The sequence below is a fragment of the Lates calcarifer genome, linkage group LG12 (assembly GCF_001640805.2).
Source record: "Lates calcarifer isolate ASB-BC8 linkage group LG12, TLL_Latcal_v3, whole genome shotgun sequence".
Classification (NCBI taxonomy): domain Eukaryota; kingdom Metazoa; phylum Chordata; class Actinopteri; family Centropomidae; genus Lates; species Lates calcarifer.
The window spans coordinates 10601344-10673432 of NC_066844.1; the positions used below are offsets into that span (position 1 = coordinate 10601344).

Genomic DNA, 72089 nt, shown 5'->3' on the forward strand with positions numbered 1-72089 from the left:
CTGCGCTGATCAAGAGAATTCACAAACTCTCTATTGATAGATGAGCTCTGTGCACACAAATAAATAACATACCAGCTTCCTGGTTCATTTACATGACTTTCCCCCATATCCTCAACAAGGCTGCTCTGTTGTCATATGGAACCTTAAAAGTCAATTTTTCTTTTTAAAATACAGGACTCCTCTACACCTGTTTGTTTGTGTGTGTGTGTGTGTGTGTGTGTGTGTGTGTGTGGTCATTTGCAAATGACCAGAGACCGTTTGTTTGTGCCACAGTCATCCAGTGGCATTATTTGCATTTCCTTTAAAAATCTGTGAAATCTAAAGCGACAGCATGGAATTATGTACCCGCTTTGTATAAGTTGGGTTTCTTGTTTGACACTAACATTTGAGGTGTGTGTAATATTTCTCTGAATATGGCTTATCGTTGGTGGTGCATTTAGGTGTTTGATGTATTTTGTAAAAACAAAGAACATCACCTGCATTAACACAGCTCTAAACTCTATGATTTACTATGTGATTATTTCAGTAAAGTCAAACACATTTGTGACAGACGTCAGAGGATATAACAGCAGCTTTTTGGCATTTTATCTTCATTTTATCATCTGAATTTGAAAATCACACGATCACTTGCACATCCTGTGCAGTGAGATAAGTTATCTCCGTCCCTGTCATGTCTCCCCCAGGCACTCTCAACTCAACTCTTGATGTGAATAATGATGTGTAAGGTCACTAGGGAAATGAAGAGAAAAATGTATGATGTACAGTATGGTATATCTCAATAAGCCAATTAAATAACAAAGCTGAGGTGCTAGATGAGTGCCGTATGGGCACATATGCTGTCCTGCTGCACAATGTCGCTTACAAACCCTAAACTTTTTTATTATTATACTTCCTCTATTTTCTGTTCTTACTGCTTTTCCACTGCAGGGAGATAAGGATTTCTTTCCATGTTTTTAATTCTTTTTCATGTGTCTTGGTTTTATCATTAGCTGAAGTGTAACACAATTGAGGGAGAAACCACCCAGATAAATGTCAGTATGTGGCAATAAGCCACTTTATCAGCTTGTCACCACCAAAAACAAAGACCCCTGAAGAATAAAAAGAATGGTGAACTTTCTCCTCTAATTATAAAAGTGTATTTAGTTTCCCTATATCAAATAGTATTTCACAAGAAAGCAAATTTAAAAAAAGTAGGCTCAGTAGTTTTCTAAAACAGCTGGTCGATGTAGCTTCTGTAACTTTAAGCAAACATTAGTGACTTTGTTGGGAACTAATTTCAGCACTGGCTTAATCCACATTTAGTGCACTAATGAGTATATACGGTAGAAGGACGGTGTATGTGGGATTGAGTTAAAATAAACTACATTGTGTGCGTTCATGATGATAAAGGAACCTAACACCTGGTGTAACAGTGCAGATCACTGATGTGTTTGTAATAACTTCTGGACAACAGTGGAGCTCTATGGCACAGAGGAGGAATATATGTCACATAGTAGTTTTAGTTGGATCAATTCATGGTTGGTTTTGGTCTTTTTGTGGAATTTGCTCACAAGAAAACAAATGTAGAAAATCACCGGCCTTATCCTTTGACACTTTGCTAGTGGGCAAACAGGCACGAGAAAATAATTAATCCTGTCTGTTCTATCAGCTGGGTCTTCATGAGTGCTTTAACCTTTAACCGTTCACACTCACCTAAGGGATAAAGACAACAGTAAAAAAAAAAAAATCATTGGTTTTGTAACATTGATTAAAGTATTTCTCACCTATTGAACCTGCTATCTGTCTCCAAGGAAAACGACAGCAACACTCATTTCAACATAAGTTAAGGTTCAAGTAACAATGGTTGCAAAAGAAAATGTCAGGTGAAATGGAGCAATAAAGCCCACGTAGAGAGGAAGTCAGAGTGGATGGATGGGCCAACAGAACACTCTAACTAGCTGTTTGTTTCCCGTTGTTTAGTTTTTTAACCTTGACCATGATGGTTGTTATTGTAAGCTGTCATAATCAAACCAGTCTTTTCCTAAACCTTACCAAGTTGTTTTTTATGTGCCTTAACCTAACCAAACCTTGTCCAGAACACATATATATGTCATACCAGAAGGCATGGACAAACAACATATTTTAATTGAATTTGTCATTTAATACGGTGACCTGTTGAAATGTCAGGCTCTTTAGCTGCCATTTGCTCTATTGTGTTCACCAGCTAGTCTCTAACTGTGTCTGTCTGTCGTTTGCTGCTGAGCAGTTAATGTACAGTGGGTTTTTGGAGCATATTTGCTGAACAGCTGCCAACTGCAGCCGAAAACAAGACTCAGGGCTGTGAGAGTGAACCAGAAAAATAAAGTTGTAGGTCAGACCCTGTAAAGCTCAGGGAACAGCAGATTCAGGTGATAATTCTCTGCAGTCACATTGTCATTTGATACATTAATACAAAAAAAAACCCATTGTAACATAATTACTTTATGTGCCAGCTTACTGTTCTTCTCTCCTGCTCATGGTTCTGCTTTCACCTTCTTTCTGCTTCTTTAATTGGCATTGCTATTTGAATTGATTTCTCTATAAGCCTTAGCATAAAGGTTAATGGAGCATATCTCGATTTAAAATTCTTCCCTCCACCAGTGTTGCTCCTGTGTTTCCCTATTTTCAGACACTCTGTGGATGCCAGGGCCACAGTCAGGTCCGTAGTCGGGCCTGTTTGTGAAGCCAGGCAAGCGTCATTTACAGCGGTCAGCCAGCAACTTCAAACATGATCTCCAGCTTATTGGAGCTGGTTAAGACCTATGGCACTAAGTTGTTTGTAGCATAAGCAGTCCTACTTGTGAAACACACATCTACACACATACACACACACACACACACACACACACAGCAAAGACCTCCTGCAGTTTCTCAATGCTGAGACGAACAGGCCCTCAGCAGAATCACCTGTTGTGTTCCTTACTGCTCAAAGGCGTTTCCATAGTAACACCTCAGAACCCTGGCCCCTTGGTCTATAAGACCCTCAGCAAACATAGACCCCCACCACCACCACCATTACAAATTCCATAAAAACACACACGCACACACATATACACCGTGCACACGTGGGTGCTCTCAAGAAGCAGCAGTGAATGGAGTGAGGATATAAAGTGTGCCGGGGCTAAAGGAGAGAGCACATTGTGAGAGTCGGGCCTCCTTTGTCTGAGCTAGCCTGAAGGAGCAGGGGGTGGAAAAGGGTTTGGGGGGGGGGGGGGGCTTTGTGAAGGAAGAGAAAAAAAGTGGCCTTCATACACATCCTTTCTTCCCTTTCTCTTGTTCTATCTCTTTATTGGGAGGGTGTTTTGTCTTCCCCACCCCACCACCCCCATCCTCCTCCTCCTCTTCTCTGATAAATGCCACAGTAGCCTTTCGCTAGCCGCCACAATAGGCGACCTGTTTCAGAGAACGCGAGGGGGAGAGAGAGAGAGAGAGAGAGAGAGGGATGAGAGGGAGGGAGGCATGAAAAGAAAAATGGCTGCTTTTTAACCTGTGCTTCTGAAAAGCAGAAGAATAAAGGGGCCGTGACTAAAGCCAGAGTCCTGTTCTCCTCTCTTTTCTCTCTCCTCAGTGTCTTTGTGAAGGGCGCAGTTGTGTCATCAGCCTATTTATACATCTTGTTTAGAAAGCCTTTGAGAGAGAGAGTGGACAGAGAGAAAGAGAGCGAGAGAGAGAGAGGCTTCTGAAGCGTACTAGAGCAGGATGGAAACACTGCAGACATGTTGTATTTGTTGGACATTTAATTTTGATCACTCAATACAGGAAAGACATAACGTCGCATGGAGACAGCAGCTTTGAAATTACATAATTTCTATGATAGACTGAATGAAATGCAAAATTGTAAAAAAAAAAAAAAAAAAAAAACTTTTTTTTTTTTTGTAGGACATCCTCATAGACACAATAGCAGAGAATGTAATCAGATCCTTGAAGTCTAAGTAGCCACACCACCCAATGTACTGTTACATGTAAAAGTCTTCATTTCAAAATTTACTCCATCAAAAGTGTCCAGACTTACAGCAGAATGGCATTTTAACAAATTGTTATTCATGTTACACTACTATTAGCTTATTTGGTTAATGTGGACCCAATTGAATTTCAAATTTGTATACTACTGATTAGTTTCATTCTTAGCAACAAATAAGGTTTTACAAGATATATGCTTTGGATAAAAAGTCTTGATTTGCAAAGTAAACAGTAACTTCAGCTGCCAGTGGAGTACTGTATTTGTATTTGTAGTTGAAGCAAAAAAAAAAAAAAGTGTCTGTTTCAAGATGCCGCCAGTTGTACAGTGAGTCAGTTACTTGTATAACCCTTAGTGATGTTCATATTTTTACCGCAGCATGATTTATTTGTATCCTATTTTTCTTCAATTTTCCTACATAAAACACCTTACAACACACTGTTACAATGGATATATAATAAAATTTAAGATAATTGCACAGCACAAGTAGCACTAGAGAAGTGATTTGTCGTTACTTTAGGCTTACCACTAAGCCTTACGACACACAACACTTCTTAACATGCCACAAGATGCTGATGTTCAGGGAGCTATGAAGAAAACCATATCAGTAGTAACAAAATACTGACGCATGCACCTATAACCAGGAAGACTTGTCCTGTCATATTGTTTCTTGTCTTGTTGATACCAAAACACTGATTCTTCTGAAAATCACAGTCTGAGCTTGAAAGCAGTGCATTAAAGCAGCACAGCAACTATAGCTCACTGTGTCTACTCAAACTGTCCACTTACCTCCATTCACAAACCTGTTGACCTGCAAGATTACTTAAGGTAGTCCTCAGAATCTATCAGACATCACATTCAGAGCCCTTGTTTCTTCTGTACATTGATATTTCTGTGGTTGTAAAGCTTCCGAAAACAAACAAACAAACAAACAAACAAACAAAAAAAACTGTACATATGTTGGCTGTACAAGACAAACATATACAAAATAAAGACAACAACCTTCAAAACAGTGGTATTTTCCCATTTCCAAGTGTATCCATCCGTCTGCTTTGCACATTCTGCTCAGTCCGATACAGCTGCTCTCCAAATCATCTTCTTGCTGTACTTTGAGAGAGATGAGAAAATAAAACCTAATTTGTATATTTAGGCCAGCAAAATTGCATGTGTTTACTAGATGCTAGGTTACAAATTTGTACAGAAAAACCAAAGCTAACGTGACATGGAGCTGTTGCTCTCTGCCCTTATCAGTTCTGTGGAAACTCAACCACACCTCACAAAGAGATGAATAAAACAGAAACCACAACCGCTGGCTTTGACAGTCAGTAGAACACAGAGGAGAGTGGTGTCGCTTGGAGCAAGTCAACTTTGTGACTCAGCCCCCCCCACCTCAAACACACACACACATCGTCCACCCACCCTCCCATCATAAAAATCTTGTTAAAATCAAAACATTTCCTGCTTTTCCCAATTATTAACAATTATGATTGTGCTATTTAACACGTCCAAACTGAAGTTATTTGATAAAAAAACATGCAGAAAACCTAAAACAAAGCATGACTCATTCCTGTATCAATGAAAAGGGCTGCAGCCTACAGACTATTTTATCTAAATAAAATGGTCGGCCCTGATCTCCTGACAACAGACCAAACTCTTAGTGGTATTATTTAAGTAAATTAGCATATCTGTGTGGTTAGGGGTGAGTCATATGTGCAGTCTGTTGAATGTTAGGCCTTGTTAAAAACTTAAGCAGATCAGTTTTGCAAGAGATAATATTGTATGGAGGGGAAAAAAATTCTGCAGATGCCTCCAGTTTGAGTGAACGTCTGCTGTGCATGTATGATGTTGCTAACAGTCCAATTACCAAAGCCTCCAAGCGTTTAGCAGAGGAACTAGCTTTTGAAAATTTTGCTACTAGGGAAAAGCATGTACTCAATTCAATTCAGTCCATTTCAGTTTTATTTATATAACAATAACATACATTATCTCAAGGCACTTTACAGAGTAAAGTCAAGTGACCTGGACCTTTCACCTTTGACTACTAGTCTCTAATTAGTTAATCCTTGTGTCTGACATGTGTAGACTTTGCATTTGTTCTAAATGTCAAGAAATTCCCTCAAGATGTTAGTGAGATACTGTGTTCACAAGAATAGGATGGACAGACAACCCAAAAACATAATGTCTGTGGAAAAATAATGTAAGCCCTTTTATACATCTTTTTCAAGGCGGGACTATTACGTTGTTATTCCACCTCGCCGTTCTGTATAAAAGGTTCTGAGGTGGATGGTGGCGTATTACTTTATAAAGCGGGCATGCTTGTTGGATGGTCATTTTTGTTAAGTCGTGAAAAGTTCCAACAGCAGAAAGTTGTGAAACAGTTGGAACAGACCTCAGAACTTTTGTTATCACTTTGACTCTGGATTACTTACTGCTAATAATGACTGACTGTAATCAGGATGCCACACTAGATGTCTGCAGATCGTGCTGCCTTCCATGTCCGACACATAAAACACCTCTTGTTTGCTTGTTTCACCGTTGGTCATGCATTAAAATAGAGTGGTGCATGTATGCTGATGGATGAATGTGCTCTTTTTTATTCCAAACACATAACTCAGATAAAGAATTACCCTGATGTATAACTTTTTTTTTTGTTGCAATTTTCCACTACCCATGATCTTTTCATCAAAACAAAAAACTTTATTATTATACAGCAAAAATCCACATCAATTAATTTGCCACTGAGTCAGCATCATATTTCTTTCCTTGTTGGGTCATTCTTTCATGTAATGTCTATTGCCTGTGGTATTAATCTAATATTTATCACATCAGTGGGTGTGAGGAAAATTTGTAATGTGAGATAGAGATGTGTTCAGACTGCGTGTGTGTGTGTGTGTGTGTGTGTGTGCGTGCAGTGGGTGGGCCTCTATGGGGCAGCCCCTGAAACTCCAAGAGGAAAAAGGGAGTAAAATGTAGTCTTTGTGATGTCTCTATCACTCAATCGCAGTGCTGGAGTCTCCAACACTGCTCTTTGTGTGATGAACTGACCAGCAACCACAGAACAACAGCACCTTATCAGGGCTTGTAGCTCTCTGTGTTCGTTTCTCAGCACACACGCACAAACACACACTCAGTACAAGATTAAAAAAAAAAAAAAAATGAGGAAACTGAGTGTGTATTCTTGATGAGCTTATTCTTTGGACTGTGCACTGTGGTTCAGTACCCTTGACATCAAAAGGCCGAGAGAACAGAGGAAGAGAGGGGAAGGAAAGGAGAAGAGAGCGAGGCTTTTGTGTCTCCAGTCCTGAGAGCTCATTCTCTAATGAGGCCCAGTCAGCAACGCAAGGAAGCTTTGTTCAAGAACTATGTGTCTGTTGCTCTTTGTGTGTGTGTGTGTGTGTGTGTGTGTGTGTGTGCATGTGCATGTCTTTCCAACATCTATGATAAAAAAAAAAAAAAAAAACATTCAAGACCCAAAACATATGCACAGTTTTTTGAGACTTGACATGTGTTTGAACTTCTCTTAAAGTCAGTCAGGTAGTGGTAAATAAAAGCCAAGGAAAGTTTTAGAAAAGCAAACAAATATAGAGCGAAAAGATGTGTAAATCTGTAATAATCTATCTTTGAGATTCAGGAGTTTGAAATGTGAGGGGTTGTCACTTGTATGGGGAGGCTTTGTCAGCTGTAGTAAGACCTTTTTTCCAGCTTTTGTTGTAGATTTTCAGTTATTTTGGTGATGGTCCAACATTATTACAGAACTTGTCCTTTACTATTTACTTGGAAAAAAACAAAATATGTTCATTTTATTTATTTGTAGTTTGGTGAAAGACAGCAAACGGGGTAGAAGAAATGTGTCTTTTCCAGTGTTGTTTCATGGTACAGACTGGAAGAGAGACGACTTCCATTTGAATGTTGGATCTCAGTTGGATCTTGTTCAGTGTGGTTAGAGAAGGTGTGCACCCACATACTAAACATTCAGGATGTGGTACTCTGGGATGTACAGCCATCTGACTGGTGGCATTCGTCCCTATAACTTGCACCTGAATTCCCTAAATTTTCTGATTGAGTGCTCCCAATCACATTGGATCAATAATTTACAAAGCTGAGTTCATTACACCACCTGATAATGTGACTCATGGACTCAACTGCACACAGCTCAATAATGGAGTCGATGCCAACTAAAGGCACATAATGGACACAAATGCAGTTTCATGTGATCTGTTTTAGTAGTCTAAACAGATCACATGAAGAGTGTGTTTATTTCAGTTCTGATGTGGCTGCACTATAAAGCAGTTAACTACAATGTTGGAATGAATGTAGAATATGTAAACAGTTTCAGTGTTACTGGTTTAACGCAGTATCCCCATCATCTTAGATATTTTCTGCCATGACCTTCCAAGCACTGGATGGATCACAGAATAGAGTTGTATAACTCTATGATTAAATTTGCATTTTCAAAACATCTGCCTCGTGTCAATACAAAAATGCCACTGGGACTGGGGTGTCAGAATTTAATTTGGTTGAGCATTAGGCCTCTAAACCTATCAAAAAGCCAGGGCAGAGCAGAGCTGCAGTTTGCGCAGCCACTCAATCCATTGTAAATAATGGTCTTGCTCCATGTGTTGTCGCTCTTGCGCTTTATAGTATGTGAAAGTCCCGTATAACACACCTCAAACACATCCTTACTCATTTGCATGCAACCCAAGTAAACTGCCGTACTTCCATCTAAAGAATAGCAGGAGAAGAACATAGCATAACACAGGTTCCACATAAAATGTAAGGTGATGCCAATAATACAGTAGTAGTAACGATAGTAGTGATAATTAAAGTATTAACTGCTAACGTAGCAATAAAGCATAAAACTAATAGCAGTACAAGTAATTTCTAATTATAGCAGCAGGTGTTGAGTGGAGTTGTAGGAGCAGCAGGAGACTTGTCATCACAGGTCAGACTCTACAGCTCCAGCGGCAGAAGGACCTACCTATACCTCAATTTGTGCAGCTTAATATGAGAATGTAGCATTTATGCACCCAGTTGTTGCCATGTTGCCACAGAAGCAGCTGGTGCAGCTGCATCCAACTCAAATAGAAACAAGTGGAAAAGAGCCAATATTCAATGTGTGTTGCAAGAATGAGGTTATTTATATTTTTCTTTATTTAATCAAAAAGACACACTGAGTCATTTATGACAAATTACACTTTATGACAGCCCACTACATGCCTCCACTAGTTTTCCATTTCTATCCCTGTCTATTCTGACTTTAAAATGACTAAAATCTGGCTATATAAGACGAAAAAAGAATCAATAAAGACTTTTTGTGTGTTTCTGATTTATCGACTAGAGGTATTGCACATACAGACTGAAATGTGGCAGGTTCCTCACTTCTCAGTTAAAAATTACATTAAGCAGCAGTAACAATGGGGTATGATTCTCACTGTGTTGTTTACATGTTGCCTTATTCTCTGGCCCCTACACCACAGTCTCGGTCATGTATCCAGGAAATCATAACGGAAAATAAAGCCGACTTTGTTAGAAAGTGTCTGAAGCGAATGAATGCTCCTATCATACCACTATCGCACCTGTTGGTGGGCTGATGCTCGATCACTATCGTGTACGTCGGGGCTGCAGCGAGGGTTACCTGCAACAACATGCTAATTATGCAAATGAGGCCCCAGTGCAGTGGGATTTGAAGAGGCTCTTTGTACTTGCCCTTGTGCGAGTAGAGGTGGGGGTAGGAGAAGGGGTGGGGTGGTTGGGTTGGGGTGGTGGTTGGGTCGGGGGTAATAGAAGTGTAGAAAAGACAGGCGTTACTGGTGAGGGAGAGCCAGTCACTATGACTTGTGTCAGCAGCTCTGTTCCAGTCGGGGAGCACTGTTGGATCTCCTCACATCTGCTCAGCCTCTCCAGGTCAGTACAGAAAACCAGGGATAGGTGGAGGGGTTAGAATTCTGGGTGTCTTCTTTTCAATTTAGTTTAAAGGCATAAAAGCATATTTTTATTCACTCTAAATTGTCTTTTTTTGATAACAGTCTTTTTTTGCTTTTCCTTGATAGAACTTATGCGCAAAGTTCAAGTCTGTTCTGTATCCCTCACTTATTTTCAACCAAAGATTCAGATTAACAGAAACAAAGATTCACAAGCAGATTTAAAAAATAAATAAATAAATAAATTTTGAGGTGAGATTCGGTTTCTTTCAGTGATGTGTCAGTTTTACTTGAAGCTCTTGGCATGAGCAGTGCGAGCCAGACCCTGTGGGCAGACACGCACTAGCTGGCAGAGAACGCTGGATTGTTTTATCATCCCTAAGCAAATACTGCGTACTGTGAAACATTTCCCCAAACATTTGTTTATACATCGGTTCACACTTGTCTTAACACGACTGCACAGCAGGTTGGAAACTTACTGTAAGAGTTCTGTCACGAACGCTGTCAACAATTGAACAATGTGTGAGAAAATTTATTACAAATGCTTCTCCTTCTGCAATAGTGTGGTGGAACTGGCTGTGCAGATATGCAAAGATCTAGGTGTGAGATATTTTACATTTGATTTTCTTTTCTTTTTTCTTTATTAGACTGTTGTGTTTGTGCCAGCTGACTGAGACATGCTGTGGCTCTCTGCCTTTGATGTGTTCCTGCAGGGAACCTTCTGCCATTACAGCTGTCAGTCTCAGGGATGACAATGCAAAAGTCTTTATTTGCTTATCACCAAGTAAACCTCTTTAGATATCTAACACTTTATCCTTCTGCTCTCAACTGCTGAGACTGGCTATTGGTGCACTCTCACTGTCTATTGTGCACTCTCTGCTATTCTGCCTCAGGCACTAGTTGTAAAGCGACAAGGACGATATAAACCCAACAAGCTGCTCCCGTCGGGAGGGGGAAGAATAAAAAAGAAAAAAAAAAAAACACTGAGAGAAAGAAGAAGGAAACAAAGGTAGAAAAGAAAAGAAAGTGAGAACAACAGAAAGGATTTGCATTGCCAAACCCCCTGGGAGGGGGGGGATGTTAGGTTTTACGTGTTACAACTTGTTGGGTAACTGAAGGTTTTGTGTGAAGTGATTCTTGTGTCGTGGGAAGTGTAAGGTTTCAGTGTTGTCAGTGCTCAAAGGAGAGGAGCTGATTTGTATCTGAGGGCAGAGGCATGTTCCCTCTGTCCACTGTCATCCTCCATCGCCTCCTTCTCTGCGGCCTTCTCACTTCACAGTGGGGAGTGTGGGGGGCAGGACAAGTGAAGTTCTGTAACAGCACAGCCAATACTGTGGTCACACTGACTCCTTCTTTTAGGAGTCATCAGTTAAGTCATCAGTTAGTATTTTCCATAGGATTTCCCCTCAGACACAATTACTGATGTCTCATTAACACATGATCAAAAACTCTTGACTGTGGAAAAAAAAGCAAAGAATCCTGCTTTCGACTTGTACTCGCTTTATTGATAATGTTTCAGTCCTTCATCAGATAAGCTTCATGTTCATTCAGATACAGAAGAATTCCCCTACAATATGTTGTAATCATTACTTTTTTTAAACTTGAGTTCAGTGACTAACACCAAAAGTAAGTTGCATATTGCTCTGTTTCATCAGGATTTGTATATTAGAATTTATATAACGGGACATGTTGAAACTTTGCAAAATGACAAACAACAACAAATCTTTTAGCCGTGTTGGACTATCAAACAAGTGATGATTGATTCTTGTAACAAATCGGTCAGTTCAGGTAAAATTGAGGTTAGCTTCCGAAGCAAAAAAACATAATCCCACCTACATGGGTGTTTATTTCCTATAGTGCTTTTTGGTAACTTTGTTCTACTTTGTTTAGTTCAACAGCTGCTCTGAGGTCTGTTTTATTGTGATTTCTCAGCTGCATGTGGTGAGCACCTATAAAAGGTGAACACTGTAGGTGGTCGGAAAACAGGCCTCAATCAGATAATCTAGCAAGAAGGCAATCTTATTCAGATTATGCAACACACACACACACACACACACACACACACACACACACACACGTACACACACAATGTCAGGTTCCACAAGAATGCTGTCAGCTGCAGATAGGTTAAGTGTGTGTTTAACTAGATGAGAGTGATGTGGAGGGAAGCGATAACTTTGACTGGCTTGCACTAAAGGCATTGTTTTAAAAGTCCCTTTGTTTAAAATGCACACACCTTGACGCATTCTTCGCTGTCAACGGCTCTGTGGGTCGCTGAGATTCCCTGCATACCTCTGCATTGGATGACACACACACACACGCATTCTGTGTGGAGGCGTGTGAAAGCCACCTGTGGCAGCTCTACAGTCCAGCCTCTGTGGAACGTAGAGGGGAGACCCAGGAATAACTTTCAGCGTGGGATAAAACTCAGTGTGCTGCCGCTGCCAGCCCTGACCCCCCGCCATTCATACAATCAACCCCTCGCCGATACCGGCAGCGGTTGCTGCCATGTTGGCTAAACAGTTTGCCACCTCTTCCTCTTCATCCCCCCATTCTCATTCCTTCCTAATGCTCCGCTAAACCACCCACCAAACCTGAAAATAGCAATCAGCCACGATTAGGCTGATACCGATCCTTGTGGGTTTAAACATGCTGATAGCTGATATTTTATTCCACTGGTTACCACAGATGACGTGTGTATCAGTGTGTTGGAAACTGCATTTAGATAATGGGACACTAAAACCAAATAGCAAACGTATGCAGCTCAAACTAAAAAGAAACGTTTCAATTTTAGACCTTTAAAACAAGATCCAAGATAGACCCAAGCACAGTCACATACACACACAGGCACACACAAATAACTGTGATATCACGTTCAAAGTCAACAGTAGTCAAGCAGGTGGCATCAAATGAGTCTGAGTGCTGTTGTTCCCCCCACTTGCAGCTGTATTTAATGTGCTACAGGGCTTTTTAGTTGCCATCAGCTGTGTGAAATGGATTTTTTATGATTCAGAGTTCAAATACATGCACATACACACACATACACACATCTTCACACACAATTCGCACAGGTTTAGAGCCTTGGCAGACAGGTGGCCTTGTGTTGAAATGCAGTAACAACATTATTACGCATTTGGCACTGGCATTTTTTTATTTATTTATTTATTTTTTTTGCTTGGTTCTAGGAGAGGACCATGCCAAACTCCATGAAGCTGTTAAATTAATGTGGCTCTCCTCATTGGTAAAGGCGCACACCTGGTTTAATATGACTTAAGAGTTTCTCTGAATTGTCAGGATTTTCTCTTCAGTCCAAATTGCAAAGTTATTTGAAAAGTCCATGTTATTTTTAATTTGTTAAATAAAGGTCACTGGGCAGAAAAGGATTTTCTCCTGGCTGACAATTTTGTCTTTTTTTTATACTAACATTTTAATGAATTGTATTGTGAAAACATGATCATATCACATTATTATTCATGATGAAATGAAGAAAACTGGAATTAGTTTTTGGAGGTTTTAGTTTCTTTTAAATTAAGAGTGTTGTCTGATATAGTAATTAACACAGAAACATTTAATTAAACTATGTTATCAATATGATTTGTCGTATATTCAGTATCAATATCGGAAAAATATTTACACTAATATAGTGGCATTGGTTTCAGTCATATTTGTTAACTCTGCTTGGGTTGCTGAAACAGTTTCTATTAGTAGAAAAATAAGGGGCCATAATGATACATACTCATCAACACTCACAGCAGTAACTAGAAGCAGATATGGGTGAAACCGACAGATGTAATTCATACTGTGATAATGATAGATATAATGGTAATGTTTTTCATAGATTTTCAACATTATCCACAGTAATAAGTGAGAGTAGTACTTGTCAAAGTAGCAGTTATAGTACTCGTAGTAGGAGCAATAGCTGTAGCAGTAGTTGCAGTATTTGTATTAGCAGTTGCAGCATCATCCATCCATGATCTCTACCGTTTATCTGTAAGCGTCGCGGAGGGGCTAGAGCCTGTCCCAGCTGACACTGGGCAAGAGACAGGGTACACCCTTGACAGATCACCAGTCCTTTACAGGGCCAACATATATAGACAAACAACCAGTAACCATTTCACCCAACCTGCATGTCTTGACTTGTGGAGGAAGCCGGAATACCTGGAGAGAACCCATGCAGGCACAAGAAGGCCGTGCAAAGGCCTCTAGTTTCTTGTTGTGAGGCAATAGTGCTAACTGCTGCACTGCGGCACGCACTGTAGTTGCAGCAGTAGAGGTGATAATGGAGTTTGTCTCAACAGCATTTTATATTGTAATGCTTATATATATATATATATATATATATATATATATATATATGTATATATATATTTCCAAGAAAGATTTAGCTAGCTAGCTAACACAGATGTAAATATTATGGCTTCATAACAATGTAAACAATCAGCTTTGCACTGAACATGTTTGTCAGGCCTCAAGAATGCTGCACACATAGTGGGCTTTTGTGCAAAACAGAGAATGTAAACATAACATAGTTGCAGGTGAACTTACTTGTAGAAAGTTTTTCTTTGATCAAAATAGATTGTGCTGAACTGTCACACAAAAACACAGTCAATGGTAGTGTATTAACTTGTGTGTGACTTGCTGCAGGTTCAGTGCAAAGGTCTGTTGCACTACTTACGTTTTGATTCAACATTTCCGGTGTGGAGAAGATTCCCAGCAGTGACCACAAAGAGGTCGAATTCTTTGAGTGTTGGTAAGAGATGACGTGGCCTTTACTGTGTTTGCTTTTAAGTCATAGCTGTATTTTATTGTGCAGCTTTAAACTCACATACACATGCATATACATCACTGAGGTTTGGAGCCTTAGACCCTGGCAGACAGGTGGCTTTGTTCAGAAACACAGTATGCAGGCTGGGAGAGCTGGGTGAAGTGGAGGGGGGCTCTAATCATTATTATGCTTTCCGCAGAACGGTGGCGCTCCGCATTTTTTTTACCGTGTTCCCGAGTTGGTCGGCACATTCCGCTGGCATTGTTATCCGGCCTGTTTCCTGCGGCCGGCGGCTTTTGTCAGCCTCTCCCCCATTGTCCCGGCTTCCTTTGTTCCCCGGCTCCAACAATGGCTTTTTTTCTGCCTCTTTATATATATGTGCACTTTTTGCCCTTGTGTGTTCTGTTTGTTTTGTTCTGCTGTCTGCTGTGTTTTTCTTTCCTCTTGCTGCAGAGCTGGGAAATAACACACACGCACACACACACACACACACACACACACACACACACACACGCATACACACACACACACACACACACACACACCCGAGTTGATTTGTTCAAGTTCACTGTGGTTCAAACCTCTCTCACCCAACCTGTCCTCTCCTCCTTTCTCTCTCTTTCTCCCTCACTGAGGCGTTGTCTGTCTCCCCTCTCTGTAACCTCCTATTGTCACACACAGGCTAACACACACACTTAAGCGTCTGTGACTTTTTGGTGCTTGACCATGACTTCAACAGTGACCTAAAACAGTCACCAGACACCAGAGACCCCCCATGTGATAATAGAACTGATCTGCATCACCTCAACGTTAATGTCAACTGTGAGGACAGTGATGACAGTGAAATCCAGCAGTGGAATCACCAGTCTCTTTAATTCTGTAACTGGATAATCTTTATTCATGATATATTATTTTATCATATTTGAAAGAAAGCCCTCTTTCTTGATTGCTGTTAATGCAGACTCAAAAGTAATTTTAAGTTTTGATAAAAATCACTATAATGTACACTTGCAACGCACTAATTCCATCACTACAACAACTTCCAATCACCTCTACTTTGCCCTTTTTACATGCACTGTTTAGCTGCCATCAATGACAACTCAACATTACCTGCGCAGAGGTTTCACACTAAAAGCCTTCTTTCAGCTCAAAGGCCATGATCCCACAGACCTGCTGAGATTACTTGTTTTATTGTTTGATTGTAACAAGGTATAAAGTACTGTGTGAAACAATGCCAGTGGCAGCGGGAGATTCTCTCTGTTTCCCCCAATGTGCACGTCCTTACAGGATCAGCAGTGTTTGGAGCAATTTTTTGTAACAACTTTTGTTCTTCAAAATTAATTTTATTTCCTGAGGAAGAGTGTTTTTGATTTTAACTTCCTTGACAAAATGCACATTATGCTAAATTTATCATGGGCTAAAGCCTCTACAAGGACTTGTTTTGTCATTAACAGCTGGTAGATTTTAGCCACACTAGCAGCATGGCTCTGGTTGGACTGGCAGTGGTTGACTGCTCTTCTGCTTTGGTCCAGACTGACATATCTTGACAATTATTGAGTGGGTTACTTTGAAATTTTGTACTGGCATCAATATTTCCAAAAGGACAATGACTTTGTGGGTCCCCTGACTTTCATTCTAGTTCCACCAGGAGGTCAAAGTTTTCACCTATCAAGTGAGATATATCTACATCTACTAGTAAGAAAAAAACAGAATTTTGTACAGATGTCCAAAGAGGACACATTGTAATTATTTTGGTCATCCCCCTCATCTAGCATCATTTTTGAACTGGGAAGTCTCAAAACTTTTTGGTTTATGACCAAGTACCTCCAAATGAATTATGTTATTATTATTATTATTATTATTAATGCTTGTAGATTCTTAGTCTTGTTACCTTTTCATCCAGCACCATTGCTGCTACTACAGAGTCAACCAGCTGTTTGAACATGTGCATCTTGCAGTTTATTCTCTTAAAGCTTTTCTTGATTTCTGCTCTGTGCTGAGATGATATCAACCATTAAATTAACTTTCACATGGCAAGTGTCCAAATTTCACCACACCCAAATGACACCTAGTATTGTATCTTGTGTTTGTCTTTCAACAGAATGGTTGAGCCCAGCCCTCCAGCGCTGCACCTCCTCTCCGGTGGGGATGTCAGTATGGCTGGTGTCAAAGTAGAACAGGAGGAGTCCAGCGAAGGAGGCGGAGTTATCACAGATGCCGAACCTCCTAAGACATCTCCCTCACGTGATTGGTCTGGGAATCAGCCACTGGAGGCCCGCCAGCTGACTCCACCACTGTCCTGCTCCCCTTCGGTAAGGGTATCACAAAAAGATGTTAAAGAGCAAGACAGGTTAGGCATTAAGACATGTGAGAAGCATCAGAGATCATCAAAGTAGAAAGTTTGCACTTTCCTCATCTTGGTCTGATGCTTTGTCAGTTGATGTTCTTTTTTTTTTCTGCGTCTTGACAGGAGGGGTCTCCAGGTAAGGAGCTGCCTCACAGGCAAAGCCCCATTGGACTGAAGGAAGTCAGGACACATGATCGACCAGAGGGCCAATCCACCTTCAAGGAAGGTCTGTTTAAAACTCTTATGGTCTCTCATTCACTTTCTGCTCTGCTGTGTTAGGACTACTGTTGACAGAGCTGCCAAGTAATCATACTCAGAACAAAGCAAAAGAAGCCTTTCTTGTATTGACTGTGTAAGTACATGCACTTTGTTGTCATATGAAACAGGAAAAGTGTCTCCTGTTTGTGAAGTTGAAGGCATTACTCCTGTTATTTAGAGGAGGAGCCATGGCTGTGCAGACTCAGTGTTCATTTTGTTTTATTTGGCCTGACCTACTACACTGTTGATATCCGTTGAACTGTTTTGAATATTTTGACAAAATAACAATAACAAGGTCCACTTAGGAGCTTTTTCAGGAAATGTTTTGCTGAGCATCAAACAATGAGATGGGTAAGGGCTCAGTGAGAATAAAAAGATATTTTCTCAAACCTTATAATAATTAGTGATTAATAATCATGATTGATGTTTTTCTGATATTAAAAGATCATTATGGCTTATTACAAGCTTGGTCTTATGTTGGCCAGAAGTCAGTTCAGTCCACCACTTTGAACCAGAATGAAATAACACTAATACTGGATGGATGGATTTTGTACAGACATTCATGATCCTCAGGGGATAGATGCTCTCTCTGTCTCTCTCTCTCTCTCTCCTCTTGAACTATTATCAATACGTTATCAATATCTGGGAGAGGTGGGATGGTGGGATCAAGATGCTATACCCATTAAAATACTGGAATAACATCACTCATTTTCAGATAGTCTTTCCTAGAATCTGTCATAGAGTTGCATTAAGTTTTTCACATGAAAAGTTGCATCAGGAATGAGAAAAGAGAGCTAAAGAGAGAAGTTCAAACCACCACCACCACTAAGGGATACCAAAGTCAGATTTTTTTCCAATCTGCACATAATGTCTCTGTTGACCTGATGTTCAGTTTTTGTTCAGAGATCCATACAAACATCTAATCAATTAAAACTGATGTTGATACAGTTGTTAATGTGTGACACCAGGTTACTTCTGCAGCACTCAGTAGTCTGAGAGGCTGTAAAGTGACTTGTATTTGGATCTGCACCTAATTCATCTCAACAAGTACTCACCATTTTTGCAACCTTTGAATCAGTGCGGCTCTACAATATCTCCCCTTTCTGCATCTCAGTTCCTTTCCTTGTATGGGAGTCTTTCTTTTTTACTCACATATATTCACATCCATACAATTTTCTCACCGACCAGGCTTTGACAACTCTATCTTATGAGTTTAAGTGCACTACGTTCTGCTGCTATTCAGCATTAAACAATGCAGTCTGCTGAAAATCAATGCTTAGAGTGATGATTTGTCTAGTGAAGCAAAGGTGTTGTTTGGTTTCTGAATAGGTTTGAGGGAATCAGGGTGCTTTTTTTTTGGTCTGATTTTGTTCAGTCCCTCGCACGTGGAGTAAAAGGCTGCTCTCTAAGCCGCTCCTAAGACTCTCCCTGCCCTCAAGTCTTTCACCAGCCTCCACTCCTCGCCTTAAATATTTCTCAAATTCTGCCTGCTAGCTGACCTTGGATTGTTCTCTGTCCAAATATTGATCCACTCAAACACTCAAAACTTCTCCAAGATGCACAAACAACCTCTGCCCTTCGGCACCTCAAATGTCTTCTTCAATCAATGCCATTAGGAAGGCAGAGGAGAGGCTGAGAAAGTAGTTTGGTGTCAGATAGATTTTATTTGACAGAATATATTTTTCATGCCATCTAGTGCAGCTCAGTGAGGTTCTGTTGAGTACCTGTTGTGTCCTGTTAACAGTAATGCCTACCATTGAGAAGCTGCTGAATGCTGACTGGAAGGAGAAACTTCTGGATAAAAGCACAGTGGGGGCAGGACAACTGAAAGGTCAGCTTTCAGACACTACCAACACCTTTATACCATTTATATAGAATTATTTCCAACACATTACTGTTGTGAATGTGCAAATTTCTGCTTTGTTTTAATTTTGCACAGTCATCATTTTTTTAAATTAAATCTCATAGAACATATTACGCATTTCTAAAGGAATACCTGTGAGAAGTAATTTAGCACACAGCTGGTTGGATAATTTTGCTGTGAAAATTGTTGGTTTCAGCCTATTTACCCTCATTCTACCCTATCTACCCTCAGTTGTGGTATGTTGGGACTAACACATAGAAACAAACAAAAAGGCACATCTGGAGAAACAGGAGAAGGTTGGAGGGCTTGCTTTGTGAAACTATGTATATATATTATTATCACCAGGCAACAGACATTGACTAATTGATGTTCAGAGGAACCCAGCCTCAATTACCATTGTCCCGATCCTGATGTTGTAACCACACTCAAGTCATTTATGTGGTTTGCGGTTAACTGAGTATTGACATGAAACTGTATTTGTTCATTTCCATTATTTCACTTTTTTCAGTTGTGCTTTCTTGTAGTCACAACAAGTGATGAAAAATACATCACTAATATAATAAATATAGTTTTATCCTGTGAGGATGACAAAGAGACCAAATAAACTAGTGTCCTTATTGATGTTTTATTAAGTAAAATCAAGGAGGAATATCTGTATTGGCATCATAAATTCTAAGTAAATAATATTTTTTGGAACGTGTAACCAAAATATGGTATGTAGATAAATCATAACTCAAGCAAAGATTCTGAAATAGCAGAGAAGTAACACTGCCTCGCTGACATGATGCTCAGACCTGACCATCTGACCCCCCTCTAGGTACCCCCGAGTCTCTGGCAGAAAAGGAGCTCCAGTTGTTGATGATGATCAACCAGCTGAGTGGTCTGAGGGAGCAGCTCCTGGGAGCCCACTCTGAGCAGAGGAACATGGCCGCCCTGCTGCTGGAGAAACAGCAGCAGCAGATGGAGCTGGCTCGACAACAACAGGAACAGGTACTGCTCAGAATCCACACATCCACCATCATTATAATCAAAACATACAAACACAATGTAACTTCAAAACAAATTTCTGTGTCTACACTGGCTATTAACTTGACCAAGCAGATCCAGAAACTGTGGATGCCAAGGGAATAGAACAAGAGCTAAAAGTATTCTCTGTGAATTCATTTTTGTGTTTTGACAGTATATGAAGAAGCATACAGACTAGGCAAATTAGACAGATGGAATTTTAAAAGCGATCTTTGTTTAATGTCAAATTTGCACACGAGGAGACAACAGGGTCATCGTGTTTTTCCATGTAATTCACTGCTGCTCATGTTATCAAGCAGTGGAGTGGGAGACCAAAAACATCAGAAAGGCGAGACAGCAGTTAACAAAGTAGAGATGGTCTGTTTTGGTTCTTCTGTCTCACTGTTTTTCTAGGTAAAGACTCAACATAATTTGACATTTTATGACATAACTTTCATACAAAAGTCGCATCAGAAGTAGCTCTATGCATTGTTCTAATATTGATATTGATATTACTGACCATTGGTGCTTACTTGCAGTCTGAATGGTTCGGGACACATGTTGTAGCAGTTTCAAAGCTAGTGTTTGACAAGTCAACTCACAGAGCACTTTAGAATTTTAAAATTGCACTCGTTCAACATTGTCAGGCTAATGAACAATGGTTTAGAAAAATGAATCAAAATTGATGCAGCGGTGACAGAGACATTTCTCTGTCTTTTTTATTCCATTTATTCTTCTTCTTTGTCAAAATGTGGTGCCCACATTACCCACAATGCAGAGATGAAGAGTGGGTTACAGAGGTCTGGTAAACTCACTCACTTCTCTCTAACTCCACACCCCCAGGGTTTTTTTTTTTTTACTTTTCAAACTTGTAGTCTTCAGCCTCAATCAACCTTGACTCAAGTGACATCACTTAAGGCAATTTATCAGACTCCCTCTGGAGCCACAAAAGACTTTTTTTTTAACTTATGCAATGACAAACAGACCAACATCTGTACGGCGGCAGTCGCCCACCAATCAGAAGGTTGGTGGTTCGATTCCCGGCTCCTCCAGTCTGCATGCCGAAGTATCCTTGGGCAAGATACTGAATGCCTCCGATGTGTCATCGGTGTGTGTATGTGTTAGAAAGCAATTTATAGAACAAATGAACAGATGTATGAATGGGATGAATGTGATCTGTACTGTGAAACGCTTTGAGTGGTTGAAAAGACTAGAAAAGCGCTATATAATTACAGTCCATTTACCATTTAAAAAGACTTTGATGTAGATGGAATCAGTGGTGTTCCACTTTACCTAAAGACTTCCTGGGCTATCAAAATGGTCACTTCCATAAAAGCCACAGCCACCTGAGAAGATTTTGTTGAATAGCAACTATACTCAAAGACCCAAGACTAGAACTAGGTTATAAAAGGTTGGAAAAGTTCTTGTGGTTGAAAAGGTCAAACCTGAGTTCACTTGGAATGTTTTACAGATAGTGTGATTCAACCTTAGAAATCTTACCAGATTTTTGTCTTTGTCTGTAGTAAACTGTCAGTCTTATAAAAAATATTGTTTCAAGTACAACAATCAACTACATATACATTTATATAATTTAAATATAATGTACCAATGTGGTAGCACATGCAGACATTTCACAGTATGTTTCAAATGTGTTTTTTTTCAATTAGTTCAACTTCTAAGTATGAAATTTGAACATTTTTTGAGATAACATCCATAAAATTCATACATGCTGCAGTGGACTGCATTTGGTGGAGTTTCAAGCTGAGTTCCTGAATGAAGAACCAATAATGGTCACCGACACTGTGTGCACTTAAATACATTAGGTGTGTGAAAATGAACATGTCTTGTGTCTCAGATTGCCAAGCAGCAGCAGCAGCTGATCCAGCAGCAGCACAAGATCAACCTGCTTCAGCAACAGATCCAGGTCAGCTCCTCTCAAGACCTTCATATGTCTTCATATATCAAAACCAGCAGCACAAGTGGGATGATACCTCTACATGAGAAGTTTCCTATGCAGATCAGGAACCTGTGCTTCACACAAATGAGGCTAGAACTTTTAAGTAAGGTATATATGTCCTGCCTTGTCCCAGCAGGTGAACATGCCCTATGTGATGATCCCGGCTTTCCACCCCAACACCCAGGCCCTTCCTGTCACCTCTGACCCCCAGATGACCCTGCCACTGCAACCAATCCCCTGCAAGCCAGGTCAGTCATCAAGATAGCAGGGAGATTTCAGCTTTGCGGAGTTGGATTAAATTAGATTTTTCGTTTTTGATATAGTCTCTGTCTAAAGTCTCTTCAGTGGCACCTTGCAGACTAGAACTGTTGAGACAAACCCAGTATGAGTCTTCGGGAATTTCATGATAAAAGATTGTCTTTAGTCCACTAAACTGCACTATAAAACACGGTTAGTAGTTAGGCTAAGTGGTCACCTGTCAAACCTTTAACTGAATATTCCACAAAAAAAAGTTAAATAAATTTAGAGGCATTGAGATTCTTCAGTCTGGCACCATTAAACTGTTGCAGAGGAAGAGGAAGCTTTAAGTTTCTCTCCACCAGGCCTTTAGCACCAAGAACATTGGGGTTTTGTCACTTCTTTTATAGCCTATTCTTATATACCTTGTTATGAGGTAAGAATGAACACTCAACCTATCTGCCAATGTTCTTTGAAGGCCAGATACTTTGTGCTGAAAACTTGTTGCCATCACCATAGCTCCATGAGCTGGAACATCTTCTAACTCGAGTGTTTTTCAAGAGAAACTTAGGCATATTTGTGCACTTCAACTCAAGGCCTATTTTATGGAAAATGGAAAAACATCAGTGAGATACAAATGTAGACTTCAGATGATATAGTTCATAGTACCTTTCATGCACTTATGCTTGTACAGTTAGCAGGCTATAGAGGGCACAGCTTATAAAACTACAGCTTTGTGCAGTCTTGCTTTCACTAGTTTTAAAAGCTATGCTTGTGAGTGACCTTGTCTTATCTGCCTTTTCAAACCTAACTGGCACAAGGTCAGTCTTTAAAACATTGTAGGTTGAATTTAAGGATGGCCATTCATTTGCTTTCTCTATTTCAAGAATTGTGTGCATCTGTGTGTGAGTGCTTGACAGATGAATGTAGAAAATTGTCGGAGGACTGCTGGGTGGTGTGGAAAAGGTCAGCTGTAGCCAGAGATATGAAGTAATCCTTTCTTTGATGATATGGACAGAGTGAAGTGCTATGCTGTTTAATTTCATGTTGGATTTGTCTTCTATTTGTTTTCTCATTTACATATATCTTCATTATCAAGTGGACATTGTACTTTGGGGATTTTTCCCTAGAAGTCCAAACCAAATGCACCTAATTTTTAGCCATGCTGAGAATTATGCTAAGTCTATCACTAATGCTATGATGAATAATTCTCTATGTCAGAATGGGTTTTACAGGACTTACAGGTTTCTTAGGCTTTTAAAAATTAAGTTAAAGAGAACGTGTAAATGTGTTAAAAATCTATCTTAACACAACCTGTGGAATTCACTATTGCTTTGCAGAAATACTGATTAAGAGGATCCTCTGCATCAGATTTTTATTTATTCATTATTTGAACATAGTTTTGATGTAGCAGAAACTTGGCACAGCCACATTTAACAGTTGTGCATCAAGCAGAGTGAAGACGCTCTTTCTTTGATTCTGCTGTTGTTCGAACACATTTGAGTCTTTGAATTATTTGAAAGTCTGAGCTTCAAATAATATTTTTCATACAGAAAATTTTACATCTTCCACAGCTGTGGACTATCCTATGCAGCTGCTGCCAAACCCTCACCCCACCCCTGTCAAGAGGAGCAGTGGTTCCTTCCGACAGGTACTGCATCAACACAGTGTATGTACAGACATTTGTTACATCTCACTATAATAAACTCAGTTCCTGAAACACTAACATTTTTAATACATACACCTACATTAGCGAGATCATATCTCCAGAATGCAAACATTACTGAGGGAAACAATGAATTGCAGGAGTATGTTTACTTACAGTGTGTGTATGTGTATGGTTGGAGTAGTGAAGAAAGTGAAGCTCATCAGATTAAACACAAAATGTACTTTCTTGGTATTTTGGAGTCTGAAAAGCTTTTGGGATATACCACACCCTCTGTTCAAAGGTTTAATGTGTGTGGTATAGGTGCGTGAGTGTGTTCTTCCCTATGTGTATCTGTGTGTGCGTGTGTGTGTCTGTGTATGCAGCATAAGCTGTATTTGCATGGCTTGTTCTCAAGCAGAGATAGACTAACACAGCTTAAATAAACAAAAGGGGAGAGAGGATGAGGTGAACATGAAGACAAAAGACCAGAAACGCTACAAAGGTGTGACAGATGCGCTCCGACATGCCAAATCTGCCATGCATAACTGGAATACACGCACACCCTCGCCCTTTACAGTTACGCCTGAATGTGTGTAAGTGGCCCCACCCCTGCTCATCTGATCTTACTGTGTGTTTAGGAAGCCAGTCAACCCTTGAACCTGACCTCCAAGCCAAAGGGGCTGGAGATGGGGAAAACACCCAGTCCACAGAGCCTGGAGCTTGGATCGCTGGCACTGCAGGGAGCCTACAGACCCAGAGATCTCCAGAGAGAAGTGTCCCACAGTCCACCACGATCTGCCCTCAGTGAGTTCCACTGAATTCATGATCACATGGGAGAAAAAAAAAGTTTCATCCTCACAGCTTCTTCATACTCAAATCAAAGTTGTGGAGACACCCTGTGTGTTTCTGCTTTGTTACAGGGTCTAAACTGCCTTCTTTTGGCCCATGAAGCCTCCCTCATGCTTACATGACATTATCTTAAAGATACACTGGGGATTTTGTGACCGCTAGTTGCACTATTGAGCAATCCATTTATGAGTGGGTCCCCATTTTGTTTGTATCTTTGTGCATGCATACAGATTTCTGATACAGTCTTGCGGATGTTTTCACACTATTCCACTGATTGACAACTGGTGGTGGTAATGCATCAAGAGATATAGCAATGTGCCAACAAGAGCAGATGAACACTGTAAATTGGCAAACTTGAATATAAACAGTATAAACAATTAAAATTCTTCCAAAAAATTTAAACTGTGATAAAAATAAATATCACTTTTTCTACTTTTTTCATCTCTGATTCAACCCAAAGTGTTTATACTCAGTGTCCTCTAATTCTTCTTTAAAAATTCATTCATTCAAAAACATTTTACAATTTTTTATTATTTTTTGTCCTATATCTTTTTTGCCCCATATGAAAAAAAATATTATTTTATTATTGTATTATGCTGAAAAATATAAAATGTTTTTGTTATCTCTCTCAATTTTTTCATCATAAGTTAATGTTCACAGACATAAAGAATCTCTGTCTTGTGTATTTGAAAAGCACATTGTCATTTCATCATAGCCTCCACTTAACACTTTCCCTCTCTCTCTAATATCCTTTTTCTTCATTATCATCTTGTTCCTCATTTTTGGTTTTCTCCTCCCTCTCATCCTACGTTTTTGTCTTCAGGTTTCCTTGGAGATGGCGACGTGGTCACCCAGGCCATCCACGATGCCCAGCAGCTCCTGAGGAGCCACAGCGGTGGAGGGCGAGAGAGGGAAAGAGACAGGGACAGAGAGAGAGACAGTGGTGGAAAGATGGTGAGTTGATTGTCAGTTTACACAAAATGAGCACACTCACAGGCTTCTATCTAGAGCCCCTTTTCAGACATGGGTACGGTCACATGCTACACTGAAAAAGTCGATAATATTGCTGTTTAAACTATACACAAGTTTAGAGGAAAAATGTGAGGCAAAATGGAAACTCATAAATCGTAGTTTCCCTCTTGCATCTGTGTAGATATAGCCATTATAGCCTCTTGAAATTACATATTTCATTTGGAAGCCAATTGTAAAAATCCTGGTTACTATTTTTTGTTTTGGTTCTTGTAAAAATTGTCTTCTATTCTGGTCTTGGTTTTTATTCTTTGAGGTGGCTGAAGCTTTGGTCCCAGCCTCATCCTGGAGCAACAGCTGTTGTAGCCTCACAATACCACAAAGGCCTCAGTGTGGCATTGACTGAGCCACCTGCCCTCTCTCTTTGTCCACAATAATACTGTACTCTACTCCATTATCCTGCTCCATCTCGCCTCTGCTGCTGCTGCTGCTGCTGCTTTAACACCATTACTGTTGACTGACCTATTTTGGTATTCCCCTCCACTGCGGGAATAAATAATGTTTTACATCACAGGAATGAGTGCTAGATAATACACTGATGGTGTGATAGTTTTGCAAATTCAGAAGCTGTCACATTCCCATCTCTGACTTTTCTCCTTCACCTTTCCTCCCTCAAACAATAAACACCATTCTTCCTCCACCATAGTGTTGTAACTTCCTTTCTTTGCATTTACAGCTCTGTATTTAAACAGCAGCTGATATGGCACATGTGCCATTTCTTTACCTTAAATAGCAGTCTGTGTAGCACACACGAGCCTTGAACACACCCCCTTGGACATCGGGTCATCTTTTTACTGCACTTGAAATTCAAATCATCTCTTTGTGCTCAAGTGTGAATATTTGTGTACCTTTACTGCATGTCTGACTTCACCTGTCTTTGTCTTTTTTATGTCTGCAGGAGTATAAAGATTCCCCGCACGGTGAGAGAATTTCTCACTCTGAGCGTGGTGAAGACAGACATGGCATGCTGTCCACTGAGGACCACCTCAGCAGTGACTCTGAGGGTAGGTGTCCCTGAAGGTGTCTGTTTAATACCTTTCATTGAAAGTAATTTGTTAACGTTAATAATTCATAAGTAGGATAACTAGTAGTGTTATTTAGGCAGTATGCTATTCTAGTTATCATTGTCATTATAAACTCTTTTATTATCGTCCTCTTAGAATATCACATTGACATTTAGGTATCCAAAAATAACTTCCACCACCACCTCCAGATTCAGCTGTATCAAAATACATCATATCCTTCTTGATATTTCGAAGATTTAATGAAAAACTGAAAAAAAAGTTCTGGTACATACGTCAAGATGGAGAATGTAGGTGGGGAAAGTGAATCACAACTGAACAATAAGATGTTTGTGGGTGAGAAACTTAACTAATAAGCAGTTAATAAGCAGGTGAGCTTCAAAATATCACCCAATGGCAGGGGTGCAGCAGTAAGGTTTATGAAAAGAAGTGTGCCACTCCTTGGGATAGATATATATTTAAGGAGGAATGAGTAACGCCAGCACTACTTTGGTGTGGTTCTCTGACTCTAGCCCTCTGTTCTGAAGGTGCCCTGCCCGTTTCAGGTCCCAGGCAGCTACACTGAGGCCCGGCCCCCTCCTTCCTCAGGCCACATCAAGAGACCCATGAATGCCTTCATGGTGTGGGCCAAGGACGAGCGCAGGAGGATCCTGCAGGCTTTCCCTGACATGCACAACTCCTCCATCAGCAAGATCCTGGGTGAGCCCAGCACTGGGTAGGGGTGGGTTTCACTCTGTGTCTCTATTCTGAGACGCTGCCTGGCACATGTGAAGGCATGAATATCCACCTGCTTCTCCAACAACACACACACACACACACACACACACACACACACACATACACACACACACACACACATACTGGCCTGAATCCCTTTCCTTGGACCAAACTTCCTTTCTATTGTGGAGAGCCATCCTTCACACGGACACACACAGACATGTAGATATGAATACACACATGTGTGACTTATGCACTTATGCATTATGCAGACAAGTAATCTATTTGTGTTTTAAACACACAATCTTATTATTAACTGCTTGTTAAATACTTCCCTCTCAGTGTACAAAGCATTGTTTTTTCCATCGCACTGTGCAGTGGTGGGACAATTGAGATCACATGTTTTTCACATCAGTTTTCACACTAATTAACACACAACCTAACATCACACCCCTCTGTTTGAAGATGTCTTTAGCACACCTTTAGAGGAGGGACTTAACCAGTCAAATTTCATCTTTCATTTTGGTGTGAACAAAAATACATATTCTCATGTGCCACAGTGACTTGTGGTTAAAGACAAGAAAAATCAACAAAAATCATCCCAGTGGCTCTGTAGTGTTTTAAACAAACAAACTTTTAGCAAACTCAAAATCTTATATTAGTTGCTGACCAAACTGGTTATGAGAAAGTAAAGGTAAGGTTTTGACCTATTGACAACTACCCAAAACTGGAGTGCCCAATAAATGCACATTCCAACTGTTATATCAAAGTTAGCTTGTAAAAAGACTATCAGACACAGGCAGGAAATTAGGTGAGCAAGAAGGGTGTAATATTGTTGAAAGGACTTTATTTCCACTAAAAAGGGGAAAAATGTAATTGAAAGACAAATTTAAATAAGAAACTAAAATCAGACTTAAGTAGAACTCATTCTCTTTGTCCCAATGTGTTTTTAGGTTCCAGGTGGAAGGCCATGTCCAACCAGGAGAAGCAGCCTTACTATGAAGAACAGGCGAGGCTGAGCCGGCAGCACCTGGAGCGCTACCCCGACTACAAGTACAAACCCCGGCCCAAACGGACGTGCATTGTGGAGGGACGGAGGCTGAGGGTGGGCGAATACAAGGCCATGATGAAGAACCGCCGGCAGGAACAGAGAGCAACCTACACACACAGGTAGAAACTAATGCACACACAGAGAGGCCAGCATGCTTCACACAACTTTGAGGTAATGTGAGAAAATTTGTCCCTGGCAGAAAACACTGACAATTCACTCAATTAACAGGTTCACTCTGCACCTACACAGATTGTAGACAATGCCTGCAGCTCCTAAAGCTTTTTTTTAAATATTCTCGAATACACAAACAAAAGTGGAGTGTTGCTAGTGCAGCTGGGCTGTTTTCAGTCTGTCCTCGGCGATGAATAGCATCCCTCGCCATTGTTCCTTCTAACTCCTCCACCTAGTTAAGCTTGAGGTTGGAGCTGTTAACAGTGGTTTTGAGTATTTTTCTGTTTCAGTGTTGTTTTTCTTGGCCTCACAGATGTACTCACCACATCTTTACTCTTTAGACTCTTTTGAGAAACAAAACATTAATATCAGAATCCATCCATCCATCCATTATCTATACCGCTTATCTGTTAAGGGTCGCGGGGGGGCTGGAGCCTATCCCAGCTGTCATTGGGCAAGAGGCGGAGTACACCCTGTATAGATCACCAGTCCATCGCAGGGCCAACACATATAGACAAACAACCATTCACACTCACATTCACACCTACGGGCAATTTTAGAGTTACCAATTAACCTAACCTGAATATCTTTGGACTGTGGGAGGAAGCCGGAGTACCTGGAGAGAACCCACACAGGCACAGGGAGAAGATGCAAACTCCACACAGAAAAAATATAATATATAATGGTGTGGGAGGGCACCTCAGATAGTTTCATCACCACCTCAATTCCAACAGCCACACAGGCAGTTAAGTGGCCACAGCTGTTAGCATTTGCTTACTCCAGTCCAATTTGAGTATTCACTACATTACTGTGTGAATTTGTATGTTACTCCATGATATGAAACATAGGGAAATGTGCAAAGTGTTTAGGTTATATATCTACCTGGTGAGTTTTCCCAGTCTGGTCATGGTCATCTGGTCTACTGTCACAACAATGAACAAATGGAAGCGAGCCACCGTTAGCAAGACCCCCTCCTTGATATAATGTGGCACGAAAACAGCACTGTGTGCAGGAGCTAACACGACCACAAACTAATGTGTAGTGGGAATCTGTGCTAACGCTAGTAATATAGGCTAACTGGCTTCCACTTTCAGTGAAATATAATGGGCACAAACACAGAAATGTTCATGATCGTCGGTTGTAATTATTTCTTTCTTTTTCTGAGAAGTCGTGTTATGCCTGCCATTTTGATGAATGCCTCGAAAATACTGCAACAACTGTGACCTTCAGTCATGGTTGCAATGGAGGAGCCAGTCAATGGTGCCAATTCAAAACACTTTTGTTGAATTTGTCAACAAAACACAGCACCGTAGTTGCTAAATTCATCCAAAACTGACCAAGATCTCAAAAGAAAACTGATTTAAGCTGCTGACACAGTAAACAACACTGTAATCTTTAGCTTCCATGCTCAGTTAGCGGTGCAGGGACAAGAATTCCAACTAAGTGACTGTACATTTCTTACCGAAATGCATTTTGGTGATACTAGTTAAAAATTGTAAAGGGCTATGCCTCTTACTTTTTAATCAAAGAGCTAGATAATATTTTCGGGTTGATCATTTAACCAGAAGAGTTCCTTAACCAGAGGTGCTTGAGATGCTCGCCTCACACCACTCAATTACTGCAACTGGAAATACCCATAGACACAGTGTCCAAAAAATTTTTCTCCTCTTTTTAAAAATATTTTTAAAATGGTATCATTGTAGTGTATATGTACTTGCACAATAAGAGGGAATTACAATTTAAGTTCAACTTACATTCAACCAAAAAACCAAGATAAGAATCAAAACGTATTCATGAATACTTGTCTAAAATCTGATGAAGCTATATTGTTTTATCAGAATACACAGTAAACACAGAATAAACACTGTGTATTACCTAAACCTCATCACTTCCATCACATGAAAGATAAATGCATTTCTGAATACAGCAAACTGAGGTTGATATATGTTATAGTGTTATTCTTTGTGTCTTTTCAGTCAAACGGAGCCTCAGCAAATCCACTACTCTCACAGTGATGGCCAGTACCCGGGTGGCGCTGGCTCAGTCTCTGTGGCAACCATGCCCTTTCACCCCGCGTTACTGGAGCATTACCTGCCACAGGTCCCGCCCAACCCGCGTCGGGTGGAGGGCCACGCCACCCCCACTTCCCTGCCCAGAGAGAGAGAGAGGGAACGGGAGAGGGAACGAGAGAGGGAGCGTCCGCCGTACAGCGAAGGAGAGGAAAGTGACGGGGGAGAAAGGAGTGAGGGCGAACTGGTGCTCCTGACAGACTGAAGGGGGTGGGGAGGGGAGGGGTTACAAAAAAAAAAAAGGAAAATAGAGGCGAGGGATGGGAGGGGAGGGTAGCAGAAGAAGAAGGGGTGCTCTTCATTGACTGGCAGTCAGAGAGGAAGAATGGATGATGAACTATGGAAAACAGGGAGGGATTAAGTTGTCACTGAATGAGAAAACTGCTCCTCTGTAAGGAGATGTCACACTGATTCCCTTGTAAATTAGCACAGTAACACATACACATAAAGGCAAATTCTTATGCTACTTGTTTCCCTTCATTGACATCATGTCAATGTTAGAATGCATCCCATCATTTGTGTTAGAATGCAGCAGTTGCGGTTTATTATACTGCTTAGGTTTTTCCCATGTTAGACTTTTGACAAACCAAATGGCACCCACACTTATTGGAAGAAAGTGTAAATGGAACCATAAAAGTTCAGTAGAATCCCTGTTTTCACCTGTTGGTCTGCTGAGGGACCATGGAGCAGCACAGTAACTTCTCACTGGTTGAAGCAACAGGCCTGTGATGACACCTTATGTTATCTATGAGTCAGTATTGCCCTCTGCTGGTAAAGGCTGGTTATTGCTAAATGACACAGAGAAGCAGAGAATGTCAATTTTCTCATGAAGTATCTTAGTGTATAAATCTGTATAAATGTAAGCTAAAATGTGTGGGTTTGAGAGGTGTCAGGCTATTAAAAAAGCTACACAAATTTAACAATACTGATTCCAGGATACAAAAATAATTACAAAGCACAACATTGCAAAAAAAAAAAAAAAAAAAAAAAGGCTTGATGAAGTCAGATAGTATTTGGATCAAAACATTGCCTTTTTGAATAATTTTATGTATTGTGGTTAGTGTGCAAGTGGGCAAGTTGTAACACAAATTAAGTCTTGAAGAAAGACTGGGGGAAAGAATGGAGGAATTAAAAGCATATTTCAGCAGCAGCAGTTCATCAGACTGAATTAGAATCACATCACAGCAGCACCATTTGCTTTTTAAATCAATCTCATTGGAAAGAGAACATGACAGGTATCAGTCACTACTTCATGTATAAATGGTGGGTCTACAGAGAGTTGCATTCACTGACAGAATAAATGTTCAACTTAAGGGGTTTCTCACTGCACCTAATGGTTTTCAATCCAGTACCAATTAAATTATTTTGAAGAACACCTGTTGTGACCCAGGCAAAACAATCAAACCCTCCTCTTCCTCGCCCTCCCATATTACACTGTTCATTTGAGCTGTGCTGTGTTATGCTGTATTTGTGTGTCTATCAGTTCCCTCTTCATAGCATGGTGGGTTGACCTCAGCCTTACCTATTTTTTATACCTCTGTGTTTGCTTCTTTGAGTGTTTATTGATTGTTGTGTTGAGCACTTCCTATCAGTGTATTCATATGTCTGCCGTTTTTGCCTCTTTTGAAATGTGGCCTCCCACACCGCTGGAAAAAATATCCAACATGTTTATTTGTTTTTATTTTTTATTTTTTTATTTTTTTAATCTTGAAAAACTACTTTGAAGATTTTTCAGGAATTGTCATTTTCTTGGTACGAGTGCATTGGGCCTTGTTCCAAAGTATTGACATTCTGACATTTTTCTCAAATTTCCTGAGGCTACACTGGATTTAGTTTCAGATTTGAAGACTGAAAGTGAAACTAAATAACATATTTTGCCGTGACAGATCAATCAGTATGCTAAACAGTTGTCTTCTCATTTCATCTTTTAATTTCCTGTTCCACAAACATCTAACAGATGTTTGTTTCACATTGGAGAACAAGCTGTTATTGGTTGGTGAGATGTAAGCCCCTCTCCCTTGTGGTGGATACAAATGTCAAGTGATGGTTATGAGATGCTGATGTGACAACACTGCCCAAAGTGAAAGGAGTTCACTTTCGTTTTTGAGAGACTTAACCACTGGTGAAATGAGAACACAGACACCTAAAATATCCACAAGGCCTCAGCTCTCAGTACACCATTGGCTATGGTGCTGCATGTTAGCTTGCTGAGCTATATTATGATTTATATAAGCACTAAGCATATGCCTGTGCTATGTTCTTTTATAGTAAGGCAGCATTCACAGGTGGATGTTACTATGCTGGTTGATTTAGAAATTTATGCTGAAAACCAGTTTCAAAACTGTTTAAGCTTATGTCATATTTCTGTACTGTTAGCTGTGTGTGTTAGCTCCAATACCAGCACAGGGTAAGCTAAATGCTGCTGATGCTAACGGTTTAGCATACAGGGTGTTAAGTGCCTCTAAGTTACAGATTGGACCAAATAACCAGCTTAAAAGTCAAATGTTGAGTAATCTTAGCTTCATTTATAGTTTTACGTCATAAATAGGTACAGTTGAAACAAAATTTAATTTAAAAAAAAAAGTGTTCATAACTACACTGCTTTCCAGAGTTAATTTGGTGCTAGAGTTTTGGCAGACTGAGTATGCCAGAATCAATCCTCAGCAGTAAAACAGTGCCTGAAATAAACCTGCTACATCCTGTGCAGCATGTTTTGTTAATAGCATATTACTATTAGTCTGTAGAGATGTGTGGCCACCACTGGGCTCCTGGGTAGTTTTGGTGTCTTTCTGCTCTCAACATTCAATAATCATGTTGACCAATAGGACAATGTGTAACTCACTACGCCTAAATAACACTGGGGTCAATCCACCTTTAGCTAATGGCACAGTTGACAAATCAAAATGGCAGGAAAGGACAAATGTCAGACCTCTGGGTTGGGGCTGTGTAGAGTAAAGATGCTGGCTTTTGTGTACAGAGACTGATATCAGAGGAAAATGTTTATCTTATTTTGGTGGAGACACGCTGAAAGTCTCCTGTCGTTACCCCTGCTGATGTAAATATAGAAAGAGACTATTTTGTTTATAAGAGCTTGTGTAATTTAAAGGTGTACATTTCTCTATGTTTTCAGAGTTGTGTGTTTTTTTTTTCCTGAAAGATAATAAATTGGTTGTGTTAATTGTGTTTGGTATGTTTTTTTAATAAGTACATGGATGCATCTCAAAGTTGTGTCTCTTCCCACAGGCCCTAGTTGGGTCAGTAATTACTTTGCTCCATAATTCAGCTATCCCAAAGGATGTTCCCAGGGTAACACACCACCTCAGCTATTTTCAGCTCATGCCAAGATGTACACATTATAACAGCATGACAGTATATTCTTCCATATTGTGTTTTTCCTTTATATGTCAGCCAATAAGAAACTTAACAGGAGACCTTGAGAAGTGCTTATTTTAATACAGCTGTAACTAATGACGCTGAGACTGCATCCCAATCAGACGTCACTGGTAGTGTGCATGATGTCCCACTGGAACAGACACACCTAAATGGAACACAGCTGTCATTAGTTAAATCTGTGCTTTTCCTGCTGTGACAAGTTCAACCATCTGCCATGAAAAAGTGGAAGCAGTTTTAATGGACTCTGTGTGGTGCTTGAAATACTGTGAAAAATACTGTGAAAAGTGTGAAGAGATTTAGGTAGTTAGTAATTTTACAACCCAAGCACTGAATCAACACTTGAAGATGAAAGGCCTCAAAGAGCTGGAATTAGCTCTAAATCATCCACTGATAATTTATGGATCACTTATAAGCTCTTAAGAACAACTTTTGGGTTTCCATATTGTGAAAAATCCTCCTCCATCACTTTGCTTGTTGTCTAAGGTTACCCCTTAGGTTACTCTAAACAGTCTAATGGACTGTTTGAGCACTTATCCTCAAGAAAGATCTACAGGACAGGTCTGAAATCCGTGTACACTCTTCACATTAAATTTTACAACTGTAGACTTATCGTGGTACAACCATTAACCTAACATATAGTTTGACCAGCTGTAGATGATAGTAGCTGTTATTGTTACATTTTTAAATTAAGTAGTTCCCGTTCTGAGTGATTAAAACACAGTCTATTGCTTAAGTAATGGCACAGTTTCTATACAGTGTTTCTATTCAGAAATATTCCAGTTATAAATGTTGGTAAATCAATAAGTGCTTGGAGTTCTACACTTTAAGCACAGTAAGTCATTGAGTTTGTGGGTGTAAATGTTAGTATGACATTAATAAAGGGTCTTGGAATCCCAAATTTCTAATGATCCATTAGCATAGGTCATCAGTCTCCTCCAATTACATGAGTTCTACAACCCATCAAGTTTTTAGAAATAAATTTGATCTGAAGCTATGTTTCAATTTTATTATTTTAATTTCTAAGTTTTTGAGGGTTTTCTAACAAATTAAATAAATTGCTAAGAACTGCACCATAGTGCACCAGCTTCATTATGATTGTGTGGGTATGGTTTGTTCAGATTTGACTGACATTAGCCCGGCAACAACGCAATGTCCCACAGCCATCAAATACTGCTAAAATCCTGATTGGTGCATGGAAATGTGTGACATCACTGACATAAATCTCTTAGATGAGACAACCAGAATTCTTTTTTTGGCAGCAAAAAGAGCATTCCTGTATAATCCCATTGCTCAGATACAGTAATTGAGAAAATAGCTTTTGATGGTCTTTGATGAGTAATTTGTCTATTTAAAGTTTTGAAAAATTCTCAAGTTTGGTACAAGCCTTGAACTTCTCCCTGTAAAGATTCTGATGGTATACAACTGTCATTTCAGATACTGTCATTTGAACTGGTGGTTTGATTCTTCAATGATAGGTAACTCTATTTTGATTGAAATCTATTAAATATACCAAGGTGATGATGTGAGTGTGGCTAGAAAAAGGCAGATATGAAATCAGAGACATGACAAGTTCTGCACCTAAGATTTTGGAAGTCATCACTATAGCGTGTGCCAGGCAGGATGTCCTCCAACGTAAGTTTTTGCCTTCCTTCCTCCTGTTAGGGCCAAGGCAAGGGGTTAGCTGACAGACAGACACATACAGGGGAGGAAACTGGAGCACCAACAGCAGGAAAGTCATATATCGGTAGTTTCATGGATTCCCAGGACAAACAAATCAAAAGTAACAACACTTTTTTTTTTAAAACATTTTGTACATTTTTATGGAAATATTTACTGACAACTGTTAAATAATTCTTCTTGCCACTCCTACAGAGGTGTGAAGGATCACTGTACAGTAAGCTTTTCACAGTATTTCTTACAGTATTTACATCCTCCATCTCTGCTGGCCGCACACATTGACGCAGCATCTCTTTTAGCAGTGGATGAGTACATTTACAAAGTCACATCTACAAGCCAAACGCTGGCTCCCTTTACACAGCGCTCTACATTTCAAGTCAAAGCATTTACAAAAAGTAAATATCAGCATATAAAGGAAAAAATAATCAGTTATCTGTACAGTGTCTCTTAAAATTAAGTTAGTACATTCACACACAAAAATAGTTAATCTCAAATGAACTGCAATGCAAACTCTCTGAAGCTAACCATTTTGGTATGATTAGAAAACAACAAAAGAAAATGTGTAAAATGTTAAATTCACTCAATAAATAAACCCTGTTTAAAACTGACCCTACAACAACACAAAGAGAGAGAAATCTTTGATGGCCAGCATGGAACAGGAAATTCAGACAGCCTGTCTGGGTTAAATGTGGTCGCCACCAAAACAAATGAAATGTATTGGCCTACGAACACTATCAACATTTTCATGAACTTCATTAAATATTCACACTCATTTCTTGTTTTGTTTATTGCCACCTTACCCAGTGTGTGGCGAGAAAGTTATTGATGTTTCTAGTAATGTTAATAAGAAACAAGCGTCTCATTTTCATTCTATGGTCTATAGATTACCAACTGCTGAAAATAAAAATCCTTAATTGTCAGTGTAGGCAACAGTGCAAAGCCTTTAGCTAACTTTTTGGTAAACAAAATAAGTTATAACCAAGACTAAGTGTCCGATCTCATATTCCGACTTGGAACCTTTAGAATACTTGATTGAATATTTCTGTAACACAAAAAATATTTTTGGTGCCAAGCAACACAGTGGGTAAGGTGACCAACAGGCATGGCTGCTAAAATATTAGCGCACCCCTGCCTGAATGCAACCTCAGTTCTATGTGGAATGTGTTTTCAGTTCAACCCTACATTTAGCTGCAGACTTCCATTTTAGATGCCATTTCAGAGGAAATAAAATAAACCTGCCCTCGCTTTCCCCTTCAAAAATCCCAAACTGTGTCAACAGATGAGGTCCACTCAAGGTCAGTGTCCTCTATTAAGTGAATGGAGAAATTCATTTAGTGCTCATGGAGTGCAAATGCCCTTTTTATCTAGGCTAAATTCCTACCAGGGTATTAGGATTGTGCGTTCAAGCAGCAAGCTCACTAATTTGGCCTTTGTCTGCAAATCTACTAAGCAGATTACTTCACTATTAGTTCCCTAAAATAAGGGCCTCTTGATTATTCTCAAATTAAAAATGCACTACTGTTGTGGTGATGTGAACTTTTTCAAGACAGTGCTGTTGGTAGCATTTGCTCCAAATATGTGCCGTCATACGAGTACATCATTCACTAAATATCTCTTAGACCCATTTAGCCTCACATAGCCTAAAATGAATTGTAATTCACATTTAGAAGGCTCTGGTCATCACTTCTAAGGATAAGAACCAAAGACACAATCCAGATAATAGTTATAATAATAATAATAATAATAATAATAATATATTTTATAATGTTTTGCTAAGTTACAGCCTCATGCTAAAGTAAAAAAATATCCTTCACCAATCTAGTTTGAAACAACCAGGACTCTTCCTAAGGTTGGCCACCTGGCCTAACTGAGCAATCAGGTTAGAAGGGCCATGGTAGGAGAAGTGACCAAGAACATGATTGTTGCTCTGGCTGAGCTCCAGACATTCTGTGTGGAGATGGGAGAAACTTCCAAAAGTTCAGCCATCACTGTAATACTCCAGTGATCTGGACTTTGTGGCACTTTGTCCAGACAGAAGTCTCTCCTCTTTGAAAGTTTGCAAAAAAGCACCTAAAGACTGTGAGAAAGAAAAAGAATCTCTGAGATGAGATGTCTGAGATGAAGCTATTTAGCTATTTATTATTTCTGAAGGAAACCAGACATGATGTTTAGATTTGGTTGCCACTCTGGAAAGTTCTCCCATCTTCACACAGAGTGACCATCAGGTTCTTGGTCACCTCTCTTACCAAGGCCCTTCTTACCTTGATTGCTCAGTTTGCTGTGCTCTTGAGAACTTTCAATGCAGCAGAATTTTTTTGTAGCCCCAGATCTGTGCCTTGACACAGTCCTGTCTCTGCAGGTAGCTCCTTTAACCTAATGGCTTGTTTTTTGTTCGAATATGCATTGTCAGACCTTACATAGAAAGGTGTGCACCTTTCCAAATCATGTCCAGTCAATTTACCACACCACAGCTCCAATCAAAGTGTAGAAACATCTCAAAGATGATCCACAGAAATTTCAAGTGTCACAGCAAAGGGTCTGAATACTTATGTGAATGTGATATTGCAGTTTTTCCTTTAGAAAATCTATTTTGGCTTTGTTATTATTAAGTATTGAGTGTAGACTGATGAGGGAAAAAAATATTGACTGATATTTTGATTTAACATGAGACGGCAAACAAAACGTGAAAAACGTCTATATAATTTCCAAATGCACTGTAAATATGATACTTCTCAAAACACTTGTGTCATCTCCCAGGTTTACTGTCCTGACTGACAACCATTAACATCAGTTAGTCTCTGTCTGTTCTGCAGTTCAGACGGGCTGTTGCTCACCTGGGAAATTATTAAGCCCATCAGTTACATGAGACCTAGTGAGCAGCACAAAGGTCAGAGCTTAGTGTCACCTCCTACTGCGTCAGTGAGGGGTCAGATATCCCGAAGGGGGTGTGTGGGTGAGAGAAAAGGCACATCCCTTTTTATGGAACATGCCATAAATGAACAGGTTGTTAATATTAATGTGTGCATCTACCAACCCAGTCTAATCAGATCAGTGATTTTGCAAATGGGGAGGAGTGACTCCTATGCTTAAGTTCATTATAAAAGTGCATGTGTGGTATCAAGATTTTTCTGACAGATGGGTTGGTGTCTAGTATCTGCAGGCTTCAAAAAGCCAGTTATAGAACTATTTACGTCCTTTTAAAATTATATGCAGAATATAGGCAACTATTTTGGTAACTAGTTAAGATAAGATGAGATAATCCTTTATTAGTCCCACAACAGGAAAATTTAGTTTAACTGTTGCTGTCATTTTTCAAACATAAATGGTGAAAAAATTCCAATCATTCACTGGTTGCAGGTTTCCAGAGATGAGGAAGCAGGCTACTAGGGCTGTCACTTGTTCAAAATGTAAAGTTCTAACAAGTCACATGCTTTGTTAAAACTAATTTGAATTAATATGTACTGCATACTGTACATCCAATCCATACCCTAGTTGCTGTTACTCCACTTGTGGTGCCTCCACTACCTAGCGCAAGTCTTCAGATATGTCATTGTAGAGTGAGGCAGACCAATTTTTCGGGTAATTCTGCCAATAGAGCATGCCATATGGAGAGCTAGTAATGAATTTTAAGAATTCCCTCTGCAATTACAGATAGTAGTTAAGTCTGAATATGACTAACTCATTACAGTTTGAATATTTTTTTTACTTCCCACATTGAAAGAAATGTTCAAATCTCGAATAAAAAATGATAGCACTACGGGCCACAGAGGTTTTTCACATTTGCAATAGTACTCTTTAAAATCTGTAAACAGACTTTGATGTGTATTATCAGTGGAGTTTGACTTTAATGGTTCTAGCATTCTTGCTTAAGAGTGTTGAATGAGGATTTACTCCGTTCTGGAATTTTCTGATGACTAAGAGTCAGATGACATCTTTTATCATCCAAGTAAGAGGTGATCTCATGATGGGACACGTAGCCCCAGATAACCCATTCCTGACTCGTTTTGAAAGCTCAACTTGATTTGACCCTAGAAATAAGTTATGCAATGTCTGATTATGTAACAAAATTTGGCTCCAAATCTGCAATGTGAATGGGAAATGGATTACAGTGTGTGGCTGAGAGTAGTCTCTGATGTTAAGATGGCCAGTGGAACAGGTGTTACTGCCTCAATATCCACAGACGCAGGGAGATAATACAAAACTAGGGTGGGAGGAGATCAAAGATAGTAACCTGAGGAGGGAGCAGACACAGGAAAGCATTAGGGGCGAGGGGGTGGGGGGGATTTTCCAAGAGGTTTGGAAAGTTTAACAGAGCGTTTCGCTGTAACCATAAAAGTCAAGAAGGTGGAAAAACGGTTTGAGGACAGAAATGCACAGAGTTTAGAGTGACATTTACACAGGTCCCCCTTTTTAACTTATCTCCCCTCCTCCTTCAGTTCCACTTCCCATTTCAGCACAAAGCAACACTTGCTAAAGCAACCCAAACTGAAGAGTTGTTGACCTGAGATGTTAAATAATCCACAATGTCTTCACATAAATAAATAAATGCACATTTAGCTACTCTCTATCACTGATTGCTATAACACAATAGTGATTCAACCTACAGCCAGTCCATGAAAAGCTTTTCAATTTCCATTTGCACACTCAGTGTCTGGTAGGTCCCTCCAAGGGGAAAGTCCACTAGCACACATAAAAGTATGTTTCATATTTCAGCAGCAGCAACATCAGTTTGCTTGGAAGAGCTAGAGGACAAACTGACAGAAGCTCAACCTGCATCGATCTGAGGAAAAAAGACCACAGTGTTTGATGCACATGTGATCTCTGGGAAGTACAGTGCAGAAGTACTGCAGCTACAAGCACTTAGAACCAAAAACGGAGAAATAAGAGGAAGGATGACATACATTAGAATTTAAAGTGTCAAAATATCTTCAGACAGGCGGAAGAATGGTCTCATCTCACACCACATGCAAAACGTGAGGAATCCCAGGTGAAAGGCCTCTGTAGTCAGTTTCTAACTGAAATGAGGCCCTGGCATTGAGCCATAGATACAGTCACAGAGAACCAGACAAACTGTCTGTTAACGTCAGCATCAAACCGTACTTAACAGTCTCATCCCTCTTTTGACCTTCATTACCAGCGTTGTGGAACATTTTGGTGCCAGTGTGACAGACAATAAAGCAGATTTTAAGTCAGTGAACTCTACTCCAGACTGCGGACTGCTGTGCTCACTACGCCTGGTTCAGCTGCACTAAGAGGGAAAGCAAGACATCAGGTTTATCAAGATAAATTAAGAACATACACAGGCATACACTCACATACACACAGAGAACCCATGGAAGTTTTATAATTCTTGAGCTAGAGTTGTGATGTGGAGCTAAGTTTGGAGGAATGAAAGAGTAATTGCGCTTGTTGAAGAAAAGGATGCCAAGTAGACCAAGAAGTGGTCCATCGATAGTTGGCTCACAGAGAAGAGTTCCCACCCTACAGGAAGTCCAAGCATAAAACCTGGTACACCCTCCCGTCTGTCTTCCCTCCTCATCCTGTCTTCCTCTGTTCCTTCTCATTCTGGGATCTGCATAGCCATCACTGCAGGTTTGGTCTTGAAGTACTGGTTGAAACGAAGCACAGCGTACCTGAAACAAAGATGAGAAAGAAGGTGGTGGTCAGAGTTTATGTTAGACTTTTTTTTTGACTACATTATATTCCAGTATTCCAGGCTTATACAACAACTACCAGAAATATGTTTTTAAAAGTTATACAGTAGTATATGTTTAAATAACTAAAAAAACTAACATATTGTTCCAACCAATGTATTTTATTAAAAGTAGTCAGTATGACTGAACTCCTTGAGTGATATCTGCTTTGACATGTCAGTCATGCTACATGCTAATATGCGGAGTCAAACCTAGTCACATGACCAAACACTCTCTCATTGTCGAAACAGCAAAGGCAAACCAAACCTTATTTTCCCCATATGTTTGGGTGTAAAAGATTGATAGAGACAAGAATCTTTGGAAACTGTGCAATATTGACTGTACAACTGCTGCAATGTAATCCACTGGGCAACTGGTCACATCAAAATATATCCACTAAAGTGCTTGTTATTGCTACTGACAAGCTCTGATTGTTATGGCAACATAATGGATAGGTTTCCTATAGAGACATATCTTTTTATTAAAGAGTAAGATCCTTTCTGTTTAATCCAGAAACATCACTATATATCATTAGCAAACTGTATTTAGAAAAGTCATCATTCTACCTCACAGAACACAGGAACTGCTGGAATACCACTGCTTTCATACGTTTCTTCGTGTTTTTGAGTGGTACTTATGTAAAGGATCTAACTCCTTTTCACCACTAACTGAAAATTGCAAGTCAGCACTGTTGGAGAAAATGAACATCAGCCTTTGTGCAGTCATCTGCCGCATGTGGATTTGAACTTGTCCAACATCTGCCCTATTCACCTGATTTAGCACCCTCAAACTACTACATCTTCCCCAAGATGAAGAAGGAGCTCAGTGGTGGACTATTTGACAGTGATGATGATGGTGTCACTGCTGTGGACCATTTTCCCCAGACAGTGCTGACTGGCAATTGTCAATAACCCGAAACAGAAATACCACAAAAGTTGTTAACCTCAAAATTTCTACATAATTGCACAAGGAGATGAACTGCACATACGTGTAACAAGAGCTGTTTAACTCGGCTCCTTCTAGCTTATCAATCACCCCTACAATTAGTTTCAGTTCAATTTTAATATGCCACCTTTCTATGCAGCAGTAGTCAAATTAGCAGACAGTCAAACACAGCAGGAGAGATATTCACTCTAGCACTGCCTTTCCCTGTTAGCAGCATGGGAGTGATAAAACTGCAGGCCACGAACCTACTCAGGTCTACTTCTTCTCAGTTAACCACTAGGAGAGGTATTGCCTAGTGCCATTTGTGTTACAGGTGGCAGAAAGTGTTAAGTGGTATAGAAGCTCACAAAAGAAATGAGAGACATGTTGGCTTTAGGTTTTCAGTTTCAGTCTTTTATAATGCATTGTTTAACCCACACTGACAGAATCTTTTCAGATACTTAGTCCAACCTATCACCTATGTAATATTCTACATGGGGGGCACCACATGCAGATCCATTTCTCTCTCTCTCTCTCTCTCGCACACACACACACACACACACACACATGCACACACAAACACACAAACTTACCCAAGGAAGTCAAAATCGATGGTGGAGTATTTGGCCTGGATGAGTGCCCAGAAGCCCCAAAAGAAGTGAGAAGCCTTGAGAGACAAATTGGATATCAGATGAGGTGAAGTAATGTGAGACATGGTAGGTGTGAGTGTGTAAGAGATATAATGTGTTTGCTTCGACATGCTTCCTCACCAGAGCAAACTTGTTGACCTGTACATAGAGTGTCTCCAGCTCTTCTGGGCTGACCTCCTCTGTTTTCTTGGTGAAGAGTTTGTATGCCTGCAGGTACACTTTGAGCCAGTCCATTTGCATCTCCCGACTGGGGTACAGCCCATAGTCCAGCTCAGTCATACCTGATCATATACATGCACAGTTGCACAGTTGTATAATGAGCCATAGTCATATTACATGGATATAAGATTTACTCATACATACAGATCACTCTGAGGTTCAACAAACCTGCAAATTCGTTGAAGTGGTTGCCGATGTCAAAGGCCTGGTAGTTGTAGCTGGAATATTCATAGTCTATGAACCGAACATGACCTGCAAATATATCACATGTACAGTGTTAAAAAAAAAAAACAACTTTGCTCTCTTCACTCTGAACCAGCCACTGGGAAGAAATTCAGGTCTGAGGACTGTGCAGCCTGTTGCAAATGGAATATCAAACTGCTAATTCTAAAGATCTTGACTGACCAGTGGTGTTCCACACCACCATTTCCAGGTACTTTTAGTAGCACCTCTTTCCCACAGAGCAATAGAAATGTGAGCAAATCTCATCGTGCTCATCCCCTTTTCCTTCTGCAACAACAAAACAAAACTACAACAAAACTAGGCATCAGGGCCAACGTCAAGTACAGACTGGAACTGAGTCTGCCTGACAAAATCATTATTTCACTGTTGCGACGTTGTATGACGAGATAAACATGAATACAAGTTTGTGTGCCTACCCTCTTTGCTGTTGTGGATGATGTTCTTGCAGAGCAGGTCATTGTGACAGAGTACCACAGGAGAGCCCAGTGTGGAGAGATGCTCCTTCATCCACACCATCTCCTGCTCTAGCACTGCCTTGCTGGGAACCTCCTGCTGGATCCTGGACAGAGGAGCAGCAGCAGAGACAGGGAAAGCGACAGAAAAAGTCAGGTATTTGCCACACATTTCCTCCTCTCATTGACAAGTATTCTCAAACACAACGCCTGCCCCATATGCATAGTAAAGGAAAATGATAGGAGTTTTACTATTTGTTATGGATCAAAACACACATTTCATTGTTTTGGTGTCTTAAAGTGGAAACATACTGTATGTGATGTGAAAACAGCTGAGACCGACATGCATAGGCAGCACACGGGCTCAGTGGGGCACTGCCCAACTGACTCTTGGGATCACAGCTACAGAGAAACAAGTTCTCAGGGGATATTCATGGTGCTGCAGAGTGTTCCTGAATCACTATGGATTCACTACTATTTCCCCTTCTGAGATGTGTTTTCAGACCTGATTATAAATGTTTGAGATTTATTATGTCACTGTTAGTACAGATTATACTTGAAAATGGCATTCATGCATCTCCTACAGTTGTATTTATTTAGATTTAGATATTTGTCCTTTTCCATCTGTGTGCATATGACACAGGCCAACTCAATATTCATGCAACCAATGTTCAGCCCAGTGATGACTCACACTGACCCCAGTCAGATCAACAGTAGGTGCAGCGTCAACCTGTGTCAGTCTGGAAGTGGTATTACTGGCTAGTTGAGAAAGGGTTAAGTCACCGAGTTAGTGTCTCAGCCAACCAGACCAGCGGACTGAGCAGAGACCCCTGTGTTAACTGTAATGGGCTTATTGGGCTTAATCCACAGTCAGCCTGATAGCAAGAGATGAGAGAAAGCAAGGAGGGAGGCTGGGTAAAACACACACACACACACACACACCTTCTCCTTGAGGATTTCTACCTGGCTCACTGCCTCTCCTTCACCTGCGGCCTCTTCAAGAGTCTCAACTGTTGTGTATGGCACAGATAATTGATCCTATGTGAGGTGGCCAGTATTCTTGTCATTACTAGTGGAAGGTCTTTGAAAAGGTCTTTTAAAAAGTGGGCCTCTATAAAGCCTGCTTCAGACTGCAGTGTAACAAGTGTCTGCTGTCCAGGACCAGGGCACTCTAGCTGTCTGTGTTACTAAGGAAGAGAGTAAAGTGACCTGATACACAGAGCTAAGCAAACATCTGCTGGCCCACTGCATGCCTTAGACTCCCTAATCCAGTCGGCTATTATTGTTACAGTTATATAAGCCACATGCTGGACTTAATCTAATAGCCATCAGAACAAAGATATCAACTGTGACTGGGCAGTGAGCCAGGTTATGAAACAGTCTACCTTTGTTGGCTCCACAGGTCTGGTGCCAAGAAGCAAAGTGAACCATCTTCAGCGTAAATTCCCCTTAACTGTTCGTCCTTCCACTTTCTCAGAGGTGACAAGTTATGACTCATTAACATTGTGGTTTTAATGTCTTTAATAAGAAGCAGTTTGATTGTCACATAGCCTTGATTGCTGATGTTTCTTCCTTCAGTAATGAACCATAACTTACATTTGGCCATATCTACAATGTGTACATTTTGTGCATTGTGTACTACAACAGTGTTGGATCAAATTTATCCAAATTATTAGAATCTAATACTCAAACCTCTTTTGAACTTCTTAATGTCTCTGTAAGACCTGTAAATCTGTACTTAGGCACAGACATACTGTGTGTGAAATGCTAACATCAGCATGCTAACACTGTCATAATGATAATGCTGACTGATGCTTATCAGAGAGTGCATTAGCCCAAATATAAGACAATACTTTTTCTGGAGATTAGGTTTTAAAAAGTAGAAATCGTCTAGACAACTGCATGTTGACAACATCAGATATTCTTTTTGCGTGGAGAGAGTGCAAGTTTAACATTGCCTTCAACAGGGAACATGTGTGGCCTTAATGTAACTAAGCTAGTGAGAGCCTTCAATTCCTTATGCCATTTACAATGAGTCTTTCAGAGTCAGTCAAACCTGAAAGTGTTTTTTTTTTGTTAACTCAGTTAAATCTGCAGGAGTTTCTGATGGATCCTATAATGTACATAATGTGTTTTGCTGCCACAGAGAAAATAAATTAATGACAAGTGAAAACAAGGTCAAAGTGTCTTCTGATGTCTTTAATGGCAGCTGGAGAAAATCATTTTAACTGCTTCCTCAAAGGAGACTGTGAGAGTATATCTATACCGTTTTGAGCCAATCTGTTTCATAGATGTTGAGATATTTCAATGAATATGTGGAAATATTTTCCCTGCTGGGGAGGAAAAGTTTCACAATAGTCAGTAGGATTCATTCCTTTGTAAAAATGAGCCACGCCACTGGCATGGCTAAAAATACTATCTACTAACTAGGTCTGATCGATAAAGGATTTTTATATCTATTACCAAAAAAAAAAAATTTCCCACAGTAATGATGTTAAACAGATGAGCAATTTTCAATAAATGTGCCTATTCTGCATTTGTCTCTTGCGCAATCACCCTAGTAGGCTACAACAATTGGGTTGCATGGCTGATGTGTAACAAACATCAAGAGAACAAGATGGCTGCTCAGGATGGTAAAACTGTGTCAAAGAGCGGTCGTACAACATCAATGATATGGTAAAAGCTCAAAACGAAGCAGGGATATAGTGAATGCAGTGTATGATGAGGAGCAACATCTCACCTGATGTTGGAGGCTTGCTCAGTGAACTCCGTAGCCACAAGGGAGAAGTATTTTCGCATCTTGATCCAAAGATTGGGCTTGGGGATGCAGCCATTGTGTGCATGGATCGCATGGATACGAGCCATCTCCTTGGCTATCAGTCTGAGAAAAGACAAAGATAGCAACTCCTAAGTTGTTGTTAACTGGCAACTCTAAGTTGTGTGTAGGTGTGAATGGTGGTTTGTCTCTATATGTCGGCTCAGCGTTAGACTACCCTGTGCCCTGCCTCTCACCCAATGTCAGCTGGGATTGGCTCCAGCCTCCCACATCCCTCAAAGGATAAGCAAAATAGCTAATGGATGATGCATTGACTGTACTATTATTAAGAACTCTCCGGAGCCAGTGACAAACAGCCCTGCTGCAGGATGAAGATATCTCTATCTGCAAGGTTAAATGAGGGCAGTTATCTCTTGCAGAGTTCTGGGAATGAGTCTAATGAAAAAAAAGTGAAGACATGTAACGCACATTGAGCTGAAATGGGACAATGGACAAAGGACAATGTGCGTTACTAGATTAAGTATTAGTATGGACTGCTTTGGGCACATTGTTATAGTCATACAGTGATCTGAGTAACTCTTTTGCACAAATCCATCTTATTATTTGCATGTGACTGACTTATGTACACTTCATTTGCCTCCTTCCTGTGCAGTGTCGAGGCACCTCTGCATTGTAAAACAGCTCGTGTCTAAGCTTTTCTCTAGAGGTAGAAACCACAAAGGGTTCTGAGCACAATGCTAGCAGGTACGTGGTACCTAAGACTGGTACCCATGATTACCATGTCCACACCTGAGTAAGGAAGGATCCCTGACATCCTGTGTCCCAAGAGCATCCCCCTGCATGAACTCATAGCAGATGCCGTTTTGAAAGGTGCAGTAGAGGCGGGGAGCACAACCATTAGCATGTAGCACCTAAACGGTGAGACACAGAAACAAAAGTTAATGTAACAATTATGTGGAAGAAACAAATCAGTGGTAATTAAGAAGAGAAAACAGATTCCCTTTGGGTTTACACTACCTGAAAGCTTTTGAGCTCATTGTCTCTGTCCACAATCAGCTCTGTCTTGTTCCCATATACTCGGACCAGCACTACATCTTCTGGACTGTCCTCCACATAGCAGCCCACCAGCTTATTGGTGGTTCCATCAGTGAAGAGCTGGGAGAAGAAGAATAGAATAGAATAGAAGAATAGAAAGAAGAAGAGTAAGTCATATGACCGCTCACAGGGATATAGAGGAATACCCTCAACCTCTGACTGTACAGCACCATGGTGGATCCTGAAAAAAGCTAGAATCTCAATGTACTAATTTCCCAGAGCTCCTTGGGTTAGCATCAGCAGTGCAGGTACCACACAGCTACATGAGATAAGTGTATCATAAAACAACAGTCTTAACTGAATCATCCATAGCTGTTACTCCCTGGAGTAGCAATATAGCAATAACAGTGAACCCTACCTCTCACCCAATGTCAGCTGGGACCATCAACACTACACTCAAAAACCAAACAATTTTAGAATGCATTTTTAGATACACTTCATTTGTCACATGTCCCAAGCACAAGTACTACATATTCAAAAAAAAGAATAGAATTAGTAAACACTAGACAAAGGCCACACAGGTACATGTAAATTTAATTAGAAACTGTGCTGATTCAAGTGTCATTCAGTTGTGTTTATGGGTCACATCACAACAGCAGTCTGAAGTTGGATGTTGGTCACTGTCGTATATGAACATTAACAGTCTGATTAAAATAAAACACATTAACTTCTGAGGAAAAAGAGTCTTCTAAAAGTTTGTGAATCCTAAAATGACTCATCATGACTTAACAGTGACTCATGCAAGAACATTTTAGTACTCTTATCCTTTCCCGCGATTATTTTTCTGCAGTTTTGTTTGTACTTGTTCTGTTCCATTTGAGAGCAAGTTTCATTTACAAAAAATTTACCAAATGTTCATACCACAGAGCTTCAAGTCCTGCTGTTGGAAATTAGTAGATAAAAACAACAAATTTACCAAATTCAAGATCACAAGACATTAGGGGATCTGGAACAATTAGAAAAATTTAATTGTACATTTGCCAACAATGTGTTACCAGAGCAGCAGAGTGACAGCAATAAAGAGAGAATGGTTTGAAATGAAGTTAGATGCTAAAAACGATCTTTAATGCACAAAGCCGGTCTGTGACTTAGACGAAAGAGATACGGAGACATTTTAGGTGCAACAGAGGATGTTCCCCTGGACAACAGAGGCCTGGAGTAACTGTTAAGAGTGTGAAAACTTTTCTGGTAACTTATAAACTGTGGGACTGAATCGCATAGTGCAATATCCAGATTGCAGGAGCTGTAATTTTTTGATTTAGATAAAATGTGTCAAAATATAACATTAGAAATGAAGCGTTGTTATGTTACAGAGATGCCCAGCCTACAAGATATACAATATTCTCCAGATGTAAGGGAACATGCTTTTCTGCAAGCAAAACTAATCATAACGTTTTCAGAAATTGTGATTCACAATTGCATTATCTGTCAAAATAATTGTATTTTGGGGGGTTTGGGGAATGGCTTTTTTAATTTATTTTGGTCAGTCATCCTGTAAGGAAAGGCATGACCCACACAATACACTGAAACCAGTCATGAAATCAACAGGTTATCTAAAATAAATCACAAGTTTCTCTTGAAAGTGATTTGTGTTTGTATGTGTCTTCTGACATGATGTGCTTCTTCTGCAGTGGGGTTTTGGCATTGCATCAGTTAGTCACCAAGTTGAACCCAACACCCCTTCTAAAATGAAGAGTATGCAAAAAGTCCTGTGTCTGAAGCCGGGCCTTAAATATCTGAATGGCAGCATCACTCCAGTGGAAAGCAGTGGGCCAGTCCATCCCACTGCAGCAAACACAATAACAACATACACATCTCCTCTGGCCCAGACGCTCACTCACACATATCTGGCATTCCACACGTGGCTGACCACAAAGATGGGCGCACAGGCATCCCTGTTATGACCGTACATACACAAGCATACACGCCTTTGCTACCACATGACTGATCCCTTCTACCCGCCACACAATACGCTGCTAAGACCGGTGATCAATACATCGACAGACAGCGATAAGCTTGGACCCAGACAGAGGTAAACATTCGTCCATATACTGCCTGACGTTTCATTTTTTTCCATCAATGAGTCTACGTTTGGTGGTGTGACTGCATGGCCTGAAACTGGCTTCTTTTGGCACTCTGTCTTTAGCATGAGAAAGTTGTAAGAAGAGACTGTTGCTCTGTTGCTATTGGCACAATCTCCTGTTTTTAGGAACTCAGTGTAAGTGAGATGTTTGGAAATGGACTTCCACTGAATGGAAGTGTGTATTTACAGTAAAAGTCTTCCTGTCCAGGTGGCGGGTCTAAGCAGGTGTTTCTGTCAACAGTGCTGCCCTGCTGCTCCCCACCACATTTAGCGCTTCCCGCTCTCATCAAAACAATGGTCCCGCTGCTCGAGAACATCCTTTCCAACTCAACCAAAATAACAGACTTTTTTTTTCCCTAATCTCACATTTTTCTCTGTCATGTGCCGTGACTTGCTTCATGAATACATTGCCAGTCGTGTAGCTCTACCACTCCATACAAGGACAAAAGCATTCAGTGAGACAAAGCCTGTTTGGGTGATGGTCATTGAGAAAACCACTGCTAGTCTGGCCTTCAGCGAGTGAGGTAAACTCAGTCATCGTTCTGAGTTGCAGGTGTGTGAGTGGGTGGGGTATCAGAGATAAGCCAGCTGGATGTAAACACATGGTTGCCTTAGAGTTCAGACCATGGCATCGTGAGAGTGATAGCAGTAAATGGTGTCACTCCAGACTCTGACCTGGCAATGACACAAGACACTCGATCCTTTTACAAGGAATCAATTATGCATTTTCCTTTCCCTGACAAGCTAAGTCGCTAAAATGGATTGCCTTACGACACACTTATGTGTTGGGCACTGACTGGTTTTGTAGTTCCAACAAATCCAACAGAGCGATATATCTTCCGTCAAGCAGACTGCGTCATGTCAATTTCAGGAGTTGGAACCTCCCAATTAAACTAACCCTAATCCTTTTAATTTATATTATAGCATTAATTTTAGCTAGTCTACTTAACAGTTTTTAACCTCTACCTTCACCTTCAACCACCTCATGAAAAATAAGGTGTGTAGAAGTTAGTGGGATACATCTTCTAATTCAATATGTCTGTTAGCCAACACTGCATATCTTCTGACGCTGTGTCAATATAAGATCAGACCCTGTGGCAGATACCCAGGACTCAGATCAGGATCAGGGGCCTAAAACAATTGATTGGAACATCCCAACAATATGGCAAATGTATGCAAGACTACATGTAAAATATTCAAAACATTTTAACCTTATCTGCTCTTTTTTTTTTTTTTTACTGTCCATTACATGTCCATTACTGTCCATTAGAATCCATTTTCTAACATCTAACAAAAAATCTCAGGGACAATGACTGAAATTGATTTATGATTTTGTCCCCAGCACATGAAAACTTGTATTTTTATTTATTTATTTATTTTTAATAAATGTCAGGCTTTTTCCTGCATTAAGAATTACAGCGCAGCCATCTCCATCAAATTTTGTGTATCCTCCAGCTCTCAACAAAACTTTGACAGAGGTCTTCATGGAAAACATTCTTTCCTAACACGTGCCACACACTGTGGCTTTCTGTCATTTGTAACTGAAATTGCAGCCTTATGCAGATGTGCTATCGTAATCACCAAAATGCATGGTCACCGGGGAAACTAAGCCAAAAGGTGAAGAAAAGAGCTCTAATTTTCCTCAAGGAATTTCCTCCAAATAACTTGCAGTATTTTGTGGCTGTTCAAACAGGTGAACATAGTTTCTTCTGCATCAAAGCATGTTTAATTTCTTTGAAGATATGGCTCATAGAATCAGCAATTACATAGTAACAGTGAAAAAATTCATCAGATTCTTAAAAAGTAATAGTGCATGACCACTGATGAGATGCGGTAAACTTGTCAGGTCTGAAAGTAGAACAGAACCAGAAGAAGTGGAAGGAGAGGATCAATGTCGGAGTGCAAGACAAGGCAAGAGTATTCAGTCCTTAGGAGCATATTAATGCAAAGCCGATGTTTAATTAATTTTAATGTCACATTCACAACCAGCAAAATGTGACCCTGCCACAGGATAGTGAACATTGCATTTAAGCAGATATTGCAATCTCTTTTTTTTTTTTCTTTTTTTTGTAATTCTTTATGCACTCCTTGTGTCCATGTTAAGTGATACTTATTTTTTTTATTTCAGTCATGAAGAATAGTGCATTGCTTGAGCCAGTTGAAGGCATGGTACACATGTACATTTGTGCATATGATCAGGATTTTACCATGTCTGCTTCATTTTGAGACTGGAAAAAGCATAAATATATCAGAATGTCACCAATAATCCTGCTCTTATGTTAAGTACTTTAAGCTGCATTTTATGTATAAAAAGATCCATAAAAAATATGTTTACCAAAATCTATTATCATTATTATTATTATTATTCATTATTATTCTCATCAGCAGCAGGTAAACTTTCTCTGTCAGTGACCCTCAACAAATCAGATCAGATTAGACTACAAACTCCATCTGACACACTGTCATCATAGACATTAGGGTAGTAACTATATACTGTGTTGGTACTATATACTGTGGTATTTTGCTATGTGAGCTGTGTGCAGTGAGAGCCAACTCTGTCACTGATCTTTCTGACTTCATGAAAAAGCTACATCTCACAGAGTTGCATTCACTTAAAACATGAAGCGGATTTGTGGCTCACTTTGACTGCAGGACTGGTTTGCAGTTGTCTTTTATCCCAAAGCAAGGAACAGATGAGTATCCCCCATGCCCTTTGGAGGTAATTTGCTGTGACAACAAGCACAGACTCTACTGGGAGCTACACTCTGGCTTTTGCTCCGGTCACTGTGAATTCATGAATAACAGATTTTAAACTTTATACCTTCACCCTCATTTGTTAGAACTACAGCAGGTACAGATTTTTGTATTTGTCCTGTTGTTATCTGAATGTTTGACCTCTGTTTGTGTCTTTCCAGTGACTTTATGTCTTTTTTTCACTTCTGTGTATCATTTTTCTTTCTAAGATACAACTGTACTTCACCATCCACCACATTTTGTGGGGTTGAGGACAACCAGTGTTTGGATAAAGTTGATCCAATCCAAGTTCAGACGTTTCCTCTTTATATTAATTATAACGTTCTCATTGCGACATGAAATTAATTTCTTGAAATAAGTATCTGAAAACAAGAGGATTTATTCTCTTTTTAGAGTGTGTCTTGTTTGCATGTTGCACTTGAGTGTATAGGGAAAGCTATTTCAGATTTCAGAAAACTGTGAATATTGTGAATATTACTGTTTACAGTCCATTTTGTTACAAACACTGCATGCATTAAACTGCCTATATTGTAGATTACCAAATTGCTACACCAATTAAAGGTATTGGTTGTGAACTTCAGTATGTTGCATTTGATGTAACAAAATCTAAACGGCTATCCTTAAGTCTTTCAGTGTGCTTTTATCTATGAAGTGCCCAGATGCCACCACAACAGCTCATGTTTCTGTTACCTTTAACACTCACACTAGACTCCAAACATGTGACAAGAAACAAGACGCATGGTTAAAATAAAACAAGGCTGAGTTCAACTAGCTGTAAAACACCCTTTATAAGGTGTGTCTGCTTCCTTGAGCAATTAACAAACACCGTGTTTCTCAACCAAACTAACCATCACGTCACTACCAGCTGGCCACTGACACTAAGATGACAGCATGACTTGGCTTTCATGCTATATTTGGTGCTTTATCGTGTTTACTGTGGACATATAAAATTGTGTAAAAACGGAGTGACGTTACCTTAATAAATACAATTTTTTCCTAGTGGCTCCTGTGGGAATTGACTTACTGATATTAGTTAGCTGGCTTAGTATGAGCTCAGAGCGTTTTTGCTAGCTTGGCTAACGTTACCATATCATTTTACTATCAAGACTGCCAGATAGGCAAACCATAAAACGTATTCATTCAGAAACTAGGGCCATAACATGGTTGTGTAGTTCTGTGTCACCTGTTTAAAGAAATGAAACTACCCAGTGGCTAATGTTTCTACGGCCCTCCTCCTGGCTGACACTGCTTGGTGATGCTGCAGAACTGTCAGTCTTAGCCTAGCCTGGCGTACTGTGCTACAGCTAGCATAGCGGCTAATGTTACCTTGGTCTTGACATGGCTGGTGTCCCACGCCGGTCTCAGCTCCTTTAATGAGCTTCATCGCCCCCTCCGTCACGTTGTGTTCGTCCACGAAAATGGGAATTTTTCTAATTACCGGCGACCCGACGGGCACGTGTATCTGCGTCTCCATCCTGCAGCCGTTTGTCTGAAACGTTAATCTCCGAGCCCTTCACAGATACCTCTAGAAATTGCAACATACAAGTGTTGCTTAGTTTATAAGTAGCTAAATGTTGGTGTGTTTTGTGAATGGCTGAACCTTTGCTAGAGATGTTTATCTTGCTTGGTGGCAGTTGCAGAAATGATGAGTAAGAAGCTGTGAAGAAGATGAACGATGAAACTGCCGGATAGGGATGCTCGTCGCCGGTTTTCTTGAAACAGTCAGCCAACTGTACCATTTCCTCCTACTTGGCTCCGCCCGCCCGGGATCATCCGATTGTACCGCGAGTTGAGACGCACCGCAGACGAGCACGCCCATTTTTTTCCCCGAGTGTCTCCGAGAGGAGCCCGGGTTCAACCGAATTTAAATATATGTAGGCTGTATAGTACTCATTAATTTGATTAATTATTTTATTTTGTCATCTCTTTTCTTAAAATCAGAACTGTGCCAAACTGACGAGTGAGGCTATCAGGAAAGAGTCTAATCTATTAAACAACTTTACTTGGTTTCTGTTTTTTTCTTGCCTTTTTTCTTGTTTGAGGACTAACCATTACAGAATCAAGGTGTGATAGCCAGGCTTGTAAGGACTGCTATAATTGCATATGTGTTTGTTTCAGTGTGTGCATTTGAGAGGTTATGTTGGGAGTGTGGTGCATTACGGCTGTCAGGGACAATAAAGATGTGTGAACGTCAAGGAATGCATGATTTACTAATATACTGAACAACTCAGTACAAGAGAACATAAAGTAGTATGTATGGGATTAGTTTTATTCTCACATTTGTATATAATTGTAAACTGAACACCTTTGAGTTGTTGACGGTTGAACAAAACAATACAAACTGTATGAAAACATCACTTGGACTCTGGAACTGAGAACTTCACTATTTTATGTCTTATTTTGTCCAACCAACACCCCCAAACCTTAAATACATTCCGTTTACAACCACAAAAGGTCCAAGGAAATATTCACATTGAAGAAGATGGAGCCAGGATATCGTGGAATTTTTTTAATCAAGTGAGTCATTTAATGTTCTGTCTAAGTACTAATACTCAATTAGTTGAATAATGGCTGCAGCTTTGGCACAGGTTTTACAAAAGGATAGATACCACATTGGGAGAAAAAAAAAGGGGTGTTTTCAGCTCCTGGGAAAGAAATCAGCAAGAAAAATTCACCCATTATCAGTTTTCATGAACTGTTATTGTAAACTAGATACAGGCAAAACATTGCTGTGTACTCAAAACACTGTCTAGAGGGAGTGAGGAGAAAATTATCTGCACCACCACTATGGCAGTACCAACTCACAGCCAAATGGTGGCAGCATAGTAATAAAAATGTATGTGATGTGGCACAAACTGGTGGAAATGTTACTGTAATGGATGATTACCCAGGCAGGCTGAAGAAGTAATATAAATACATTCAAAACATTCAGTTATTCTACAGTTGTGATCAGACAGATTTGCAGACAGATTCATTAGGGTGACGTTCTATGTCTCCTGTTCCTCTAATTGCTGTCTGAGAAGTTTCCTAACTCTTCCACATCTAAAAAGATTTGCCTTAGACCAAAGGAGATGGTTACAGACTATATCGCAGGTGTTCCCTCTTTCTACACTTTTGGGGTCAATAAGGTGAGAAGTAGCCATAGCTATGCAAGTTCTAATCAGAAAAACCACCCATGTGAGTGTATTAGTGCTGAATATATTAAACCCCTGAAAGAAAACCTCATCATTGCTCCTGAACAATTCTGCTGCAGTAATGATGGGTAAGAAATTGTGAAGAAGATGAGTGATGAAACTGCCAGGCAGGGATGCCCGCAGCCTGTTTTCTTGGGAACAGTCAGCTAACTGTACCATCTCCTTCCTACTTGGCTCCACCTGCCTCAGATTATCTGATTGTACCGCATGTACAAATTCCTGTGAAAATCATTTAGAATGTGAAACTATTGAAATAAGAAAATATAATAGATTGTGTTCTTCTGTGATCTTTGGGATTATGAAGTCTTTTTATGTGTACAATTTAGGGTTACAGTAAACATTTAAAATAAAAAGATTTTAAGAGATAACAGAGGCCCCAAAGATTTTACTGGTATGTCTGGTCTTTACTATTCAGCATTTTAGAACCACACTCCATGCAGACAGAACCAGCCTATTTCCAAACTCACAAGTAGCCTACCAATGCAGTGGCTCTTCTAACTCATCCTGGCCTCTGTCATGACCCTGCTGTCCATCACTTAAGTCTCACATGAGCCAAACAGCCGGTGAGAGTGAGATAAACAACTACAGACGTCTGGCCTCATTAAAACTACTCAGACTTATTGCCTGTACTGCTAGAGGCAACCACTCCACATCGGTGGTGTGTGTGTGGGTGTGCGCTAAGCTAGAATACATAAACAAGTCCACAGGAAGTTTGGGGGATTTTTGTCCCTCTGTTTACTGTGTGGGAGCAGAGACTCATGACTGAGCCTAGATGAAAAATCTGCATAATCTTCCCATTACATTCTTATTGCGGCAGCAAAAGTCCCCATGCATTCATGCACTCCCAAATCTATTACTACACTGCTGAAATCATCCTCCTTGAGAGAAATGAAATTAGGACACTTTATTATGCAGTATATCTCTTTATCTCTACCTATAAAAACTTTCTTTTCTGTCTTCATTTGCAATGGAAACAGACTAACTGAAACTTTACTCCACTGAAGAGACAAAGAATGGTGGCAGAGGAAAAATCAGATATGTGCGGAGCACTGAAGAGACTATCCTTGCATTTAGCATCAGTTTTACATAGCATTTTTGTTAATTTCAGGTTTTACTAGTGCTCTTTTAATTAGATAATCCCATTATACTTTTCTTTGGTGAAAAAATTCAATGGTAACTGACTGAAGAACTGGTGCTACCAGTTGTTTATCTCAATGTGCCAAATGTGTATATATATATATATTATATATATATATATATATATATACTGTCATTATGTGAATATACTAATATTCACATAATGACAGCGGATGGAAATGTGTATTAACTGTATTAACTTTTCTTTTGCAGATATTCTGAAACTTTGGCTGAAATTTACATTAAATTTTGACCTGACTGTTGTGTAGCTGTTAGACCCCAAACTGTCAGCCATGGTAGGCAGCTGTTGTCGGTGAAAAAGCTCTAAAAACTCACTGTGGACTACCTGCTGAACACCAAACAACACACACACACACACACACACACACACACACACACACACACAGTTGACCACAGAGACCAGCTGGTGAACACAGTGGGGCATTTAGCAACTAAAGAGCCAGAGATTTTCCTCAAGCATCAGTTAAACCAAAAACAGGGGTATAGCAGAGTGAATATTGGATTTTCATCATTCATTCATCAGGTGGCCAGACACTGAACCACTGAACAATAATGTTGCTCTATAACTACTGGATGTATCACTAAGTAGTTGTTGCCAAAGATTTTGTGGTCAACAGCAACAACAACAACAACAAAAAAAAAAACACCACACTGCTGTTTGAAGTCAGCTCACTAAGAGATATTTTTTGCATGTGTTTTCATAAGACCTTTACAGTTGCAGTCTGAAGTTGTTGTCATGTGAATTGCAAACAAACAAATGTCTCCAGTGCACCAATTACAATAAGCAACTGACAGGTCATGTGTGTTGCAGAGAAAAAACAAAACAAACGAAAAGCATATCATGGTATGCTGTACTGCTTCATATAGCTTCCTGCTTCAAAGCATATCTCTTATAGCTTAGAGTTAAGCTGAAATAAATGGAGAGGCATTGGGGGAACTCAAATGTGTGTGTGCTGTGTGTTTTTGTCATTGTGTGCATGTGTGAGAGGACGATTGTTGATGCTTTGTTGAGGAAGCAGTGGATAGATGTGGATTTCAAGGACTACAGTGGAGATGTGCAAACAGCAAGGAATGCATAATGTGTTAACATTCAAAATTCAGAGTAACCAAACTTTATATATGTTTTCAGACGACTTTTAGTTTTACAGGGCATGGCCGGATGTGTTGCAGTCACACCCAGACACTGTGTGTGAATACTTCAGCTCAGAGCGACAGCTCTACCTGTAGCCACACGCCTCATCTGCTCTCCCTAAACTTCATCCTAGGCTCTTCACTGGCTCCAAGGAATGCAGTTGGTAAATCCTGTGTGTTTGTGTCAATGTGTGTGTCTGTGTGTGTGTTTGTGTGAGGGTAGGCAGATGACTGAATGTGTGTGTGTCTCAGCCATGACCTTGTACACAGGTGGAAAAGCTCAAAGGTAGACCGGTGCTCCTTCGATATCTGAAGAATGAGGAAATATTGACATTGTCACACACTGGAGTGCTGTTTACAATGTGAGACACACAATCCGATCATAAATCACATCACCATTGAAAGAGTGAACTCCAAGCCTGCTTCTTGCCTAAACTAATTTGTCATGTCAAGGTTCCTGTTGAAACACTCCTCATCTATCACAGATTGCATTATTAGAATGAACTGGGGTGTTTGGGAAAAGGGACCATTCCACGTGAGAAGAGTTTACCTTAACACATGACTTCATAACATTTACTCACACACACACACACACACAGAAAGGCCATGGATTGGTTTCAAAGTTGACAGATGTTCTTTGAGTGACTGAACAATGTGCAGTTTATGATCTACAACAAAATAAGTGAATGGAAGGTCATTCAAGGACGTCTGACCACCTGGACAGCTTAGAAACTCATTGCACTGAGGGCCTTTGATAGACTGAGAATGATTTGAAAAATATCTCTTATTATATTTTCCTACCAATTTACCCATTGTTAACAATCCTCTTGCTAGCTATGGGGCAGTAGAACTACAACAAGCTACAAGACACCCAATCTTTTATTTGATATTATTACCTTTAAAATTATGGCTAACATGTTAGCAAACAGTTGTCACATTAGATAGACACAGAATAACATTATCATCTCATTGGAATTATTGCATGTTTTCAGACACTGGGTGAATGTAAGCCCAATTTTCATTCTTCTTTTAGCTCTGTTTTAGTGCCCACCAATTCTAGCTTATCACAAATTTTATCTTTCTGCTGCTTTGGTGTGGGACAAATAGCACACAGTGGGTTTATTTTTCACTACAAACAGCGCTGTGCTGCTGCTGGTAACAAGGTCGATAAGAGCAGTGAGACTGAATTATACAGTAACTGAAAAAAAGCTAGCTAGCCAAAAGAGGCTAAAAAGCTCAGTAGCAGTAGGTTTGTCCAGTCATTTCAATTCAATTCCCCAAAAATATAGATTGATTAATGTGAATAAATTCAGTAATATTTTGTATCTTTACCCAATATTTCACTTTTAAAGGACAAGCTGAAAATTATAGCCCTGTTTGCTTGGAATTTCACTGTGGCAGGGTCAGAAACTCTCATTGCTGAAAATGTTTAATAAAAAAGTTCTGTTGGCTTCATACTTTCTATATTATAAACTTCATCCCCTTTGCTCTGTGCTTTGTGCATGGCCTTTGTTGCCAGTATTTCTTTTGTCTTTGTCTTTTATAAAAATCCCCTCTTTACTTTCTCTTTCCATGAAAACAGCTCTCCCTGTGGTGGCTGCCTTATTTCAGGCCTCTGTGACATTTCAGAGTCGTAGTTCTGTCAGAGATTTAGGTCAGTGATTGTCCCACTCCAGATACTTTAGATAGCTACACCTGAGCATACAAAGTAGTGAGATCACCAAAGTGCTCAAAGCTTATGCCTACTGCTGACAAAAAGCTTGTTTGTTCTATAACAAAATAAAGGCAGATTACACATTCAGTCACATACAGTGGCTCTGAAAAATGGCTGTTGACTTTTCCGCTCAAGTACAAAGTACAGAAACACACTGAAGATGTGAATCATCATTGGTCTTGTATGCTGTATCCCTCTAAACTTTTAAAACCATGTTGGTAAACCCCATAACACTAGGTGACTTAGATAAAAACTAGGCCACATCTCAGAGATTTAAAATACTAAGGGAAATTTACTCACATACTGTACCTTAGTACTATTTGCATTTTGATGCACTGCTACTTAAAGCAGCAATAAGAAATATTTGAGTAATAGCAGCAGATAAAATGACTACTGTGTGAAAGGGGTGACATCAGCATCATAGCCATGGTGACAAACCCCCCAAAAATTGTAAGCCTTTAAGCAAGTTGTTTTGGTTTTCACCTGCACAGTTTCTGCAGCTGTTTCTAGCAAAAATCTCCTCCAGTTTTACACATCACTATCATTTCAAAGGCCTTAGAGGAGCACTTCAGTCTTTAGTCTGAAAAGTTCTAAAGAAGCTTTTTCTCACTCTAGCGGAAGATGCACGACATCTGGATATTTGCCTCAAATCATGTCACTCAAGTCAGTGTCAGTTGGGACTGAAGACTACAAGTCTGAAAATGAAAAAAAGAAAAGCAAACAGTGTGTGGTGTTAGAAAAAAGTGAGTTTAGCAGACCTCTGTAGCCCACTCCTCATCTCTGCTGCACTCCTCGTCTCTGCTGCCGGTTAGCAGCTCAAGGTGCAATGAGCAACTGCTAGCATAATGCAATCTAATCCACGCAGTCGATGGTGGAGTTCCATCATGCATAACATAGGCACCAGGTTTAGATAAAAAAGAAGAATGCATGGAATTAAAATGTTTCTCTGGTTCTACTGCATCAGTTTAGATCCTTTTATAAAATATAGCATGAGTCAAACAATGTTATAGGACTACAATGGTAAATTGATGGAGTACACTTTTCAGTAGACTGTATTTTTCTCACAATTCAGAGATAAATATGTTTTCCCTTCTACATTTATCTGATACACTAATCTGTACACTAATCTGGGAATATGAGAGTTCCTCCACCTACAGTAAAACTAAACTCCTCTTCACAATGTCTACTTTGTTTGCATTTTACTGTTTTACATGGAGAGAAAAATGTAAACTGCTGGACTTTTACCTTTGGCAGAAAAGGTTTGTACTTGGATACCGAGGACTTGACTGCATCTTTTAGTTTTGGAGTTAGTTTTGATTAACTTATATTTGACAGCAACAATATACTGGATATATGAAAGTTGTTTTGTTTTTTTTCCCCAGAAAATAATATAGCAGAAGTAAAAGTGACCATATCAGTAATTATTATTTGTTCACCTTTGAAAAAGTCCTTCAGATTTTCCAAGAAAACATTGTATCAGGAATAATACTGTATGTCGGCAAAACATAATGCACAATGAGACAAGGGAGATGAATACTTTGTATACAACAGCGTCTCCCACTGTAGCACTGTATCTCTGTACAGCCAGATATGGTAAAGCAGGAACTATGCAGGAGTGTCCAGCTCTCATTCTGTCTTTGACATGTGACTCAGGAAATGGTCACAGTTCAATAGAGAAGTGAGTGGACAACTAAAAGGTGGCAAATAGGTTAACATGTGTGACCTCACGTTTAGAGACCTTCATATCCCTTCAGGCTTAAACCAGGACGAACCCTCAGTGAACTGGACACAGTATATTGGTCAGTGTCACCACTTCAAAGAGACGCAATGTTTGTGTGTGTGTGTTGGGATTGTGGGGCTGTATTTGTCTTTTGTTGACCCTCAGAGGAGCATATGGCAGCCAACACAAAGCCTTAACCCAACTCCTATCAATACTGGTACTGCCTCACTCCTCCTCTCAAAGGTGAACAACAGGACACACAGGCGTGCATGCATGAGCACACACACTCACACACACACGCAGACCTTCAACCCCACCCCCCACCCCCACCTTTATTTACAGCCCCCTCCTCTTGCTTCCCTTCCTTTCATTTTCAGATCAGGTCCTTTCACCCGGAGTGGCAGCAGCTGGAGGACTGACTCTGAGAGGGAGGCAGGATGACAGCAGCAGGGCTGAGGGGACTAGTTCTGAGCTGCACATTAACCACTAATTATCCCACACAAACACACACATGTAAACATACATACATACACACAGACACACACACATATATATGTATATATATATATATATATATATATATATATATATATATAAACTATACACTGTAACTTGAATTATCTTCATTAAAACCCTTAACTGACAACCTTTTTTTTTTCTTTGCTGTCTGTGGTAATTAATGAATGGCAGCAGATTTGAGTGACTGCTAACATTTAGCACCTAAGGTCTTTTTCTTACTCCTTGTCAGTGGGAGTAGCAGAGGTATCTAAGTACTAAGCACTGTGCTGAAGAACAAATTCATCCATCCATTATCTATATATCTGTTAAGGAGAGGCTGGAGCCTATCCCAGCTGTCACTGGGCGAGAGGTGGGGTACACCCTGTACGGATCGCCAGTCCATCGCACAAACAACCATTCACACTCACATTCACACCTATGGGCAATTTAGAGTCACCTGTTGCATGCCTTTGGACTGTGGGAGGACAGGGAGAACATGTAAACTCCACACAGAAAAGCCCCGTGCTCTAACCGGGGCTCGAACCCAGAACCTTCTTGCTGTGAGGCGACAGTGTATCACCACCACTCTAACCTGAAGAACAAATCTGAGGAACTAAATTACTTGAGAACTACTTGAGAACTTGAGTACTTAACGGTTCAGAGGAAACTGTTGCATATTTTACTCCTCTACAGTTATTTGACAATTTTAGTTAATTGCTACTTCACAAATTAAAATTTTTGAGTAGGCCACAATACACTTGAAAAGGATATATAAGAAGATGTTTTGTTTAAAATGACCTAACAATACACAGACAAGTGGCAAATAAAAATAAAAACCTGAAACATGAGTGGAGAAATAGGATTACAGTGCCCCCATCCATAGGGCATCAGGGGGTCACTGAATAGTTTGATGAGTATGAAAGTGATGTAAATCATATGCTATACTCTTCACAGTCACTAACTGAACATTTATGGGAAATGTTAGACCAGCGTTAGACAGTGCTCTCCACCACCATCATCAAAACTCCAAATGAGCGAATATCTTGGGGAAAAGTGGAATTCCATCCATTCTGTTTGTTTATGTACATATATAAGGCATTTTCTGCATTTAATATTTTTACATTTAAAATGTAAATGCATGATCTGGTTAGACTCACATACTGTCACTCAAGCAACATTATCAATACAGGACTTGTAATGAAGGATTTTTTTTTTTTTTTTTACTGAAGTAAAGAATCTGAATACACCTCCTTTGATGAATACGCATTGTATACGCAAGTCACCTAAACTTACACTTTTCATTCATTTTTTTCATTTTTTTAAATATATATTTGCATTTTAGAAATAGTGTATCAGGGAAAAAGACTATACACAAATTATTTTTTATGATGATTTTTACTAAAAATAGCCATTGTTGTTGATAAACAGTAGTTTTTACTGTATTTTCTAGTGCATTGGTGTATAATATTAAAATAATAAATATCTGTTCTTGTTGCTGTAGTGCATGCCTTGACCTTGACTGTTTTATCAGATTCCTCTCCCACAGCCTGAAAGGAAAGACATAGTTTGCACTATGCTCTGCCTGCCTCCACATGCCTGTGAAACAGGTCACAGGTGATAAATGTCGTTTTATATCTTCAGGACAATTTCCTAGTCTTTGAGAGAATACTTCTGTCTTGGAGAAGTACAATATGTGTAGCCCTAAGTAGCACAGACTCAAACAGTACACACCTTTCCAAAGGTAAAAGCCTCAGATGAGTCACTGCAAGCACGGCACTTCAGCTTCATATTCAGATTAGTTCAGGAAACCAAAACAAAGACTAAACAGTACCTGAGGTTTTCCTCTGAGAGCTCAGATGACTCATCTACTAACCAGTACATTAGTAAGTGGTATGCAACAGTGATAAAGTATGGTCTTTAACTCTAGACTCTCTTATCTTCAGCAGTATCAGTGATTCATTGCAAATTACTATAATAATTCCTCCTATTCACTGTGAGTTTTCATCTTTGCTGGTCTGTACAAAACATGTTTTCATTTATAGACAAAACAAAGCTTCGACGTTTCTATATGTATGGTTGGTTATGTGTTGTGAATGGAATGGCTGTAACTGGTATTTTAGAAACACTGAGATCATGAGTCCGAGTTCCTCAGCTCACTGAGACATTTTTCATTGGCCACCAAAAGAGTCTTTTTGAAGTTATGTATATCTACTTAAAGGAATAGTTTGACAATAGATTGATTATTGATTAATCATTTTAGTCATTTTTAAGATGTAAAAAATAATTGGTAGCAGCCTCCAAAATATAGATATTTGCAATTTTCTTAGTTTTCTAGTATAGTAAACAATATTTTAAACACTCAGTATTTTGGGGGGTTTGTCTGTTTTTGACTGCTCAGGGAATAGTCACCATTTCCTGACATTTTACAGACTGAGAAATCAATTGATTATTAAAGAAAATGTACGGACAATGAAGATAATTGTTGGTTACAGCCTTATTCCCATGGTGGAATAAAATTACTTTGCTTGGGTTTTTCCGGTTGTTAAGTTTATGACATGCAAAAATAAATAACTAAATAAATAATTAAAGGCATTTGGCTTTAAAATAAATGAGCTGAACATAAACTAAAACATTTCGAGTCTCAAAACTAGATATTGAGGCAGGGTTCAGCTTCATGACTGGGGCTACAAAGATAGAGGATGCAGGACCTCTTACATTCAGGGATCATGTAGACAGTAATAGAGCAGAGTAAACCTGGGGCTGTTGGGGCATCTGAGGGTCAGTTGTCTGCTTTGCGTGGTTGATAATCCAGCGTTATTCCCACTGCAACAGTATAAAACAAATCAAAAGTGCATTCTAATAGTGTCCTTGTTATACTTTGGACTTAGTTACATATATCTCAGTTATCTTTTTGGCAAAATCTCATAAAGTAGTGAAAAATGTCCAATTCAAAATTCTAGTGTGAAAAGGGACGTCTTCCGATTATTCTGCCTGAGCAACAATCCAAAACCCAGAGATTCTGAATTTACAGTATAATAACATAAAAGCAGAAAATCATCACATCTGACAAACTGAAAGCAGCAAATGTTTGACCTCTTTGCTTGATAGTTGATTTTAACTGACTCATTTTCTGCCAGTTGACAAGTCATTTTGGCACTAGTTATCTGAATTATCTCACTGTGTTGTGTAATGCTGTAGTTAAGTGTAGGAGTGGGTTGTAATCCATGTGTAATTTTTGTGGCAAGGTCTAGTCACATCTAGCCGAGTGTAATCAAGGTGCTGCCTTTGTTTTGGTTGCTAGGTATGTGATAAGTGGTACGATGAGGCGGGGAATGGTGTTTTTGCTGTTGCTCAGTAAGCTGGAAACAAATTTACATTTGACTTCCAGGTGAAGTTTGCCTGGTGTTACTGAGACCTGTGGGTGACTGTGGTCAGAAGGTGCAGACAATCAGGAGTCATTTTACTTTTATTGTTGTTGCTGCCACACAGGAGGTGAGTCAGATCCACTTAGGGTTCATCTTGGTAAAGGTGCAAACTAAAACCTACTGTGACTCACTTGGGACTATTGTGGTTTCTTTTTGTTACTGTATGACAGGTGACACAAAATGCCCCAAATCTCTGCTAACTATATCGTTTACCTCAAAAACGTGCACTGACTAATGTGGCTCAGTAGTCCACGCATCTAATCATCATCACAAAGGGAATTGCTCAGTGCCTCCTGTGCAGTAACACTGTGAAAGATATGGGCTGTAAACTGTTCTGTGGCAATGCTTGATATGTGATCCACTGTTGTAATGGAGATCAAACAACCACAGCACCAACATTGTCCTCACTTTCTCGCATACCGCTAACTGTAAGAGGTGAAAAGCACCTTACTGGTAAACACACACACACACACACACACACACACATGAGGCCAGTGTGCACAGTAAAGGGTGGAGTCAGTGAAGTGGGATTTTTTTTCCCACTCGAGAGGATCAGATCTTGACTTGATGCGCCAAGAAGGAATTCAAGGTGAGGTTTCCAGGGAAGTTTGCAGCGTCAGACCACACCGGGAAAGTGTTTGAAATCCTATCCGCTGCTGATTCGCATGATCACATTTTCATTTGGTGACATCTAGGAGAAACATTCACTTTATGTACAGTCATGGAGCGCAACGCATCGGCCCTGTTGCGCGTCCAGCCCTTGCCGCGAGCAGCGCGTAAAAGCGAGTGGCTCAGGAGCGCTCTGGCCTATCACTACTGCCCCGACCCCGGCGTGGAGAACGAAATAGTCGTCCTGGCCACTGGAATAGACCAGTACCTGCAGGAGGTCTTTCACCACTTGGCCTACTCCAACCGGGACGATACGGTGACGGCGGAGGATTTCACCGCGCTGTGCGCCGTGCTGGGGCTCGCCGGAGCGGGAAAGAGGGCGAGGAAAGGAAGGGAAGGAACAGGAGAACGTGTGAAAGAAGATGAGGATGAAGAGTTCAGAGATGTGTGTTCAGGGCTGCCCGACCAGATGTCCTTTAAAGACTTCCACTCGCGGCTCTGCGAGTACTTTCGTGTGCGCAGTGCGCGAAGAGGCACCGGGGACTGTGCCTGGCGCATGCCCCTCACTGAGGGCACGGAGCTGGTGGAGAGACAGATCCGGCTCCGATGGCCGCGTGTCAGGCGGAGAAAGTGTGTCAGTTTTGATCTGACAAGGGACCAGAGTGGACCGGTGAATAATATGTCTATAAAAGGTCGAACCGCAGAGGACCGTGAGACAGGTACTGGACCAGGATGACATCATGTTACATGTGTTGTTGCATTGAAATGCCTGCAGCGTAGTTAAAGACCTTATTTCACAATTGCTGCACGTTCTTCAGCTTATTGCAGTATATAAGAAATCATGTAATGACTCTGTTGTTAGTTTGCAACTATATACTGCACAACTATACTTATACACACATTTTGACCGCTGAATCTGCTAAATTTTTTTTATTGACTGGAGACACACAGAGCAGTCATTATTGTCTTGAGACAGTGTGCGGTCAGAGAGGGGTGGGTGGGTGGCGGAAATAGGATAAGCACCAATTACCTTAGACTCATTTCCTTTTTTGTCTTTTTTTAAATCAGTGGCAACATGTAGCATTCCCCACCTTACTTTGATTAGGTTTGTCCCTCCTGATTTATTATCCACCCCTTCCATCTCCTGAACCATCTGCTCTGCCATTTTCTCATTCCCCTGCAGTCAGTGGTGGTGGAAGTGCACAGATCACTTACTTATCAGCTAAATGCACTTAAAAGTATCAAAGGGCAAGTAAGAAGTACTTGACTGTAACTGATACATTATTATGTAACATTAAACTAGAAACGCATAAGTGTGTAAGCAGCATTTTACTATTGTATACTTGCTCAAGGTCGAGCTAGTTTTAACTGCTTTAACTACACTTTGTTCTGGGCAGGCAGGTTCCCAGCCTGAGGGACCAGCCCCTCCAAAGAGTCACAATATAGATCTAGGATTCATGAGATGATTAATGGGGCATGAAAGAGAAAAAGACAAAGTTCTGATAGCCAGTCTGTGCGGATTCTAAAAATTATAGATTTCTTTTATCTATTCTTACTGTTACTCAACCACATGAGAAGTTTAGAAGGAAAACTTGGTGAAACTGCAGATAACCTATATGTATTTAACAATGCACTGCATTCCTAAGCTTATCATATGCTAATTCTATGTACAATCTTAATGTGTAAAATAACCAATAACTCTTCTCCTCTTTGACCATCTTCTCCAGATGAGGTATCAGCTCTGAGGGAGCTAGTGGAGGACCTCCGCTCAGCGCTGCAGGGGAGCGATGCTCGCTGCCTGGCCCTGGAGGTGGCACTCAGACGGGAGAGAGGCCGCACCCTCCCTCCTCCCTCCAGATTGAACTCAGCTGTTTCAGCTCCTACAACCTCCATCACCTTTGTACAGGGACGACTGGTACCAACACAAAGAATTAAAGGACAGAGCAGTAGTAGTGGAGGAGATGGGGTAAGGAGGGTGACGAGGAGACAGGACATCAGGGACCCCCTTCTGAGGGAGCTGAGGCTGATCCGCTCCTCACGTGACGGGCAGCTGGAGGAGGCCATCAAATTCAATGAGCGTCTGGAGAAGGAGCTGCAGTGGGCATACCAGGAGGTACGCAAACTTCAGGGGGTGGAATCGTCACTGAGGAAGGAGAACACTCAGATCAGGTTAGTTATTTTTAGTTTTTAAAGTTGACCAGATAAAGTATGAATGATATAAACTGTAGAGAAATGGTTTGATGATTCTGGATGATCTCTGTTAGGAAGCGGGCAGAGGAAGCCAGGGAGGCTCTGAGCTTGGGACTGCAGAGGGTTCGGCTAATTCAGGAGCAGGCTCAGTCTGTGCCAAAACTCCAGTCCAGGATCACTCAGCTGGAGACTGAACTACGCCAGTACAGGTACAAACACTGTGTGTGTTCTTGAGTCAGCCTGTTTGTGAGCATGGGTGTGCTTGTGCATCAATTTACACATCATTTGCCTCTCAGCCCTGCTGATTTGAAATTCAGTGCAGCAAATCGCTTAGGTTAGGTTACACACAAATTAGATTAAACTTGAATTCAAGAGTTGAGCAAACATAGGTGGAGTTCATTTTCAACAAGCAACATTTGTACAGAGACTCCATCCTCAGTGACAATGTACATCATTAATTGAAACTCATATTACATTAGAGACAGTTCAAACTGGGCCTGATGGTTGTCAAGGAAACATCTGACATAATAAATCACAAATATTAAAGCTGCACTAGCTATAGTGCTTTAAAGTATTTTTGTTCGCTCACTGGTCTCATCAACCTTGTTTCAGGCATGACTGTAATGAGGCTACAGTGTATACTAACCAGCTAGCATCAACCCAGCCAGTCCATCTAGTGAGTCACTGTAGAATGCCTTGAAGAAGTAGTGTTGCTCAGAGGAAGCCCTCTAACCTCTTGTAAATGCTGCCTGAAGCTCTCTACATGTGGCCATGTCACCACCATCCACTCACAGCAAGAAACCACATTCTGCAGCACAGAAAAATCAGTGCCCTATAGCAGCATACTTGTAAAAAATGGATTGTCAGGATCCTGAGGGATGTGGAACAAACAGGACGAGCAGCGATGACCATCTATTGGCAAAGGTATCCAGTCTCAGTGTGTACACTGGCAATGTGTTTTAATGCTAGGTTTAGATGCCATCTATGTATTTCAGATGAGGACATGATGAGGATCAATTGTACATTTTAATGTACAAAAGACAGTACTGTAGGTTGCTCTTACTAACAACAGATAACAGATTGATTGTTGACATACCTGATTCCAGATTTGTTTTAGGCCTCTTCCTGCCTTATGTCCTTTGTAACTCATGCAAATCAGTGTCAGGTCAATGGTTCCATACGTAGACTCACATGTCTCTCAGACTTATCCTGGCATTAGCCTGCATGATCTAGAACATCACCTGTGTGACTGTATGTATGAATGTGTTGTCAGTAGGTGGCAGTCTCTCCATCAGTATAAGCTGATTAGCACTGTTTTACTTATGTTCTCTATCTTATGTTCTCCACACTCAGATTGCGTTGTACTTGCCTTTGCAACCCCTCCTGTCAACAAATGTATCCATTCGGATTAGAAGATACCTGTAGCAAGACAGGTGAGTGACTGGAAAACTGATGCACCACTGAACAAGTAAGGTTAAGAGTTTTCCCTCCAGCTTTTGATCCCTTTGGCATGTTTCTTAGGGGAATTATTTTTAAAGCTTTGCTTTGGTGGATGAAATATTATTCATCCATCAATGCTTTGTAGCATTAACATTAAAGTCACCCCGATTTTTAACAAAATACCAATCCACAAAGATATACATATGTGGATTCTTAGTCACTAAGTTGTCTTTGGGCAGTAAGGTAACCACTGTTACTGTCTGCAGATGCAGAGTGTCTGCAGAGAGCAGTGGAGGGGAGAGCTGCATCTGATGAAGAAGAGGAGGACAGGGGGCAGAGGGCGGAAGGACAGTGCTGCCTGTTAGGAGTGAAGAAGCACATCAGCCGACTGCACAGCTGTAGCAAAGGGTTAGCTAACATCTAACACACGCACACACATATACACACAGACACATACACACACACACACACACACACCACACACACACACACACACACACACACACACACAACCTTAAGTTAACCTTATCAGAATATGTGGTATTAGTCCCAGATCATCTCTGGATGTTCAGTGGCATACCTGTGGCACTCTTTGCTACCATTCTAGTACTACCAATGTAATTAAGAAAACACAGCCTTCCACCAATCATCAAATTTTTGAAGTAAGTATAGTTATTTGTGCTTCACTATGTAACTCTCTAAGCCTAAACCTAATCCACACACTGACACACACGTTTGTCTTTCTATAGTTGTGAGGATCCTCATCAGGGCTAATGTATTCTGTAACCCTAACCATCACAACTAAAGGCCTGATGCCAGCCATTACCTTAACCAATTAGCAAATCACTCTTCTTTGTCTTCTTTCAGATGTCAGACTCATATAGTCCAGAATCTTTTCTCTCAGAGTCACCTGCAAGATAAAAACCTCATTGGCACTTCTAAGGACAGCACGGGGAACTATGGCTGGAGGGGACCAAACCAAGAGCAGCAGGAAGGAAGCAGAAGCTTTGAAAAGGAACAGGTGGGAGAGAGAGATGATAGTAACTGTGCCCAGTTGAACGGGTTAACAGGTTGCGACTAAGTTACACACAGTTTCAAAGGTCTGGAGGCCTACTGTCTGATTAAATAAGAAAAATGTAAAAACCTACAACAACAGCACAACAACATCAACTTACATCAAGTCTACATAGCAGGAAAATAGGAATGTGTTCCTTTGGAACACTGAATTACCAACAGATAAGATGAACAATGCTTGTTAGACTGTATATGATTTATATGATAGAAAATGTACACAACTGTTCTACATATATAACAGTGAATTGGTTAATCTAGCTGGATAGCTTCTATCCTACTATAGTTCTATTTGGACAAACAAGTAAATTGCAGATGTTTGTTTGAAACAGATGAACATACTGAAATCCTTAATTTAAGCTCCACTGGATTTAAAACAGTAGTTGAAAGTTACTACATACATTTACTCAAGTGCAACTTTGAGATACTTGTACTTTATTTAAGTATTACCATTGTATGCTATTTTGTATTCATATACGACTGGATTTATCTGACAGCTGTAATAGTACCTTTTCAAATTAAGATTTTACATTGAAAATGGGATGCTTATAAAATACAATAATGGTACAATGGTACTTTTCTGTAAGTAAAGAATCTGAATACTGTGTCCACTGCCAGTCTAGGTTTTTGGCTTGTTTGCATTCATTGGCTCCTCCTCTTGCCTCTTAGAGGTCTGAGGAAGAGGAGGACAAAAGAAGGCTCAAGGACAGAGAGAAGAAACATCTGTCTCTGTTAGAGGAGAAACTCACAGATGCCCTCACACTGCTGCTGCAGCTATGCAACAAGGCACAACAAAACCACAGTGCACACACTCACACCATTCACCTCAGGCATAGACACACATACACCTCTTCACTGCCATCTGCAGTTTATTCAATAAGTCCATTTTCTGTTTATCCAGACCACAGGCCACATTTGTTATTTTAGTATGTGTAGTTTTTAAGTCCTGTAGATCCTGTATTTCTGTTGACAGAGGTGGTGTCAATAGTAAAACATATGTATTTTTCAAGTCAATTTTAGATCTTCTTGCTTTACAAATATAATTACATCTTAGGGCTAATATATAGACAGAAAAAAATGTCACACTCATGATT

At 40.1% G+C, this 72089-nt stretch overlaps 3 protein-coding genes across 4 annotated transcripts in view; 2 read left to right on the forward strand and 1 right to left on the reverse strand.

The window, feature by feature from the left end:
- The first annotated feature begins 9803 nt into the window (after positions 1 to 9803).
- Positions 9804 to 34064, forward strand: LOC108877497 (SRY-box transcription factor 13). Its single transcript, XM_018667568.2, is given in 15 exon segments — positions 9804 to 9880; positions 16764 to 16974; positions 17133 to 17235; positions 19012 to 19098; positions 19949 to 20121; positions 21992 to 22060; positions 22227 to 22341; positions 23905 to 23981; positions 24617 to 24782; positions 25651 to 25781; positions 26755 to 26860; positions 27406 to 27422; positions 27424 to 27577; positions 28549 to 28765; positions 30794 to 34064. Coding segments are annotated over 15 exon segments (1998 nt in total). The 5' UTR covers positions 9804 to 9806; the 3' UTR covers positions 31092 to 34064.
- A 6794-nt stretch (positions 34065 to 40858) lies between these two features.
- Positions 40859 to 54600, reverse strand: etnk2 (ethanolamine kinase 2). The gene is given in 10 exon segments (XM_018667569.2): positions 40859 to 41589; positions 43167 to 43240; positions 43344 to 43504; positions 43611 to 43694; positions 44102 to 44244; positions 46878 to 47018; positions 47703 to 47824; positions 47931 to 48068; positions 54172 to 54216; positions 54218 to 54600. Coding segments are annotated over 10 exon segments (1083 nt in total). The 5' UTR covers positions 54320 to 54600; the 3' UTR covers positions 40859 to 41516.
- Positions 54601 to 66225: 11625 nt separating this feature from the next.
- The window catches only part of si:ch211-112f3.4 (EF-hand and coiled-coil domain-containing protein 1), a 6572-nt gene continuing 708 nt past the window's right edge, over positions 66226 to 72089 (forward strand). Inside the window, exons 1-7 of one of the 2 annotated variants that reach the window (XM_051074443.1) lie at positions 66226 to 67013; positions 68022 to 68463; positions 68559 to 68693; positions 69838 to 69917; positions 70191 to 70332; positions 70792 to 70945; positions 71665 to 72089. The exon at positions 71665 to 72089 is cut by the window's right edge and continues 80 nt beyond it. In XM_051074443.1, the coding sequence (XP_050930400.1) occupies positions 66407 to 67013; positions 68022 to 68463; positions 68559 to 68693; positions 69838 to 69917; positions 70191 to 70332; positions 70792 to 70945; positions 71665 to 71922 (1818 nt within the window). In that variant the 5' untranslated portion in view covers positions 66226 to 66406 and the 3' untranslated portion in view covers positions 71923 to 72089. The remainder of the gene's footprint in view (positions 67014 to 68021; positions 68464 to 68558; positions 68694 to 69837; positions 69918 to 70190; positions 70333 to 70791; positions 70946 to 71664) is intronic. The other variant, XM_018667565.2, reaches the window with a different exon arrangement.